The sequence below is a fragment of the Callospermophilus lateralis genome, chromosome 7 (genome assembly GCF_048772815.1).
Source record: "Callospermophilus lateralis isolate mCalLat2 chromosome 7, mCalLat2.hap1, whole genome shotgun sequence".
In the NCBI taxonomy this organism is placed as follows: domain Eukaryota; kingdom Metazoa; phylum Chordata; class Mammalia; order Rodentia; family Sciuridae; genus Callospermophilus; species Callospermophilus lateralis.
Genome location: NC_135311.1, coordinates 12,539,156 through 12,611,244, shown reverse-complemented (window position 1 = coordinate 12,611,244; position 72,089 = coordinate 12,539,156). Strand labels below are relative to the sequence as shown.

Below are 72,089 nucleotides of genomic sequence, written 5' to 3'. Positions count from 1 at the left end.
CTAATTTATTCTTCTCTTGCAAGGTCTTCTAGAACGATGGACTCTCTTATTGGTCTGGATCCCAGCCCGTATCTTGCCCCAAGTCTGGGAGAACACTTGGCTCTCTGCTCATCTACAAAGGGTTGTTTCTCTCTGAAGCTTAAACCTTCAAGGGTTTTTTGCATACCAAGAAAAGTATGATTTTTCATTTTTTCCATATTTTCTTCTTCTTCCCCTGGATCTAAAGGATTTTATTATCCTTCTACATCATTTTCAAGACAAAAGACATGTGGCCATGTGACTTGGGAATAAAATAAACATGACCATTTTGACAAATTCTACCTGTTTTTCAAATTTTTGCTTTATGGATATTAAGTATGGGGTTGGGTGCACAAAGTTCTGTGATTGTCACATATTGCAAGAAGATTTTTATCACTTTGCAATCTCTCACCCTAGCCCCACTTTGCTATGCATTGAAGCATGTCTCTCTGCACCTTCTGTCTCTCTTCCCCGTGAGTTTCAGTCTTTACCATATAATATTTGCTGGTTTTTATCCCAATGCATTAGTTTATTGACCTTAAGAAAAAATTACTTCCTCTCCTTTGAGCCTTAATTTCCCCATCTGCAAAACAGATGAGAGAGTCTAAAAATCCATTTCAAGTTTAAATTTTATTAAATACTTATGTCACTAAGAAGGTATGATCATAATCATAGTATTTTATAATTATAATACATATAACATAATTATATGCTGCTGTATTACATATCACTATATAATATTCTAATGTATATTTAATAAGTTAATTATATATTAATAATTGTACATAGCACTATATAATATTCTAATATATATTTTATAAGTTAAATATATACTAATAAAATTGTGCATCTTTGATATACTAAAGAACAATTATATAAACATAATACTACACTAAGGTTATGATGTATATGTAATTCTATTTTATTTACATAACTATAATTATATAATATCAATTGACACCATTTATTAAACTGCCATCCTGTATCAAGACATTCTTCCTCTTCCCTCTACTCTACATTCTCTTGTCTAATAATGCCATTTTATTCGCAAGTCTGTCTCAGTTTGGTTGTCAGCTCCTTCAGAAAGCCTTCTCCAAATCGCCCTAGCCTGAGTTAGATGCTCCTGCTCTCACAGCTCCCTGTAGTTCTCCCAAGTGCAACACTTATCACACTTTATTAGAATTTCCTATGGAATTCTTGACACCTCCAAAAAAAGAGTATAAACTCTATGGAAGCAGGGCAATCCATTATTTAATGCTCTTGATATTTGCCAGCATCCAGAATAGTACCTGGCACATATCAGGCACTCCATAAATGTTTGTTGAATAAATAATTCATTGGCTAGGCAGCATATGCTATATCATCAGAAGACACTAGCACAGTATTACAAAGACCAATACCTCTTTAATCGGTTAACTCACACTTCCTCTCAAACGCGGCTATAAAAAGAAGCAAGAGGCAACTAAACTCCAGTGAAACAGACTGTGGTAGTAGAGCATCATTCTTGTCTGCAGAAGACTAGAGCCCAGAAGAAGATGGCCCAGCACCTCCTGTGGATTTCGCTCCTTTTTCTGCAAACCTGTGAGTTCTGACCCTTGTTACCCTCCCTCATTCCTACTTTTCCATAAAGTTGTAGAAATTGCTCTTAAGGAAGATACTGAAGTGTCCCCTTTGATATTTTTTCAATAGAAGACCCTCTATTTCAGTATACCTTGTACTCAAAAGAGATCCAACTAATGGGGGGTGGTTTTAAGCTCAAATCTTAAAACAATTTAAGTTATTTCTCAATGTAGAGTTAATATGTTAATATTTCTGAGTTTTATCTATGCTGTCTCCACACATCTGAGAAAAAAACCCTCTTCTGGGAAGAGTCAGCATTTTGGGTAGACTCACCCACAAAACCCAATGTGTAGACTCACCCACAGAACCCATGAAAAGATAGGTCATCCAAAACCTTGAGCAAATTAAAAGCGATTTGGGTTTTTTTGTGTGTGTTTTTGTTTTGTTTGTTTTTTGATATTAGAATGTGTTATGTGGTTTTTGAGAGAGATATGATCTGACTAATGATATTTCATTGCTCTGTCAGGTTAGAATGTTGCGTGATTTCTCACTATAAGAAAATTCCTCTCCATGAGCTCCTTTCATTTTAAAAGCACATTCAGGATCATCAGTCTGCTTTTTATTCTCCAAAAACTCTGAAATAAATGGGGGAAAGGTGATGACCCTCCCGCCATTTTTGTGCAAGTAAATTCCAGACAAAAACAGAGGTTCAGAACTTGAGTCATGAACTCTATTTTCCTTACTTATGCCTTAAATTAATACTGGTTATTAGATTACCTACCGAACAAGTAGGTGATGTTAACAAAAAAAGTCCTCAGAGTGCTTTATAATTGCTCATATTATCATCCTAGATCCAAATAATTGCCTGTTCATGTAAAAATTGATCATGTTTGGAATTTCTAAGTGTACTTCTAGTATTCTTACCAGCTCTGAATGTGCACTAGCAAATGCCTAGCATGAGTGAGAACCTAGGAAACCTGGAGGGTTAGGACTTTGTGAAAAAGTAGAATCAGTGCACTATGATCTCTCTGGTTTCCTTCACCAGGGTACGGCTCCTTTAATTTGAGTTTTATGGAGATTACAACCACTGAGCAGGCTGAGTATTTGCAGCTTCTGCTGATCACCCTATGCAAGTAGATGGGGAACAGAGTGGAACCTAGGGATGTCCTTATCTCTCAGAGAAGGAATAGACGGGGTGGCATTTCACTTAATTTGAAAAGTATTCTTCAGTTATCATGCCTACTTCTTATGTTACCCGTATTAGGACCTCTGCAACAGGTGAGATGAAAATTATTAATTTCATTATGAGTAATGAAAAAGAGGAAGAGTAAACCAAGACTCAGAAATTAAATAATTCACCTGAAGTGCCACTTCTCGAAATTGGTAAAACTAGAAATGGACATTGATTCTTGTAACCCAAGCCAAAGGCCTTTCTGCTCCATCTGATCTCCTCACTAAGTGTTCAAATCCTCATTCTTCAAAGAGCAATATAACAGGCTGCCCTAGGATACACTTTCTCTTCTCCTGAAACTGAAGTCAAAGTTGTCGAATCATCTAGTAGCAACTCACTTGCCCATTAGTTCTGATCCTCAAAACAGTTGTGCAACCTCTTGAACTTTTGTTTCAAATCCTTCAAAATGGGGAAACTATTACTAGTAGGATTATTTAGAGAATCAAAATAATAATTTACAATACTTGGTATAGAAACCAAATACAGGACATGCTTAACAAATATTAGCTAATGCTATTTTTTGTTTTTTCACAGTTTTTGTTTTTTAATTGTTGTGGTGGTGACGGTGGTACCCGGGATTAAACCCAGGGACACTTTACCTCTGAGCTACATCCCCAGCCATTTTTATATTTTATTTTGGGAAAGGTTCTCACTGAGTTGCTTAGGGCCTTGCTAAGTTGCTGAGGCTGGCTTTAAACTTGAGATTCTCCTGCTTCAGCTCCCCACCCCACACCCCACCCAAGGCATGCACCACTGCATCTGGCTTGCACTGGATTTCTCATGCATTATTAGGAAGGATCTTGAATTTATTGCACCAAGATCCTGGACAGGACTCCTCTGTTTGGGATGGTCCAAGGAACATGAGCATGCAGAAAAGTAGAATGAGTTTGAGCTTAGGTGTGGGCTGTTGTTCTGAAAAAGGAACCAGGTGAGATATTCGTGTCATTAGGGACTCCTTAAATAGAGAATGGTGCATATTTTATAGAATAAAGCTGCAAACATTTTCACACACCATTCACATTGACTGAACGGATACGTTTGCCTCTTAAAGATTATTCCACAAACATTTCCATTTTCCTGAGTGCACATGTACGCCATAAAATCCCCCGCCCCACTGCTGTCCCTAGAAGAGGTGAGCCCTCATATTTGGTATTGGGCTTAGGAGTGCACACTGGTTTTATGCACTTCCTAGACTTCAGAGCAGTCAAAGCCGCTGAGAAGATGTGGAGAGATGAAGGTAGAAATCCCCATTTTCCCCTGAAATCACTGACGTAGGGAAAGTCTGAGTGTGTGAACCTCTGACTGCTCCCCACTGGAAAGGTTTTCTTGGAGAATCAAGACTCACAGTCTTGTGCTCTGAGCTTGACTTTCTCATGGTCACTTTGGGAACTCTGTGACTCTGACTGTCCCTCCACATATTAGCCACTCACCCTCATCACTTTTGCTCCCTGTCCATTCCCTCTCTGTGTTCTCTCTCACACTCTTAATTCTTCTTTTTCTCCTCCCACTTCTTACATCTACTTCCTCAACTCCTTCTCTTGCTCCTTTCTCCTATCTCCCATCAATAATAGTAATAACAGGGGCTGGGGCTGGGGCTCAGTGGTAGCGCACTTGCCTGGCATGTATGAGGCACTGGGTTCGATTCTCAGCACCACATATAAATAAATAAAATAAAGGTCCATCAACAACTAAAAAAATATTTTTAAAAAAATAATAGCAATAACAAACCATGGGTGGAACAATCCCTACTCATCTGACAACACTCTCCATAGACGACGGTTATTGTTTTGTTTAATCTCCTCCAACACCCATGAGATGGATACTATGACTCTACCTATTTACAGATAAAAACATTGATACACATTAAGTCAAAAGGCCATTTAGCCAAAAAGTAGAGGAAGTGGGATTTAAACCCCAGTGTCAGGGCTGGGGCTGTGGCTCGGTGGTAGAGCTAGAGCGTGCGCCTAGCACATGTGAGGCCCTGGGTTCAATCCTCTGCACCACATAAAAATAAGTAAAATAAAGGTATTGTGTCCAACTAAATATTTTTTTAAAAAAAATAAATAAATAAACCCCAGGGTTCTTAAAATTAACCACCAAGAACTATTCTCTTGCTATAGTGGAGTAAAACACTGGTCCCATTATGGATGGTTTTCATATTTGGGTATTTATTCCTTGAAAGACAGGATTATTCAAGTTGAAGCTGAACCTCTCTCTTCCCCTACCAAAGAGGTACTGGTGGACAAGCCCTTTGTCAGTAATAGAAATTTTGGCAGACTCTCAAGACAGAATATCCGAGGGAATAGCCATCTCTTCAGACTCTGTTCACACACCATTATTTCAGTATAATTTAAGTTGACTTGAATTAGCTTTTTCAAAACAAACAAAAGTCCAGTGTCAAGATGGTCTTGATGTCCCTGTTGGGTATAGAGTAGATCATAAAGCATTTCAGCAGAAACTTAAAAACCCAAGAAGTGAGGGGGCCCACCATGATATCTGTCCAGGGATAACTAGACCCCTGGCATCATCCCGGGGGTCAGAGACAGGATGCAGGCCTACTGAAGGGCACTAACAAGAGCCAACCTGCCACTGGCCTGAAGTCCTTGCAGGGAGAGGCCTTCAAGATAAAGACAAGACCTCAATTCTAGAAAGAGATTTGAGCAGATGACCACCATGGTCCCTCATGAGGGGCTCAAACACAGAAGCTTAATTATAGAAATGGAAATATATTGTATGTGGGGAAAATTAGACGTCAGGACATCAGCTCAAAGACATGATTCTCGAATAGAGGCTGGAAACTGTGTCCCTGTAATAACACGAGACTCCAGGGAGAAGATAGAGGCCCATGGTGTCAGTCCAATATGCTGAAGCAGCCCCGATTTGAACCTGTAATCTGACTGAGCAGAGAGTGTCCAACAGTCAGTGCCAGGCCATCCAGGTTCTCAAGTGTTCTGAATCAAACCTTTCTTATCTTGGCCCTTTAGAGAGGGGTAGACCTGAAACTTTGGGGGTAACTAAATTCATCACTGTACAACCAGCGGGGGAAAAAGAGATATGAGCAATCAGTTAATAGGTCTGATATTGGGGGAACTGTATAGGTACCCATTTTCCGTTTGTTACACTTGATGCTTAAGTATGTGCTAATAGAGAGGAGCAGGGGAAAGCAATGGATGGCCATGACCCCATCTCTGTTTTTGAGATTTTGCACATGCATGTGTGTGTGTGTTGGGTTTTATTTGTTTTGAAGCAACTGATTAAAGTTAACCCAAATCTCAATAAAGATAATATAAAGGAAAAATCGCAGAGGAAAATAGGATATCATGGTAGGAGAGTAGCAGGTTCCCTTTTCTGACAACCTTGTGACTAAGGACTTTCCATCTTTCTGGAGAATGACACAAAATTTCTGCTGTCCAACCATTTTGCTTCCTCTTTGCCTTCAGTGTCTCAACTTAGTGGGACAAGTTATAACCCACTGTTGGGTTTTGGCTACCGCAAGATCATGCTGCCTCTGGTCACCATCCCAGTCCGGCAATACAAAAGGACCTTCCACCCCCATGGTAGGCAGTGGATGGAGAAGAAGGGAGGAAGTCTGCTACTGCTAAAAAAAGAACAAGAAGTGCTTATTTGAAGGATCCTGAAAACACAAGGGGTGAGGGTGTCTATTAAGCAACAGTACCATCATCCGCAGTCCACCCTTGCTTACTGTTAGACCTCCTCTGACATCTCTGCAAAACTCCAACACTTCTTTTTTCTTTCTGAGTTGTCCAGGGTGCTATTTTAATCTCTGTAACATGCTTATTAATTTTACATAACAGGGCTGGGGTTGTAGCTCAGTGGTAGAGTGCTTGCCTAGCATGGGTAAGGCACTGGGTTTCATCCTCAGCACCACGTAAAAATAGATAAATAAATAAAATAAAGGCATTGTGTCCCCCTACAACTAAAATTATTATTATTTTTTTTAATTTTAGGGGCTGGGGATATAGATCAGTTGGTAGAGTGCTTGCCTAGCTTGCACAAGGTCCTGGGTTCAATCCCCAGCACCACACACATACACTCACACACACACACACACACACAAAATTATATAACAAACACAGGGCATGCCAGGCACTGTTCTAAGAAGTACAAAATTAATTCATTGAACTGTAACACTTCTATAATGTTAGTGTTACTATAATCTGCATTTTAGAGCTGGGTAAACTGAGGCACAGGGAGGTTACTAACTGAACCAAAGGATGATGGCCAGTACCTGACAAAGCCAAGATTCAAACCCAGGCAGTTGAGTTCTCAGTGACTCTCGGTCCTGTGCTTCATATAGGGGCAGGTAGAGGACTCTCCTCAAGGCAAGACTCCCCTCGGGGTGTCTAGATTCTTCTCCATTAGTAGACATGCCTGAGAGCCCTCTCCCCAGCTCATCTCTGACATCCCTCAAAGTGGCAGGACAGCTCTGTTTTATTTCACTAACCAATACCGCCCACGTCCCACGTGGGGGTGGGAATGGGGTTCCCCCCTGGTGGAATGAGCTGGATGAGAAATAAAAGCTAAGAAAAATAGAACAACAACAACAAAAAAAAAAAAAAAAAAAACACAGAACACAGAGAGTGGTTTGGGGGCAGGACGGGCAGCTGACCAGACTGATCGCCACTAACACAAAGGAGCCTGCACCTGCTTCTTTATATTGAAAGACATCAAAGAAATTCCATGGAAAGTTCTTCACCAAAACAGGTTAAAGGTGGGGGCAGGTAGGCTGCTCGGTTCTTAACGGGTTATGGCCATCTCCAGTGTTACTGTGAGGGACCTATCCAGCAGAGCAGAGGGGAAGGTCACCTGCATTGGGCAGTCTGTCGCCGCGGGAGAGCCACGGGAAGTTCCAGTGCCAGAACTGTCCCCTGCCTGGCTGCCGTGCCGAGAGAAGTCCTCCTGCATTTCACAGATGGCTTCCCGCATACCAATGAGGATCCTGAGACTGAATTAAGTGACTTTGAAGGACATTTGGCTAGTAGATAGTAGATCCAGGACTAGAAGGATCTTTCTTGATCCCTACTTCAAGACACTTCTACTAACTTGGCTGTGGGTCTCCATTCTGCAGATCTGCATCCAAAAAAAAAAATTATTGGGATGATATTGATATTGCAGATTGAACCCAGAGGCACTCTACCACTGAGCTAATCTCTGTAATCTCTCAAAGTAGCAGGACAGATCTGTTTTATTTCACCAACCAATACCACCCACATCCCACGTGGGGATGGGATTGGGGTTCCCCTCGGTGGAACCCCATAATTTTCTCAAGATAACACTTCCAGGTTCAACACAACAGCTCTATGAGACAGAGATTATTATATTCTCAGCCTTTTTATTTTTTATTTTAAGACAGGATCTCACTAAGATGTTACTTAGTTGTCAAAATGCTTGGCCTCCAACTTGTCATCCTCCTACCTTAGCCTCCCAAGTAGCTGGGATTACAGGTATGTGCCACTGCACCCAGCTATACAAATTTTCTTTACAAACAGTATAGAATATTGGAGTAGAAAGAAATCAAAGTTGGCTCTTTCTTATTAATCAGTTTAAACCTTGATCTTTCACACCAAAACTCAGAGGCCAATGAAAAGTGTTCTTGCCCTCAATTCTTTTCAAATTGCTAGATAATGGTAATTAGATCAGTGGTAAGAAAAAAAATATGTATTCATTGTTTATTATTAATTTTTTCATGAACATTTGATAACCATCCACTAGTTTCTGGGGAAACAACAGCGATTGAAACAAGGATTCGGCATTCTTGGTAATTACATTGTGGTAGGGTTGTGTATGGAGAGGTTGTATTGGGGAACTGAGGATCAATGAATCTCAATCATTTTCTCAAGATAACACTTCCAGGTTCAAGCATGACTGTATTCAAAATGTGTCCCCCTAAATTTTATGCTTCCTAGCCAGTCTCACCTTGGTCTCCTCACTCTTCGTGGACAGTCTCACCTCCTGTATTACAAGAGATGAAGGTCATCAAGAATAGCTGCCTAGGACTTCAGCCTTACTCTTTCCAAATGACCTTCCTTTCCTTTAATCCCTCCCTATATGTAAATGATTTCCAAACCACTTGAGGGTCATGGGATGATACATAACAAAGCTGAAAGTAGAATGGCTTAAGCAAGAAGGAAGTTTATTTCTTGCTCATGTAAAATGGCCAGAGCTGGCGGTTCACAGTGGGTGGAGCAGTTCAACTAGTTCACAAAGTCTTCAAGGACCCAGATTTTTTTCTGTCTTTTGCTCCACCATCCTCAGTCCTTGGTTTTCTCCTTGTGATCCATAACATCTGTCTGAGATCCCGCTGTCATGGTATTTCAGCCTGAAGAAGCAAAGAAGAGATGACGAAAGCAAATTCTCCTCTTCCTGCAGACATGGGGGGCACAGGCCACACTTGACTCTCATTCTGTTGGCCTGAACTTAGTGACATAACCCCATTTAGACAGCAGGGAAATGTAGTCCTTTTCCTGGGTGGCCATTCGCCCTTCCAAAACTTAAGGACTCTATCATTGAGATATGGGAGAGAACAAATAGTGGGGGTAAAGCTAGCGGATCTGGCCACAGTGCTCCCCCACCCCAACAATACTTCAAGCCCAGTCCCCCCTTATCATCCATCCGCTGACTGCTTACTTAGTTGGTCCACTATCATTCTCTAATCCAATATTTCTAACATCAAACTTGTCTATCTCCTTTGACTTCTTCCCACTGTAAAATTCCCAGGATAAACCAGTTTCCCACAACAAATTTTCCAGGCACAAAGTAGAGAAATTCAAAATTCACTGTGGAACAACTGAGTTCTATTAGATGCCTCCTTATTTCTTGCCTTGCGTTTTGCTATCTCTCAACCCCAGCCCTTCCTTTCTATCCCATTATCAGTCCCTGGTTCATGACCAGAGAGCTCTAATAGTCAGCTAAAGGGTCTCTCTAGCCGGGCTTCTCTATTTTTGTTTTCCTTGCATCATTATTATATTATGATGACCTTAAAACATTATTCTAATCTTTATCCTCAACAAACTTTAATAATTTCCTCTGCCTCTAACATAGACCTCAGACTCAAGGCTGTGCCTAATTTGTGTCTCCAGCCTTACCTCTCTCTGCTCTGTTATGCAAATCTCTACTCAGTCAACTGACATCAAAAGCTCTGCTTCTAAACTTTTATTCTGAAGCTGTGAACCTGAGATTCTCTTCCTTTCTCTTCCATCTAATAAAATTCTATTTTCCCTTGTCAAGTTCTACTGCCTCTGGAAGTTTCTTTAACCAGTAAGGCTCAACATGGCCTCTCCCCTTGAATTCCTACTGAAAGTACCTGTCTATTCTATTTGTTTGAATTTATCATTTGCCCTCCTTAGTGTTAATGACAGTTACAAACATAACTGTCATAAACATAACATGTGTCTTATTTGCCTAACAAGATATTAAACTCCAAAGAACCTGTCTTCGTCATAGATTAGCATCTTACATTTTATGTTTAGTCCTGGAGACATTTTTTGTGAGTGGGAGCAATACTAGGGATGGAGCCCAGGGCCTTGCCCATGCTGGGTATCTGCTCTCCCACTGAGCTACATCCCACTCCGCTCTCAAGACATTACTGTGCCACAAGTTTTCTCTGAAATTGAGTTTTGCTAAGATGCCTTCCAGTAATAGTGTAATATTCGAATTCTTTTAGCACTTGGAGAAAGAAATATTGAAATTGATTGATATGGAGATTCTCTTTTAAAACCTTCTGAAGTATTTTAAGAGGAAAATGAAGTCCACCAAGAGTATCTAAAAACTGGGTGACACATGCCTGTAATCCCAGGAATTTGGGGAAGTGAAACAGGAAATTCACAAATTCAAAGCCAGCTTGGGCAATTTAGCAAGAGTCTATTTCAAAATAAAAAGGGTTGGGGATTATTTCAGGGGTAGAGTGTCCCTGAATATAATCCCCAGTACCAAAAAAGAAAAAAAAGAGTAGCTAAAAACCACCCCTCCAAGCTTTACTTGAATCATTCCTTAAAAACGTCTTTTAAAGGAGACAGCCATGGTGGTGCATGCCTGTAATACCAGCAACTCAGGAGGCTGAGGCAGGAGGATCACAAATTAGAGGCCAGCCTTAGCAACTTAGTGAGGCTTATCTCAAAATAAAAACTAGAAAGGACTGGGGATATAGTTCAGTGATATAGTGCTTCTTGATTAAAAAAAGAAGAAGACTTTAAAAGGGCTCCTATGTCCTTGGCATCACCGAGGATGCCATAGGGATGGCCTATGGAAGCTGTAAAGGGCATAATACAATTGATCCTTACCAATCCCCAAAATAACCAATGCCAGTTTTGCCTTGATGGTTAACAAAGCATGTCACCATTTGCTGCTAAGCAGATAGTGGCCAATATAGTTACTACTTTCATCCCGGCTAACGAAATACACTCAGAAATGTTTTGTCACTTTATTAAACCCCGTTCATAAATAGAAGTACTGGCACCTACATCTTCTGCCTTCCTGTCTTTCCACTACATGGTTTTTCAGCTACTTAGAGCACAATAGGGAACATTTAAAGGTGGCAGAACATTTATCCTATGACTATGGATGCTTTGCCTTTTCTCACCAAGCAGGGAGTTGGCATCAACAACACCAGAAGCACAAAGAGTAGCAGGACTTCCTCCGGCTTGGCCTCCCCTCCACCCCCGCTGCCCGATTGCCCTTTGATAACCCAGCATCACTTCCTGAATGACTTGCTATGGAGAGCAGACACACTCTTCAAACTGTACCACCCACCCATCACTTGTGGCTTCCCAACTGCCCTAATACCAAGAAGCTGTCAGTCTTAGCAAGGTGCCTCCCCAGTGCTAGGGTTTAAGAACCCACAAGAACGACAAGCCTCAGGTCTTGTTCACTTCATTTGACCTAACTTAAATCCAGATTGGAATGACGGTTAGACACTTGGGCCTAATTATAATAAAACCTTGAGACATGGAAGATGCAGGAGCAAGATTGGCTCTAAAATTCACAGGACCTAATGCAAAGTGAAAACATGGGGCCCTTTGGAATCTCTGCAATGAGTTCAGGGTCCTTCTAGGCTCAACTGCACAGATCCCACGCCAATAACTGGGACAGCCAAGAATTCAGGCTGGAACACTCAAGTGCCCCACTACCAGACCTCCTCAGCCCAGTAGAACAGTATACCTGGAGAGAGTTCAGGTTCAAAGATTCTGGCAAAATATGACTGCAATTTACCGAAGGCAGCATTAACCGAAATTTCTGTCCCCTCAATGATTTGTTCCTATTGCTGTTTCTGTTTGGCACTCACCATTGTATTTTTTCGTTATTAGTCTTTGAGCTTCAAGCCCCTTAGGGCTGCATTGATAGTCTGTTTAGCCCTGTGTTTCTAACTCAGCATCTGGCACATGGTTTAGCATTTAATAAATCTTTGAAAATAAATGTCTCTACTTGCCCCCGCCTCCCACCATTTGTCTCCTCTCCCATCTCAGGGCCTGGTAACATCTCCTCTGGGCTTAGCCTGCTTGCTCCAACTAACACAGCAGACCTTGCCTGGGATATTTCTCCTTAGGGAGGATCTCCCTTGATCTGGAAGGGCAGAGGTTTCTATTAGCAGCCCTGGGGCTTTTGCAGTACTTACTGAGCTGAAGACAAGGGTAACCAACCATAGTGACTTTGCACCAACAGGTTAAGAAAGCCCTTTATTTCTGCTCTATGCCAAGACCTATATAAATTTTAGGGTCAGCGTGAACCTGCATATGGGGGAAACACATCCTGGCCTTCGAATCTTGCATATAAGAAGTACACATCAGAACAGTCCAAATAGCTGTTTGGGATTGACAACCTTTCTGATTGGGCTGTGCCTGTCCAATCAGTTTTGAAGTAATTTGAGGGCTTGGGGGTATAGCACGGGGAAAGTACACTTGTCTAGCATGCACCAGGCCTTGCACCACAAAAATAAATGATTCCCAGCACCACAAAAAAAAAAAAAAAGTTTTAAAAACAACCTCAGAGAATAACATCATAATAAAAGGTGAGAAAATAATACCTTGTAATTATATTGCCTCTAATTTTACAGTTACGTATCCAATCAATTTATCTTCACAAGGTGATGGAGGAGAGAAGAAAAGGAAATTAAATTTTTCACTTTTCCCACATTACATTTAAGGGTAGATACCCTTTGGCTTTTACTAGGAAATGTTCCCTGGATTCCCAAGATAGATCAAGCCCCTTACTCTCCTCCTTCAAAGCATATCATTGCATATTTTTCATCTGTCTCTTTGTGTGGTTATCTAATCAACATTGGTAAGTGAAGCAGGCACTGTATCTCTTCTCACTCACCATTCTATACCCAGCTCCTTGTATCATGCTTAAGGAGTAAATGCCCAACAAACATTTTTATCATAAATCAAATTAATGAGTATCTGCCAAAGTGTCTGAAACAAAACTGACCCCTGAATAAAGACATGCATTCATTCATAAAAGGATGAATGAAGAAGTGATCTTTGCTTACTTCACAAGCTGGTCCAAGAAAGTCTAGACAACACATGAATGAGTTAAAACTCATTCCATAAATATTTTCTAAGCAACCCCTTATGCGTCAGGTATGCTTCTAGAGAATGAGGATATAGAAGTGAACCAAAAAGACACCCCAAGAAAAATCATCAACTAGGGGAATAATTTCTCCAGAGCCTCTGTCACAGAAATAAAGGGCTTTCTTAACCAGATGGTGCAAAGTCACTATGGTTACCCTTATCTTCTGCCTATATCTTCCATGAAGAGAAGCAAAACATGTAACCTGGTTTTTTACAAACACCACAAAGAAAAAGCAGTGACCCAAGAGTCCATCAGCCCAGATATTCTAGATCTTGTCCCAAGCTCTTCCACTACTTGGCAATATGATCTTGAGAAAGAAGTACACTCGGTATATCTTGGACCTCAGGGAGGTTTGTGGTCTTCATCTCTCAAATTGCCTTCTAACTTTCAGAAAGTGTACACTAGGTAAGCAGGTTTTAACAAAACAGATCTCTACAAATTCACTGAGAAACTAAATTTTAAGTGAGACTCCTTTGGAAAATATAGTTGTCATAACATTAAACATACTACAATAAAGTGCTAAAGATATTGTCAAGAAACGGGTTGAGCTGTACCCACGGAAGCTCCTCAGATTATAGGCTGAGAAGACAAGGAACTGGATGGTGCCAAGAGTCAGATGTTACAGTTTTCTGTTTGTCCTCAGGGCTGGAAGCAACTGGAAATGACGCAGCCTTGATGGTGGTGAATGGAATTCTGGGGGAGTCGGCTACTTTTCCCTTAAATATTCAAGAATCAGAGCAACTCTCCAGCATTGCGTGGACTTCTAAAACATCTGTTGCTTTTATGACGCCAGGAGACCCAGGAACAGCACCCATAGTTGTCACGACCCACAGAAATTATTATGAACGAATAGAAGTCACAGATCAGAACTACAACCTGATCATTAATGATCTGAGGATGGAAGATGCAGGAGTCTACCGAGCAGACATCAACACAAAGAACTCTCCCTACACCACCACCAAACACTACCACCTTCAGGTCTACCGTGAGTTGTGGGAGGAAGGAGGGCTGGGTTCCTACTTTTGTTTTGCTGTCTAACGGACACCTGGTTGGACCTTGTGGTGCACTCCTGTCATCCCAGCTACTCTGGAGGCTGAGGCAGGAGGATCCCAAGGTCAAAGCCAGCCTGGGCAAGTTAGACCCTGTCTCAAAATAAAAAAGGGCTGGGGATGGAGCTCAGTGGTAGAGCACTTGCTTAGCATGTGCAAAGTCCTGGGTTCAATTTCCAGTACTGTAAGTCATTGTCATCACAGCCGTCACATGTAACTTCATGTAAACAAAGACTACCACAAGCAAAATAGTTAAATGTGCCATCCCAGGATTCCCTTGTGCTTCATGGACAACCTATGACCTCCCTCTTTCTGCTCCTAAACTACTAACCCCTGGAGAGGGCTAATTTGCTCATATCTATAACCATGTTATCCACAGATGTTATGTAGATGGACTCCTGCAATGTGAATATATCCTTCTGAGACTTGTTTCTCATTTGGTATAATTTCTTTGAGATTTACCCAAACTATTGTATGTATCAATCTATACTTTTTAATTGTTGGACAGTACTCCATGGTGCAAGCCCAGTAGTTCATTTAACCCTTCACCTGCCAAAGGACATTTTAATTGTTTTCACCTTGGGGCTATTCTGAATAAGGCTGTTTATAAGATTTATAACATTTAGGTACAAATCTCTTTAGGAGATAAATTTTCACTTCTGTGGAATAAATGTCTAAGAATGAAATTAGATGGGAGGTCCATTTTCAGGTTTAAAAGAAACTGCCAAACTATTTTACATTTTAGGTACATCCCCTGGGAATATATAAGGGGTCCAATTGCTCGGCATCTCAGCCTTTGGTGGTAGCATTATTTTTTTTAATTTTGGCCATTCTAATGGGTGTGTAGTGATATCTCATTTCATTTCATTTGAATTTCTCTAGTAGCTAATGATAATTTTTTTAATTTTTTAATGGTTTTCTCCACATTTTTATTGGTGCCTTATAGTTGTACATAATGATGAGATTTATTATTACATATTCATACATGCATACAATTTGCAAAGTTCTTTTTAAAGGTAAAATATCAGAACTACTTATTATCGTCATTATTGATGTGTCACACAATACTATCCAAAATATGGTCTCTAGCCTGGCAATATCACCTGGAAGTTTTTTGAAGATGCAGATTCTCAGGTCTCACTTCCAACATTTGGTGGTAGAGTCCAGGAATCTCACACTTTGTCCGGATTGTTCCTATGTGGCTAAAGTTTAAGAAGCACTGATCTAGACTCACCTTGTCCAATATGGTAGCCATCAGGCACATGTGTCTCTTGAGCAGCTGAAATGTAATGAGTCCAAATTGAGATGGCAGTAAGTGTAAAATACACATCAGATTTTGAAGTGTTGGCACCAAGAGTAGAGTATAAAAAATCTCATTAATAATTTTCACATTGGTTATAAGTGAAAGTGATATATTGGATAGTAGCTTAGATAAAATGCATTACTAAAATTAATGTTACCTGTTTATTTTTACTATTTTAATGTGGATATTAAAAACTTAAAATTATCCATCACCTACCAAAGAAAATTCTAGTTGTCCTTAAATATATGTGCATATTAAAATATATGTATATTAAAATATATACAATATATTAACATATATATTTTTGTACTGGGGTTAAGCCTATGGGTATTCTACACTGAGCTACATCCCAACCTTTTTTTATTTTGACACAGGGTCTCACTAAGTTTCTCAGGTTGCCCTTGAACTTGTAATCTTCCTGCCTCAGCCTCCCAACTCTTGGGATTACAGGGATGGTAGGCACGTGCCACAGCACTCAGCCATACTTTTTTTAAAGATTTTTTTTTAATATTTATTTCTTAGTTTTAGTTGGACACAATACCTTTATTTTGTTTATTTTCATGTGGTGCTGAGGATCAAACCCAGAGCCATGCATGTATTAGGCAAGCGCTCTACCGCTGAGCCACAACCCCAGCCCTCAGCCATAATTTAACTTTCAATAATACTATATTTAACAATCATCTTGAAAATCTAACCATCGGTTCTCATAAGCTGGCATAAACCAGCTCCTGCTCACCATGAGTTCACGTACTTTCCCCCTCACAGGTCGGCTTGAAAAGCCAAAAATCACGCAGAGCTTCATGACATCTGTGAATGGCACCTGTAATGTCACACTGACATGTTCTGTGGAGAAAGAAGAAAAGAATGTGACATACAGCTGGAGCCCTCTGGGAGAAGAGGGCAACGTCCTTCAAATCTTCCAGACCCCTCAGGACCCAGAGCTGACCTACACGTGCACGGCCTGGAACCCCGTCAGCAACAGTTCTGGCTCCATCTCTGCCCAGCAGCTCTGTGCAGGTAACCAGCTCGGACTTTTACCCTGATGAATCTCAGAAGTCACTCCGAAGAGCTTCAAGGTCTGAACTTGGTCTCACCCCTAGGGGAATGGGCCTCCTTTAGGCTGAACCTGGTCTCTAGGAACATCTCTTCCCAGGAAGCCTGCTGAGAAATTGCCAAAGCCTTTTTCAAGATGCTAAGCATTCAGGGTGCTCTGAGGCAGACCTGAGCATCTCTGATTCAATTCCTGACTTTTAACAGGAGAAGGTCTGGTGTGGGGCTTTAGCACTCCTTGGGGGGCACCCAAGTTTTTCTTTCTTCTTTTTTTTTTTTTCTTTTTGCCTTTCTGGGGATTGAACCCAAAGGGACTCTCCGACTGAGCTACATCCCCAGCCCTTTTTGTTCTTTATTTTGAGATAAGGCCTCTCTCTATGGCTCAGGCTGGCCTCAAACTTGTGATCAGGAGGATCAGCCTCCTGAATTGCTGGGGTTACAGGTGTGCACCACCATGCCCAGCTGAGGACACCCAGTTTTGATAGTGGCCCTGAATGTGGACAAGGCTGGTGCTTATTTCCTGAGAGCCCAGACTCACTGAAGCGTCCATTTCCAGACGCTGCAACCGGCGCCCGTCCTCGCCACCCCGGGATGCTGAGCGGGCTGGCTCTGCTCTTTCTGCTGGTTCTCATCCTGCCTTCAGTGTTTCTCCTCCGTCTGTGCAAGAGAAGGCAAGGTAGGATTCTCCCAGACGGTGAAATGTGAAGATGGACCTTCCTCCCTCCAGGAACTGAAGTCATTTACCCAAGGTGGAGTGGAGAGTATCAGGAGGGGGCTCTTCTCCTGCCCGGAGGAGTCCAAGCCATCCTAAAATCTTAACATCTCAAATAATTAACAAATAACAAAACACAGACACTGAGAAATACATTTACAGAGCGCGAAGCTCCTGATAAATCTAGTCCACATGGGTTCTTGAACTAAACAAAGAGAAAATGGCTTAGGTGGTTTATTTCAGGGGGTACATCAAAAGGCAGGGGTAAGGTTTCAAGGGCGGAGTCTTGCTTGGTGATGTCATGCAGTCAGCAGGTTGATTGACATCTTGGCAAGTCACACCCATCTCGGGTGCTGAGTGGGCCACAGCAGAGCAGGAAAGATATTCACACTGTCCCTGAGCAATTGCTCAGAGGAAATGTCCACCGGCCATTCCCAGACACCAGATGTCTCTATCCACGAGGCTTCCAGGCACGTGACCCACATGCAACCCATGAACGGCTGGTGACAGGAAAGGCCCGTTTTTCTAACCTTGCTACAATCCCCACCCCACCACCTCACCACCTCCCAGGATGACGGCCCTGGGGACTGTAGGATGTTACCCTGAGCAGTCCTCAGAATCTGTTCTTGGTGAGTCCAGGACCTGGGTTTGAGTTCAGCACTGCCAGTAACCAGTCATGCTTCGTTGTACTATGGGTTCACTTCGGACTCAATGTCCTCACTGGTGAAATGTCTGAACCGCAGAGTCTCCGGGGTCCCTTCCAATGTCATCGTATTTTGATAATGACCTTTGGAGAGTCCATGAGGGACATGTACTCATTGGTAAGAAAGAAGAAAGGAAAGAAGGAAGGAAAGAAAGAGGGAGAGAGGGAGGAAGAAAGGAAGGAGAAATAGAGGAAAGAAGGAGAGGAGAAGGGGAAGGTAGGAGGGAGGAAGGGAGGGATTGAAGGAGGGAGGAAACGAGGGAGGGAGAGAGGAGGGAGAAAGGAAACCTGATTTTAAGTCCCTAAGAGGGTTTACACTGCCCCATTCCCCTTAACCCCAGGTCCATCTAAGATCCTCGTTTCTCACCAATCACAATAAACAGTATGGAACCTCTGTTTCCATGTTCCTAACTCTCCCTTGTTTCTGCTTCCTCAGGTTCTTACTTGACACCCTTCACTAGGAACTCCCAGCCCTATGTTTCCTGAATAACAACTGGGAGGGAGGGAAGTTCACAGCATAGTGATTAAGACTAAGTATCTGTTGTGCAGGCAGTCTGAGGGTGAAGTCCCAACTTGATCACATATCAGCTACCGGTTATTTTATCATTGTAAGCTTCAGTTTTCTCAACTGTAAAAATATTCATAATAATAATAATAATACAGCTTGCTGCATATGCTTATTAAGTGGAGTATATGAAATGCTTGGCCTGGTACATAGTAAATACTCAGTAAATGTCAGCTGCTCTCTTTCTAATTGAAGGGTATTGACAGTATGGGTACAGAGGAGGGATTCTAGGGAAGGGAGTTTTTGACAGGCATCATAACTTAAATACCCTCATGTGGGGAGCCATTCTCACACGTGACTGGGCAACTCCCGGCTTGGGTCTGAGGCGCTCTGGCTAAACTGTGTCGGAGCTTTCCTGGCCCTCTCCTGGTGCGAGAGCCTGTCCGTGTGGGGGTGTGACTGACCACTGACCTCGGGGGCCAATCACTGACCCTGACCTTGGAGTGCGGCCCCCTCAACCTTCATTGGATGGAATTCTCCCCTGAATTTCTTGTTCCCCAATAAAAGGCTACTCCCTGGCGTGCTCCCTCTCTCTCTCCTGCTAGCCCTGAGTAATCCTTGCTGCCCTACTGGGTGGTTCGAGGAGGGAACCAGAGAGGGGAGCCGTCTCAGACCTGGTCATAGAAAAAGGTAACTGAGTCTGTGTGTTTATTTCGATCTCGCTAGCTAACTTTTATGCCAAGAACCTCATTAATGAAACCAGTGCGCTGGCCGCATGGTGGACCCTCATAAAGGGGAGAAATCACAAGCTGCTCAGGTTGTAGGTGATCTGCAAAGTCCCTCAAGAGAGATCTGTCTTCGATCCCTCACAACCTCTTGGGGAAAGAAAGGGGCTATTTTTCATATTTACAAATGAGATAAGAGACAGCACTCAGTCTGGGTCCCTCACCACATCTGGGGCAGGAACTGAGACAGGACCAAACTCTGAAATGTTGGAGCTGTGATACTGCTCAGCTCAGACCCATTACTTGTGGATATGCTGGTGCCCTGGAATAGGAGGGCCCCAAAATCTGGCATGTGCATGTAAGCATGCACGTGAGCTCTCTCTCTCTCTCTCTCTCTCTCTCTCTCTCTCTCTCTCTCTCTCTCTTTTACTTACTGAGGAACAGCATGCCTTTATTTTATTTATTTATCTTTATGTGGTGCTAAGGATCCAACACAGTGCCTCACACATGCTAAGCAAGTGCTCTGCCACCAAGCCACAGCCCCAGCCCTCTTTTCAACTTGGTTCTAAAATATTCTGTTTGTAGCAAAGAAAAGGAGTACACTGGGATGAATACCCCTTCTAGCTCATAAATTACTAAAAATAGGTACTTATTTCTCCTGTGTTTGCTTCTCTGGGAACCTCGCACATAGAAGGAGCTTAGTAAAAGTTTCTTAATTCTGTGAATCAGTCAAGCAAGGAACCAAGGTTTGTGGAGCATCTACTATGTGCATAACATTAAGGTGGTTATAGGAAGGTATGTACCGGAATAATGCAATACAGTGTACAACCAGAGAGAATCAATGTTGTTAAAAAACTAAGACCCTGAGATGAAAAGTCAGCTAGCCATGCGAGGACATCCCTGCTAATTACAAGAGACACTAAGGAAAACTCTGGGTGGAAGAGCTACCTTTGACTGCTCTCACAGGGAGGAAGAGATCCTCTTTAGCCTACCACGTACTCTAGAGTAGAAGAGAGACCCCACTGAGCTCTGGGTGAGAAGCAGGCCTCCCATTCCACATAGCATTTTTGGAAAAAAGGAAAGAGCCCATCCCAAGATCCAAGAATCCATCTCAATAGGATGAAACCACTTGACCTCGTATGGCTTTATTTCTTCATAATAAAAAAGAACATAGGACTAAGATGATCTTTAAAAGCTCATCCACCATTCAGACTGTGGTTCTGTTTATTGGTAACCCAGGTGCTGTCTCAAAGAAAACAATATACACGAGCATCACCGTTTCAAGAGACGCTCAACCAGCAGAGGCCAGAATCTATGATGAAATCCCTCAGTCCAAGGTGAGCTGCTGATGCTATCAGGAAATTCCACCACCACCCCCAGGACAGAGGCCACCATCGCCCTTGGCTTCTGTGGCCCGGAAAGCAGTCACAGCTAGTCTGGAGGGTCCAACCAGGAAACACCAGGTCAGGGAAAAGATAGCATGAATTCCTCTGTGAGGACAGGAATGTGGTCCACTGGTCACCCCCTGGCAGCCTCCATGGTTTGAGGTCATGAGCATCTGCATGCAGGCCTGGCTCTGAGTTAGAGGAGAGTCATGACTAAGGAGCACCCCCTAGAGGGGCCAAAAGAGGAGCCCCTAGTGTGAGGGAGAGGGCTGCTGCCATGGATATAGCAAACCAGATGCTAAGGTGCCTCCAAGGGTCAGTTCTGTACTTGGAGCCACTCTGCTGCTTGGTCTAGCAGCAGCAGGTTCCTTTCCTCAGACTCTGACTCCCTCCGTTCCACACCCTGGCTCACCTCCATCTGTGTTTCCACCAGCCTGCTGCCCTGAAATCTGAAAGGAGTTTTCCCAGTCACTCTAGCACTGTGCATGGACTGATAGGGCTGCTCGATCCATGGAGCCGGTGGAAAACAAAAACCCGGACTAAGCAAGACTCAGTCTGTCTGAACCATGCACATCCCTCCTCTGGGCTCCTCCTCCCCCCCCCCACCTGATCCACTGGTCCTCTCCAAAGTTGGATGAAACCAGATCTGAGGCCAGGAGAAGAGACTACCCCAGTAAACGTGGGACCAGAGGAGGGGGATGGGTGAGGCAGAATTAGGAAGGGAGATTCACAGAAGGCTCACGGAGGGGACTATGGATGTTGTTTTCCAGGGTACTCCCTTCAGAGAAGAGCCGGTGAACACAATTTATTCCACCATGCAGTACTGTGAGAAGGTAAATCCTTTTCGGTTTTTGATTCCTGCTTTCCTCTTTGTGGCAGTCATTTTGGTGTTCCCCCGTCCATCAGTAGGTAATTGAAAACCCAAGACTTCGCAAGCCCGTGGGAAGGTTGTTGACAGCCTTCTAAATGCCTAGGTCACGAGAGACACCAGTAATGAAAAGCCAGCAGTGGCTTTCCCTGTGTCCAGCTGAAAGTAGAATGATTGGGATACAAAGAGAACTTGGGCCCAACTAGGAACAAAGAATGCAGCTAGTTTGAGCCCTGGATGTTGTCTCAAGCCTAGAGTCAAAATCAATGTCAGTTTCCCCCATTCCCTCCTACTGCACTTTTCTGAGCAAAGAAATTCCCAGGGGGTTCCAAATGGGGTGGTTGGAGAAGAGGAAAAGAACTTGGCAAAGACAAAGCCCTGCTACCTCAGATTTCTACAGCACTAGGGAAATCTAAGACACCCCACCTCCTGTGCCACTTGCTGAATTCTCCTGGGTACCACATGGAACTGGAGCTCCCTAGGCACACCTTTTAGTTGACATATACTCACATTTTCCTCTCGTGCACAGGTGGAGAAAACCGGCACACAGGACAATAGACCTCCCAGGAGATTTCAGCCTATGAAATTGTGATCTAGCTGGCAGATGGCATTCTCCCTGGGAAACTGAGTTGCAGTCACCCATTGTGGCAAGTGCCCTGGATCTAGACCTTCTCTGTACAGCTCTTACTGGGAGATTGCAAATCACCACATCCCAACATGTAAGCAAAGCAGGAAACCTTCTGTTGCTGAGCATAGCTGGTACCAACAGACAAACGGTCACTTGCCCTTTCTGACTGGCTCCCATTTGGATGAATGACAGAGCAGTTTCCCAATCTCCTTCACATCATGGCACGTGCAGAAAATGATGTTTTCTTATGGCACTCTGTGGTTAAACAATCAAAGTTGCTCCTGCACGTGGCTGGAAGATTCTCTTGACTAGAAGTAATAGACCTGTCCAGCAGCTGTGAGAAGAAGGGAATCAATATTTTGCACACCTGTAACATGCCATACACACCAGCAAGAATGCTCTGCTCACACTCTGTGTATGCAAGGAACACACGGTACACGGTACATGGTACACGGTACACGGTACACGGCCCTCACCAGTTCCTAAATCATCTTGAGCAAATTAGGAAAAGATACTCTTTCCTTGGGACAGAGGGAGCCCCTCACTCAAGTGCATGGCATGGTACCAGCCCCCACTCGCTCCCTTGCTTGGGGACCTACGTGCAGGGCACAAGCTGTCAGAGTTTTGGCTGTTAGTCATGAAGGCACGCTCTCCAAATGGAGTGTTAGAAATACTCCTTCGGCAGAAACTAGAATGTTGGAGCACTATTCTTTGGGCTCTATTTCAAAAGTCTTACGGGACTTTCTTTCTGGGCAAGTCTTCCCTCTGAGCAGTGTCAGCAGGAAGATAACACACCCAGTACCTCTGCTCTCCAGCAGAAATTAATCAGCTATGTTTTTTGCCTTTTGGGGAAATGGGTGTAAACCAGCCATTCCAACAAGAAACCTTGAAGGAAGCACAGTCGCTCACTAGAGGAAACTTGGGAGTAATGGTGCAGGTTATGAAACTGGATTTCACCCAGTTCCTTATTCTCAGCTCAGAGGGGCAGGAGGTTCAAGTTGAGGTTGAGAGCCTTGCTCCAGAATCCCCCAAAACACGTGGCCAGCTGGCTAGCCATAAGGAAGAATCACCCACAGCTCAGCTGGACAGTCATGTGATCATAAGAGGACGGTTTGCCTTTTGTGTTAGCAAACCTAACTGTCTAAATCTTCCACAGCAAAAAAAAAAAAAAAAAAAAATGAGCTGCATTTAGGTAGAATGAGGTTTTTCCATCCCAGTGAATGAATCCATAGAACTTTCTAGCACCGGCTACCATTCTTAGGGTGGCAAGGCCCAAAGATGAGCATGATGTCTTGCCTTTGTCCCAGCTGAAGAGAGAAATTCAACACAGACACTACAGTCAAGTCCTAACCTGCAGCTGCAAGCAGTGAAATGAACTACAACAGTCAGAAGAGCTAGAGGAGGAGGCGAGGCTGAAGCTGGGCCACAGAGAGAGGCAGAGGGAAGGTGGGAATCAGGCAGATAACTGGGTCTGTGGGGTGTAGTTGGGGCTTCTCATAGGCTCACAGTCCCTTGCCTATGCAAAATGGAGTGCCTCAACCAGAATGCGTGTTGCTACCCCTGTCCACGTACATATCCTCCAATGCCCACTTCAAATGGCACCTGTTCTATAAAGCGTCTCCTGGTATCATCAGTTAAAACTAATCACGGTTCATTTTATTCTGACACATAGCATACATAATTATTTGGTCTCCTCACTACAGGATACACTACTTAAGGATAAGACCCGTGTCTTTTATTCATTGCTTTATTTTTCTCTGTATCCACCACCACCCAACATAATGACTTATACCCTGGGTGCGAGCTATAAATGCTGTTGGAGAGAATTGAAGTGACCAGCCTGCTGGAACAGAAAAGGGACATGTTGGAAGTAGGGATAGATCAATGCCGATAAGCATAGTGTGTCAGGAGCTGCTCTGGACAGGAGCTATGTATGTGGCCAACCAGCCACAGGCTGTGTGTGTGAGCTGTGAGCATCCTGAGTGCACAAAGCGGACTAGACTGAGATGCTGCTCTGTGTGGGCTGTGCACGTTTGTGTCCCTTTGGCTTGCTCTGCCTTTGATCCCCACACAGCACTTGAGATGGGCGTGGCCTTCCAAGATGTCAATCAACCTGCTGACAGCAAGACATCAGGAAGCTAGACTCAACCCCCTGAAACCCGACCCCCTTGCCTCATTTGAATGGCTTTTCCCCAATAACACGGGGTTTGAGTCCTGCTCTTTCCCTTTGTTGCCTGCCTTGCCTCTGTTGTGGGAGCTGAGTCAGAGGGGCCGCCACGGAACCCAAAGGAAAAAAGTATTTCCCTGTCTGTGCGTCATTATTTCGTGTCAGCCCAGTTCTCCTGGAGTGACCCTGACCGGTCATGACAATAGTGGAACTAAATTATAGCAAGCATTAAACATTAGGATGCAGCTATAAGCTATTGCCTTTGTGTAAGGGCATTTGGAGGAAAACTTTCGGAGTTAGACAGCTAAGAGGTCAGCTGAAACACTGAAGGAGACACTGCTCTGGGGAGGGGCATGAAGGAAAAAATTAAGTAGCTTGGTTATAAAGGAGGAAGAAGCCGATGAGCAAGGTGAGTTTCCCCTGGCCCTATAGGGAGATTGAGGGATCATTTCTGAACACCCTTATTTTGGAATCTGCTTCTTCTGCTTCCAGTGTGCTTATTAAGTCAAATTCCTAGTGCCTTGGTGTGAGGAAAGAAAGAAAGGGAGGCAGGGATAAAGAGTAATTGCAAGCAAGAGTTAGTTAGATATTCCAAAAAAGCAAACCTGGGATGGATCCAGTGCACGGGAATTTTTAAGGTAGCCTTTGAGCTCATAACCATTCTTTCCTATGAATATTATGATTTATGAAAATGTAACTCCCTCCACAGGACTCAGTCCTCAGATTATGCTGTAAAATGAGTGTGATTTTTTTTTCCCAGATAGGGTCTCACTCAATTGCCTTAGGCTGATTTTGAACTTGTGATCCTCATGTCTCAGCCTCCAAAGTGAAATAAATGTGATCTTATTTCCCCTTCGTGGATTTCCAGAAGAGCTACAATGTGACCAACATGTCTATAAAATTACAATACCGTTTCAAGGGAACAGGGATTTACTAGCAGACCGAAACGTGCCTGTTTTTTTGAAAATACCATCGAAATTGAAATCTGGGGGCAGCGCTCTCTAGTGGAAAGTACTGGTAAAGCAGGACAGTCCCTCTGCCTGCAAACACTGACTGGGCTTCTGATGTTACATCTCACACTTCCCAGAAGAAAATGAAGCTGATTTAAAATATCATTTTTTAAAAGAAGTCAACAGAACACTCTACACTATCCAAAAGAGAAGAGTTTCATAGGCCACCTCGGAAATGGTGTAAGTAGGAAGGAGCCCAGCTGGGTTGGGCTGTGTCAAGAGAAAGCAGGTCTTAGGTTCCACCTTGAGAGAAGAAATTGCTGGACTATATTTTCTTTCAGATCAATTCCTTTTCTTCTGTTTGACTTTCCCCTGAATTCCCCTTGATTTTTATAATTTTCACAAGAAAATCTAGTGACTGTATCCAGGGTGTAAAATAAAGTTTGGAAAACAAAGACACCAAGAGAAAGCATATTGATCCGTTGTCAGAAACATGGGCTCTGTGCCTGGGTCTGAGGTCCTCCTAACTCCGATGCATTTTGTTGTATGCAGTCCCTGCCTCCTGTTACTACCACACCACACCCTAATTACCCAATACCACACCTGTCCTGCCAAGGAGGCTCAGAGAACAGGGGCTCTGTCTAAATAATAATGGAAATGGAACACTCATTGGGGACCTGGAGCTTAAGGGTTTACTCTGTATCCCAACTGCTACCCTAGAAGCTTTGTCCTTAATGATCAGTACAACAGTCCTGTAAAAGAGAAATTAATTCTTCTAGTTTGCATCGAGGCTGTGGAGGAATGCCTTAACAAAGTCAGGAAGCCAAGGTGAAGGGATTTGACTGCAAGACTTGGTGCATTTAACTCTGTCATACTGCCTCCCTTTACCTGCTGTGGATCCCCACAGAAGAAGAAAATGAAGCTGGCCTTAAAATATTATTTTTTAAAAGAAATCAACAGAACACTCTACACTATCCAAAAGAGAAGAGCTTGAGTAGGCCACCTTGGAAAGAGCATAGGTAGGAAGGAGCCCTGGTGCTTGGCCTCAGGTGTAAGACACAGATACCAGGTAGATCACACATACCTGCTGAATGAACGTTTGCATGTACTAATGTTTTAAAGTGTCTAAAAACAGCTCAAAGTAAATATATTCACATAGCAATTCCATTGTTATCTGGATGCCACTCAAGATTTCTGTTGAAAATGCCCATTATATTAAAGAAGTTTGGATGGAGCTCTTTGTCTGCACCTGCACAGAGCTGTTTTCATAGCCAGCAAGGCATCTGGTTCATGTGTTCTGATGAGTTGTTACAAAATGAAAGGAACAATGTAAATTTCCATTACTAATAGCATAAGAATAACAGGAAAAGGTTAGACATTGGGTAATTGCACTGTACTATTTAGCTGTACTAAAGAAATAAATAGCTGTGTGCATGCAGATTTGAATGAGCACCCACTCAAGTATGAGGAACTGTTGTGGGTATTTTTGTTTGTCTTTGTTGTTTATTAGTACTGGGGGTTGAACTCAGGGCCCTGTGCATGCTAGGCAAGTGCTCTACCACTGAACCACATTCCCAGCCCTTTTTATCTTATCGATAGGGTCTTGTAAAGTTGTCCAGGGTGGCCTTGAACTTGCCATCCTCCTGCCTCAACCTCCCCAGTAGCTGGCATTGCAAGTGCGCACCACCATCCTGGGTCTCTTACGGTTGTTCAAAACATATTGAAATGCTAAAACACTTGGACAAAAGACCATTAATAAAAGTCCAGAACTCAGATTGGAAGAAGCAAAGGATTAGTACATTCTCTGGAGACTTTCAGACTTTGAGAAATTGACTTTGAAAAAATCATAAATGGATAATAATTATTAACTCTTGCTGGGCTAGTGGTCCAGGAAATCAGTTCTGAACAGCCATACTTAAGTCTCTGGGTTTAGGCAGGATCTATCTATTCTGTGACCTGAAATTAGTCATATCTTTACAAACGAGAATTGAGATTTTTCTTATGAGGTCTTGGTGAAGGTAAACAATTATAGAAGCGATCATCAGAGAATTTTTTAAATGTATATAAATCTTAAACCTTTCATTTACAACCTATATTTCCAACTGTTCATGGGTCATCTCACCAGACATTAGAAGTCACCTCAAATTCAGTGTGTTCAAAATGGAACTCAAAGGTGTGTCTATGACCTCCACAACTTGCTTTTTTTTGGCTCCCCTGTGCTAGTTAATGATCCACTGTAAACATAATAACTAACACTTATCGAGGGCATACTATGTACCATTCCTGGGCTGTTTTACATGTACTTATTTAAAGCTTCTAAGAAACATTAAAACTCATCTACCTTCTGAAGTAGATACGATCACTATTTCGCAGATTAAGAAACTTAAGTCACAAAAAGACTAAGAACTCATCTAATAGTCAAACTCTTCTTTCTTCCTGTCCCTCCAATTCCCCCCTACATTGAATCAGTTATTGGGTCCTATCAACTCCAACTCCTCCATGTGGCCCCTCTCAACAATGTCCCTTCAACCTGCCGAATTCTCTGGCACAGGTCCCCTCTGCCTGTCCACTCTCTTCATCCTGTGTTACCTAGGCTGCTATCACATAACCTTTCTAATACGTAGATCTTACTACTTCGTGTCCCTACTAGAAAGTTCTCCCTGTGGGTTGAGACTCCCCAGCCATCTGACTGATCAGATCCTCCTCTCTTTCTGCTCCCTAGGTTCCAGCCACACAGAATTACCATGAATCCGTGAATCTACCAAATCACTTCTACCTCCCCATACTTTTGCCCATGTCATGTCTCTGCCTAGAAGGCTCTTCTCTCCCTTTTGTCCCTGGCTCTTTCTTACTTCAGGGTCAGGCCAAGCACCACCTCTTCCTTCCAAATCCTCCCACCCAAAGCTACCTACATAGCTCTCTGTACTGCTTCAGCATGTAGTCCTAAATGCGCTTATCACACCATATAGTAACTATACATATTACGTAGGCACTCTACCACTGAGCTACATCCCCAGCTCTTTTCATTTTTAATTTTGAGATAGTCTTGTTAAGTTGCCCAGGTTGGCCTTGAACTTGTGATCCTCCTGCCTCAGCTTCTTGAGTGGCTGGTATTATAGGCGTGCACCACCACACACCTGGGCTAGCTGTGATATCTTCTGAACTGTCCGTCATGTGGTCATATGTTTTAGGTCAGGGAACTTTTCTTCTCCTTTTTTGAGTCCCCAGAACTTAATGAATCCCAGATCCTTCTCAAAATGTTGGTTGTATCAGTTCATTAATATGAACATGAAGATCATGCTCACTGGTGACAAATGCCGCTCAACCTTTCAGGAGCTGGGTGTCATGCTCGTAAATGGGATTTCTAATCCTCTCTGTGTATCAACCTTTATTTCCCAAATTTGTAAGTTTCCATTAATAAAGTATTGTCCACATATCTTAATTTGTAAGTGCCTAAGGAATGGGACTACAGACTCCATCTCAGTGGGTGAACACAATAAACGTGGTTTCATAATGCATCTGTTCTTTTTGTCCTACTTGTTTTTCAAGAAAACAAGAAACGAAGCAAGTGACTGAAACAGCAAAGGAGGACTTCAAGATGATACCAGCCCCGTGCAGCCTGAAAACCCAGGCCCTCGGGAGACACAAAGAGACCAAGGGATTGAGGGAGTAAGACAGAGAATGGGACAAAAGATGGCGGAGGTGAGCAAGATGAGTGGAACCCTGGGAGGAGACTGAGAAGCCGGAGGCAGGGAGTACCCAAACCAGAAAGAGCAAGGGACCAGAACACAGCAGAGGCGTTGGGCTAGGAATGAGGGAAGTTCTGCCCTGGGTCAGCCTAGAGAGAAGGAGACTGGGCACTTAAGTCCTGTGTGTTGGAGGCATGTCATGGCAGGAGCTTTGACTGTCTCACCCTCCACTCACAGCACCCACACGGGGGCGAATGCCTAGTGGAGCTTAATAAACCCGTGTTGAACTGAATTTGGAGTAGTTCCCAGACATTAGGAAAGGAAAGGGGTTTCCAGAAACCACCCTTAGAGTCTGAGCCTAGGGAACTGGAGCGTTGTCACCCCTAGTTCCACTTGGAAGAAAGGATAAAACGAGGGAAACGAGTTGTGGTTTTCACAGAACCACAGCTTCAGGGCCTGGGGATGTTTTTTTAAACCCTGAACAAGAAGTGACTTGCTAAATAGTAAATGGAAGTTTCTAGGTCTGAGGAGGGAAAAAAACAACAACACTTCCTTTCCTGTCTGCTTCATCGAGAAACCCCAGGTCCTCGGCTCTGAGCCACTCTCTGAAGATGTGCATGGCCTCTCAGCTACCCCAGTTCATCCCTGCATCCTCTTCTTGTGAGGCTGAAATTGGCCGGTAACCCCCAAAGAATTTCAGAGATCAATTTCTGGGAGCAGATACAGCAGCCACGTGAGATTTTAAAACTATGGTAATATCCTCTGAGGTCTGACACATTTCGCTTTCCCTCTGCATGAAATACTTTTACCCCCGCCCCTTGTTATCTTCACTGACTCTAATACACAACTTTACCCAGTTAATGTCCACTTAGTCCTCCAGGCTCAGCTCAAATGTCCCTTTCTGAGAAAATCTTCTCTGTTGTTCCAGACTATATATCCAGTGCCCATATTTTGTTCTTAGTGTCCTTTATCTCTTTTCTTCACAGCTGTTTTTGGATTTTTGTTTTTAAACATTTCTTTCTGGGATTATTTCATTAATGTCTCTCTTTCTCTATTGGACTGTGAACTCCATCAGGATACAGACCACATCTGATTTTTCTCATCAAATATATCCATTACAGGGCTGGAGTTATGGCTCAATGGTTGAGCACTTGACTTGCATGCGTGAGGCACTGGGTTTGATCCTCAGCACTAGATAGATAGATAGATAGATAGATGATAGATAAATAGATAGATATCCATTGTGTCTGATGTTATGCAAGTGACAGATGAAGTGCTCCATGTATGATATTTTGATTAATTATTGAAAGGCCTTTAACAGCATTACCTGAAATGTGGCAATCCTTTAGTACATGTCTCAATACCAAAAATCATTATATCTACTCCTAGAACATTCCCTTAACAGGTGCTATAAAATCTTTGGTTGGAAATGCAGTACAAAAATACTGGTTTCATCACCTGTACAGAAAAGACCGTTAAGAGGTAGAAAATGCAAAAGAGTTAATATAATAGGTTTGGTCCTCAGAACTTGAATTTTGGAAGGATCCCCCCGTTCCCTGACAAGAGTAGCTTACACTCCATAAATTGTTTGCAAAACCATTTCATGTGTGCTGAATATCTGCTTGGACTCTGGAATTTTGGTACATGCTAGTCAGAGGATGTCTGCATGACTGTCTGTGGATTAAAGCCCTGAACTCCTAGGCTCAGGCAAGCCTTCCTGGTAGACTACATTTCAGATGTGTTGCCCAATGTGTTGTTGAAGAAAATAAGCATATATCGTGTGACTCCACTAAGGACTCTTGGAAGCTTGGGCCTGGTCTCCTCTGGACTTCCCTCTATGTACCCTTTTGCCTTTACTGATTTTTCTTTGTATTTTCTCACTGTAATAAATTCCACAAGGACACTTCTATGCTGAGCTCTATTGACTCCTTTATGAAAATGTTGCTAGAGCTCCTGAAAAGCTTGCATTTACAAAATAGTTGGTAAAAATACTCCTCTGGATTGTACAAAGAGGGAGACAGGGAGCACTGGTAAGACATGGTGTGTGATCAACTAGATTTGGCTTCCTTTTCTTCTGCTCCATCAGAAGCTGGGCTCTCTGTGTTCCTAGTCTGTTTGTTGCAGGGAAAACTTTAGTTCCTTCTTGGCCATGTTGGCCTGTTTTCTCTTGCTCCCGTTTTCCCTTTTTTTTTTTTTTTTTTTTTTTTGGGGGGGGGCACCTTTACATCTGAAGATTTGTCCTTTCCAACTACATTTTGGGGGGGGTACTTAATTTCCCATTTTGGAGGAGCAGCTTTATCTAACACCGTTGTCGATCACCCATCCTCTTGGACTCTTCCTTCATTGTCCCTTTGACCCATGAGTTGACCTTCCTCTTGGGCAACTAGGTGGTGCAAGCTTCGGAAGCTGCTGCTTCTCCTATCACCAGAGCTGCTGAGACACGTAGCAAGGGCAGAGTGGGAACCTCAGGGCCCTATTTCTTATAGGTTCTTCTGACTTTCAACATCACCAGCTGGGAACCAAGCTTCTGATACATGAAAATTTGGAGGAAACACCCAAACCATATCCAACCTATTAGGAGCCTACGATTAAAAGAAATCCCAGATAATTGGTAAAGGACAACCCCAGTACAGAGACAGTTTACAAAGATGAAGTAATGGCTATTTTTTCCAGGGGCGGGGGAGCAGATTATGTGAAAAAAAAAAAAAATACACACATAAGAAATGGAAAAATCAGAATGCATTCTAGGAAACAAAATAAATTGACCCAAAACTGTCCCGAAGAAAACCTAGACATCAAACTTATCAGATAAAGTCTGAAACCATAATGCTAAATATGCTGAGAGGGGAACAAAAAGAACTTTTAAAAAGTCAGAAATCAGAGTACTTGAGCAACACTACAAACAAATTGGACCTAACAGACATATACAGAATAATCCACTGAAATACAACAAACACATAATTTCTCAAGTGCACATTAGGCTACTACATACATTTTCATAAATTTTTAAGACTTAATATTATAAACTGGTTTATAATATTATAAATGGCAATCCAAGCAACAAAGGGGCTGAGGTAGGAGGATCCCAAGTTCAAGGCCAGCCTCAGCAACCTAGTGAGGTCCTGACTCAGGGATGTAGCTCAATGGTAGAATGCCCCTGGGTTCAGTACCCAAAAAAAAAAAAAAAAACCATACCACGTCTCTGACAGGAAGTCAGTCTTCCCAGAGATACTTTCAATTTGTTGACTCCTTCAGTGTCTTCAGCACGGATCTCCACCTCTGAAAGCATGTTCTGGCTGTTCCAGTCTCTCCTGCTTGTCTTCTGCGGAGGCTCAGGTAAATATCCACACAGCCCCACGTTGTCATTGAGTGACTCCTTGTTTTTGCGCAGTCTGCTCAACCTAAATTATGTAGACACCGCTGTGTGGCTGACTCTGCTGAGGGACCAAGGTGGATTCACGGTGGCAAACTCTAAACTGCCACCTTATCTGTACACTGAATGATAAAGGCTGCAGATGGCTTTAGGGGTAACAACTACAACTGAATCTGCCTGTAAGGGATGTGTTTGCTGGGGGCTTTTGTGAAATGGCTTTTGAGAATTAAGACTGTTTGGGGATTATAACCAACATGTTGTACTGTAAAGAGAACTAGGATCAAGAAAGCAAATCCTCTACAGTTCAGCTACTAGGTTACGCTGCAACTTTAGGTCAGTTAATTATACTTTCTGGGCTTCACTCTTCTCATCTAAAATACCGAAAACGTATGATTTCATGTACCCTGAGTTTGGGGGACCTAAACAGAAATAGTTCTTTTTTGTCAAGGGCAAAAATAATAATAATAATGATACATGAGCTTCCCCTTTCTTTGATGCAAATCAGGAGCTAGCTAGCTAGCCCAGCAATGCTTCATATGTCAGTGAGAAAGGACTTACTCAATGTAGCCTTCTCATGGTTCCTGGCTGTCCATCACATAGAGAATATATGTGATGGACTACTTGTGGTTTCCATGCTTGGGAAACCACAAGTAGTTCATTGTAACTGAAGTACAGTGTTCAAGGAGAGGAGACCAGGCAAGAAGCTGCCAGGTATAGCTCGGGAGTAGCTGATCAAAAGCTAACATGTAGGAAGTACTTACTTTATTTCACATACTGAACCAGGAGCTATATGTGGATCGCGTTTAGAAGTCTCCTGACAATTCCATGAATTTATACTACTGATAGCCCCATAGAGAAACTGAGGCTAAGCTCATTTAAATAACACCCAAATTTCACTAGCCATCACTTGGAAAGCTCTTGAATACTTCTGAGAAACAATGACCATTGGGCAAACCGGTCAGTAGCCTAAGAGAAAACAAAGATGCCACCGATGTAGACTTTACTAAACTAATTGGCAATGAAAAAAAAAGAGAGAGAATTTTGTTAAGTCATCAAAAAAAAAAAATATTCATCAGGCATCTACCAAATACCTAGCACTGTTCCAATTTCTGGGACTACATCATGATCAGGGCAGGCAAAACTTCCTGCTCTTGTGGAACTGACATTTTGACAGGAAGACAAACTATAAACAAGTAAAATAGTACCTTGGATATTGATAAATGATAAAAATGAAATAACTCAATTGGAGAAAGAACATATAGAAATATGGCAGGGAGGGCGGTCACACTTCAGATAGGACAACCAAAACAGGTGACAATTTGGGGAACAGGGAGAAGCCATGGGGAGGAAGGTAAGTTCATTTTTGGACCCATTAATTTTAAGATGTCAGTGTAACATCCACGAGGAGATGTTACTGAAAGCAGCTGGAAATTTGGGACCAGGGGTAAGGCTGTGAATGGAGACTTGAGAGTTAACACCATAGAGATTATGGGGAAATGAAGCCAAGGGGAAAAGTGGAATTAGGATAAAACCTTGAGAAATACACCGAAGGTGCAGAAAGACAATTCTTTCGTTCATTCAAGAGTCACTTCTTGATCTGGGACCAGCAACTCAAGCTTTAACCTCACTTTTCCCTGTTTAAGAAATTGAACTCCTCTCCGGGTGTGGTGGCACACGCCTGTAATCCCAGCAGCTCAGGAGGCTGAGGCAGAAGGATTGCAAGTTCAAAGCCAGCCTCAGCAACAGTGAGGCCCTAAGCAACTCAGTGAGAACCTGTCTCTAAATAAAATATAAAAAAAGGCTGGGGAAGTGCACAGTGGTTAAGTGCCTCTGAGTTCAACCCTCAATACCAAAAAGAAAAAGAAATTGAACTCCTCTATGAATTATTTGGAATGTCCTCCTGTTAAAATTCCTGTCATTCTCCCTGTTTTCTAATATAACAACCCTATGAAATATACAGTTTCTCACCTCACAGATGAGAAAAGAAGGTGCCTAACACTTAAGTGACTAGCTTAGACTCACCCAGCTACAGGAGGAGGGGTAGAAAGAGAAACACACTCAGCTGTGTCTGCAGGAAACGGATGCAGATGTTCCAGGGCCCAGGAAACAAACAGGGGTTACCAGGGGTAGACTCAGGGAGCCTGGCCCCAGAAGCTGTGCCCACAGCCACTTCACTGTGCTACCACCTTACACACGGTTACATGTTCACATGCACGTATACATTATTACCCAGCGTTGTGCTAGGAAGAAACTAAGCAAGGCGCTGGGGTGGAGGAAACAAACGGATGTGCTCTGGATGGGTGATGAGGAAAGGACTAGAACTTTGGGATGTAATATCTCCTCTGAGCTTTAAAATTGCTGAGGCTGGCCTCAAATCTTGGATCCCTCTGCCTCAGCCTCCCGAGCTGCTGGGATCACAGGTGTTTGCCACCACGCCCAGGAAGAAAAAGCTTTGAATTTTGATGAAGTACAATTTATCTGTTATTATGAGGTGGCCAGCACCTCACCAGGGTAATTCTTCCTGCGCAGGAGGGGGTAAACCACCTGAGAAAATTAAAGTCTGAAGTAATTAGTGAAGAAATAAGAGACAAAGTCAGAATTAGTTTTTAAAGCAGAACGCCTGATAGTCTGTCTCTTCCAGTCCTGGTGGGAGGTGGAACAGAACAGTTCAAAAATGGCTCTGGTTCTTTATTGAAGGGACAGCATCAAAGGCAGGGATCAGGTTTCAGCCGGTGGAGTCCTGCTCTTTGGTGTTTTGCTGTGAACAGGTTGATTGGCATCTCAGGAAGCCACACCCATCTCTGGGAGCCTGTGTGGGATGGTAGCTGCCACAGGTCAGGCTACCTCCTGTGCTGGGTGTAAGCTGGCAGAGCTGAATAGACACTCACATGTAGCTGGACCGTCTTAACCAGCAGGATTGCAGATGGAAGTTCCCAGATAGTAGATTTTCCTATTCACTGGTTATGATGTTGGTCCATACACAGTCCACAGATGGCTCTGGGCAACCTGTTTTTTTTCTTTTGTTGCTTGTGCTTTTGGTATTACATCTAAGAATTCACTGCCAAATCCAAGATCACTAATATTCCCCCCTATGTTTTCTTCAAGGGTCTTATAGTTTTAAGTCTTATATTTAGGTGACTGATACATTTTGAGTTAATTTTTGCAAATGGTGAGAGGTAGGGGTCCAACTTCATTTTTTTGTAGTTGTCCCATACAATTTGTTGAAGAGATTATGCCTGGATTCTCAATTCTGTTCCATATAGTCATTCATATGTCGATCCTTGTAACAGCACTCCACTGTTTTGATTACCATAGTTATATATAAGTTTTGAAATTGGGAAGTACAAGTACTCTAATTTTGTTTTTCTTTTACAATATTATTTTGGCTATTTGGGACATTTCCCAATTCCATATGAATTTGGGACCTTTTGCAATTCCGTGTAAATTTGAAGATTGACTTTTTCACTTACGAAAAACAGTCACTGTAATTTTAATACAGATTGCATTGAATCTGTAGACTGCTTTGGGCAGTATTGCCATCTTAATATGGTTTACCAATCTGTGAACATGGAATGTCTCTTCATTTATTCGGGTTTATTTTTAATATCTCTCAGGAATTTTTTTAGTTTTTAGTGTATACATCTTTCTAGTTAAATTATTGCCAGGTACTTTATTCTTTTAATTACTATTATTAAGTGGAATTGTTTTCTTGGTTTCTTTTTTAGATTGTTCCTTGCAGGTATGGAGGAATACAAGTGATTTTTGTATGTTGACCTTGAATCCTGCAACTTAACCAAGTTCACTTATTAGCTCTGGTTAATTTTTCGGATGGATAAATTTTCTTTTTTCTTTTTTTTTGTTTTTTTTCTCTGTTTTTTATTGGTTATTCAAAACATTACAAAGATTGCAGAATCACATTGGTTATACATCCACAATTTTACATAATGCCATAATAGTAACTGTTGTATATTTATCCATCAGGCCATACCATCTTTGAATTGAAATAGTACTTCTTTTCCAATTGAGATGCCTTTCATTTCTTTTTTATTTCTGTCTAATTGCTCTGGCTAGAACTTTCAATATAATGTTGTATAGAAGGAGTGAAAATGGGTATTCTTATCTGAGATAAATTTCACGCAATTATGATGTATAATCCCCATAAAATATTGTTGGATTCAGTTTGTTAGTATTTTTTTGCGGATTTTTGCATCAATATTCATAAAGGATATTGGTATATAATTTTCTTTTTTGCCTGATATCTTTGTCCTTGGTATCAGGATTGTTCTGGCCAAGTAAAATGAGTTAGGAAGTGTTTTTCTCCTCCTCTTTTGGGGGAGTTTAAGAATGACAGGTGTTCTTTGAATAATTAGAATTTACTAGTAAAGTCATCTGGCTTTTATTTTTTATTTTTTATTCTAATTTGTTATATATGACAACAGAATGCATTACAATTCATATTACACATATAGAGCACAATTTTTCATATCTCTGGTTGTATACAAAGTATATTCACACCATTTGTCTTTATACATGTACTTAGGGTAATGATGTCCATCTCATTCCATCATCTTTCCTAACCCCATGCCCCCTCCTTTCCCCTATCTAGAGTTTATGTAATCCTCCTTGCTCCCCCTCCCAACCCCACTATGAATCAGCATCCTTATATCAGAGAAAACATTCAGCATTTGGTTTTGGGGGATTGGCTAACTTCACTTAGCATTACATTCTGCAACTCCATCCATTTACCTGCAAATGCCATGATTTTATTCTCTTTTATTGCTGAATAATATTCCATTGTGTATTTATATATATATATATATATCACATTTTCTGTATCTATTCATCTACTGAAGTGTATCTAGGTTGGTTCCACAGTTTAGCTATTGTGGATTGTGCTGCAATAAACGTTGATGTGGCTGTGTCTCTGTAGTATGCTGTTTTTAACATAAAAACAGGTTTAGACCAAGGAGTGGGATAGCTGGGTCAAATGGTGGTTCCCATTCCCAGTATTCTAAGAAATCTCCATACTCCTTTCTATATTGGCTGCACCAATTTGTAGTCCCACCAGCAATGTAAGAGTGTACCTTTTTCCCCACATCCTTTCCAACACTTATTGTCATTTATATTCTTAATAGCTGCCGTTCTGACTGGAGTGAGATGAAATCTTAGAGTAGTTTTGATTTGCATTTCTCTAATTGCTAGAGATGATGAACATCTTTTCATATATTTGTTGATTCATTATATGTCCTCTTCTGAGAAGTATCTTTCAGTTCCTTGGCCCATTTATTGATTGGGTTATTTGGTTTTTGTTTTTTGGGGGTTTTGTTTGTTTGTTTGTTTTTTCTTTTTGGTGGTATGCTTTTTGAGTGCTTTGTAGATCCTAGAGATTAGTGCTCTATCTGATGTGCTTGTGGTAAAGATTTGCTCCCATTCTGTAGGCTCTCTATGCACCTCACTGATTGTTTGTTTTGCTGAGAAGAAGCTTTTTAATTTGAATCCATCCACTTATTGATTCTTGGTTTTAATTCTTGTGCTACAGGAATCTATTAAGAAAGTTAGGGCCTAATCTGACATGATGGAGATTTGGGCCTACTTTTTCTTCCATTAGGTGCAAGGTCTCTGGTTTAATTCCTAGGTCCTTAATCTACTTTGAGTTGAGTTTTGTGCATGGTGAGAGATAGAGGTTTAATTTCATTTTGTTGCATATGGATATCCAGTTTTCCCAGCACCATTTGTTGAAGAGGCTATCTTTTCTCCAATGTATGTTTTGGTGCCTTTGTCTAATATAACTATAATTTTGTGGGTTTGTCTCTGTGTCCTCTCTTCTGTACCATTGGTCTACCAGTCTGTTTTGATGCCAATACCATGCTGTTTTTGTTACTATTGCTCTGTAGTATAGTTTAAGATCTGGTATAGTGATGCCACCTGCTTCACTCTTCTTGCTAAGTATTGCTTTAGCTGTTCTGGGTCTCTTTTTTTTCAGATGAACTTCATGACTGCTTTTTCTATTTCTATGAGGAATGTCATTGGGATTTTGATTGGAATTGCATTAAATCTGTATAATGCTTTTGGTAGTATGGTCATTTTGACAATATTAATTCTACTTATCCAAGAACTAGGTAGATCTTTCCATCTTCTAAGGTCTTCTTTAATTTTTTTCTTTAGCATTCTGTAGTTTTTGTTGTAGAGGTCCTTTACCTCTTTTGTTAGGTTGATTCCCAAGGTTTTGTTTGTTTGTTTTGAGGCTATTGTAAATGGGGTAGTCTTCCTTGTTTTCCTCTCAGAGGATTTGTCACTGAGATTCAGAAATGCCTTTGTATTCTGCTACTTTGCTGAATTTATTTACTAGTTCTAGAAGTTTTCTGGTGGATTTTTTGGGGTCTTCTAGGCATAGAATCATAGCTTCAGCAAACAGTGCTAATTTGAATTATTTTTTTCCTATTTGTATCCCTTTTTTTTTTTTTTTTTTTTTGTCTAATTGTTCTGGCTAGTGTTTCAAGAACTATGTTAAATAGAAGTGGTGAGAGAGGGCATCCCTGTCTTGTTCCAGTTTTTAGAGGGAACACTTTCAATTTTTCTCCAATTAGAATGATGTTGGCCTGGGGTTTAGCATGGATAGCCTTTATTGATGTTGAGATATGTTCCTGTTATTCCTAGTTTTTCTAGTGATTTGAACATAAAGGGGTGCTGTATTTTGTCGAATGCTTTTTCTGCATCTATTGAGATGATCATATGGTTCTTATCTTTAAGTTTATTGATGTGATGAGTTACATTTATTGATTTCCATGTGTTGAACCAAACTTGCATCCTGGGATGAACCCCACTTGATTGTGGTGCACTATCTTTTTGATATACTTTTGTATTCATTTTGCCAGATTTTATTGAGAATTTTTGCATCTACTTCATTAGAGATATTGGTCTGAAGTTTTCTTTCTTTGCCTGGTTTTAGAATCAGGGTGATATTGGCCTCATAAAATGAGTTTGGAAATGCTCCCTCTTTTTTTTTTCCTGAAATAAGTTAAAGAATATTGGTATTAGTTCTTCTTTAAAGGTCTTGTAGAAGTCGGCTATGTACCCATCTGGTCCTGAGCTTTTCTTGGCTGGTAGGCTTCTGATGGCGTCTTCTGTTTCGTCACTTAAAATTGTTCTGATGGTAGACAAAGTTTAAAGTGTGCATATCATCCTGATCCAGTTGGGTAAATCATATGGCCCTAGAAATTTGTCAATATCTTTGATATTTTCTATTTTATTGGAGTACAAGTTTTCAAAATAATTTTTAATTATCTTCTGTATTTCTGTAGTCTATTGGGATATTTCCTTTTTCATCATGTATGTTAGTAATTTGAGTTTTTTCTCTTCTTCTCTTCATTAGCATAGCTAGGAATTTTTCAACTTTATTTATTTATTTATTTAAAGAACCGACTTTTTGTTTTGCCAATTTTTAAAAATTGTTTCTTTTGTTTCCATTTCTTTGATTTCAGCTCTGATTTTAATTATTTCCTGTCTTCTGTTGCTTTTGGTGTTGATTTGTTCATCTTTTTCTAGGTCTTTGAGATGAAATGTTAGGTCATTTATTTGTTGACTTTTTCTCCTTTTAAGGAATGAGCTCCTTACAATGAACTTTCCTCTTAGTGTGGTCTTCATAGTGTCCCGGAGATTTCGATATGTTGTATTGGGTTCTCATTCACCTCTAAGAACTTTTTGATCTCTTCCTCGATGTCTTCTGCCACCCATTGTTTATTCATATTATTTAGTCTCCAGGTGTTGGAGTAGCTTTTATTTTTTATTTTATCACTAATTTCTAATTTCATTCCATGATCTGATAGAATGCAGGGTAGTATCTGTCTATTTCTTAAAACAAACGTTTGCTATTAAGACATTTACAGTTTGGTCACAATGCACAGAAATGGTGGATTCAATTATCATCTACAATGTACTCCATAAGTTTGTAAAAGGGTTTACAGTTTCTGATAGTGGACAAAGAACCAGGGGTGAGGAGTAGAATGATATGCTGAGGAGGCAGGAGGTGAGGATATAGAGTTATTGTATCTTAGGAAATGTGAAAGAGAAATCTAAAGAGGAAGATTAGTAGCAGGAGAAGGGAGAAGTAATTTGGGATAGACAAATAAGTGGAAAGACAGTAAAGAGTACTAAAATAAACACACATACATATTAAGAAAAATAAAAAATGTTAAAATAGTAGAAATTGGTGGAAAAAAAAGAAAAGAAAGAAAATACAACACAACTGTAATGTACTATTCAGACGTCCCAGTCCTCAAAATCCTAATTCATTTAAAGTACTTGGTTTCACACATGTTGGGGATGGGAAGGTGGGAGAATAGAGATGGAAAGGAGAGGGAAAAAAATCTTGAGGAAGAAACAGGGCTTGTTTTGGTTGGAGATCAGTATCTTTCCTGCTTCCCTTCTCATCCAGTAGGTGGGTCTTCTGTTGTTTAGCTGGTATCTCCACCCTCAGGATGGTGAAGGAAACCAGGGGGTCACTGTGCCGGGGTAGCAGCTGCTGGGAAGCGGGGGGAGTTAGAAACTGGGCACCCGGCCAGCCGGAGTTCCAAACTGGGAGTTGCCCCCACTGAAGATGGTGATGAAGGTGGCCCAAGATGGAGGCACCTGCTTTCAGGGGTGCGGTGTCGGGTCGGGTGGGACAATCCAGGCGATGGCGTTAGAGTCGAGCTCTGTGGCGTGCAGCGTATGGCTGTTGGCTGACTTCAGAGCCTGTCTGAAGTCCCCGGGTGCAGGCAGGCTACTTCTTGTAGGGGACTATCCCCTCTGCTGCAGAGTCCCAAGATGGTAGCGACTAGGGGAGCCCCATGTTGGTAGATGGGGGTCCACATGGGAGTGGTGGCTGGAGTTCCTACTCGTGGGAAGCTGCTGAGTGTCCCATGTGGGAGCAGCTTCGGTGATTTCTGCTCAGGTGCGTGGCCAAAAGTTCTGTGCATATGCTGCTGCCACTAGTGGTCTCACTCAGGTACCTGGTAGTCCTGTGTAGGCAAGTCGTTGGGAGACCTACTCTGTCACTGGAAGGGCCCAGGACCATGATTCCTGTGTGGGAGCAGGAATATCGCTTGCAGAGAAGCGGTATTCTCACTGCTTGAATCTCAGGTCACAAAGTGACACAGAATTCTGCCTCCCTCTGGCCCGCCATCTTGGATCCTCCCCTCATCTGGCTTTTCTTTGTCAGGAGGTTTTTGATTACTGATTGGATCTCTTTTCTTATCATAAGGTTTTCTTAGGTTTCTATTTCTTCATATGTCTGATAGTTTGTGTGTTTCTAGGAATTTTTTTTATTTCATCTACATTATCCATTGTTAATTTGAAATCTTCCTTATGTTTAGTGTAAGCACTTACAGCTATGAATTTCCCTCTGAGCACTGCTTTTGCTGCATCCCATACATTTTGGAATGCTGTGTTTTCGTCATTTCCTCTTGTCTCAAGATACATTCTAATTCCCCTTGTGATTTCTTCTTTAGTCCATTAGCTGTTTTAGACAATGTTGCTTAACTTCCACACATTCATGAATTTTCCAGTTTTATTCCTTTGTGATCAGAGAAGACATGATTTGAGTTTTATAAAATTCATTGAGATTTGTTTTGTAACCTAAACTATGATCTATTTTGGAGAATGATCCATGTGCATCCATCTTCTTTCTGGACCTATCAGATCTACTTCTCTTATAATTTTAAAGACAATCTATGTGAAATATATCAATCTTACTGCCCTTTTTACATTTAAATCTCTTGAGATCTTTAGTCTCCTTCTTTTCTTACCATGAATGGCACCTCGACTTGTGCTCCTGAACCCTACCCTGGCTTCCTCTCAGAAATGACACTCTAATCTCAATCTACCTAGTTTTCTCTGAATCCCCTGGACCAGATTCTGGGGAAATAAAGTGCTAAGACATTATTCATATTCTCAGAAACATATCATCCAGTGGGTGAAATATGGAAACAAGTATATCTATTGAGTTAGAAACTGTGCTAAGTACTAGGAATCCAGATAAAATAAGCATAATGTTTTCTCTCAAGTTTATGGAAAAGGGAGGAAAATAATCTCATAATTACAACAAAGAGACAGAAATACAGACTAATAAATATGGTTTGCATGCCCTAATTTCTAAATTTTTACTCACTGAATTAGCATAGAACTGAGCAAATAATAGAATAAATAACTTGTTAAATAAACTAATTATTGCAATCTATAAAAGCAAGGGATCTTAAAGGAGTGTGCCATGCCAGAGAGGCACAGTTCCTGGTGAGTAAGTACTGGAGCCACTAGATAAATCTAGTGTCTTTACTAAGAAGAACTTAGCTTAACATCCTGGACAGAGAACCCCCAAGAGGAGGGATAGAGATGTGTCCATTCACTCCACAAATATTCACCACAGTGGAAAAGACAGGCAAATCCTTGTGTATGAGTCAGATTTTCACCACTGTGACTAAAATACCTGACAAGAACAACTTAGGTTTATTCTGACTCACGGTTTCGGAGGATTTAGTCCATGCTTGACCAGCTCCAAGTCGAGACATCATGGTGGAAGGATGCAGAGAAGGAAAGGTGCTCAGCTCATGGCAGCGAGGGAAAAGAGAGCGAGAGAGAAAGGAGAAGGGGGCTGGGAAATAGATAAACCCTTACCCCAGCGTGCTACTTCCTCCAGCTGGGTCCCACCTTCCATAGTCCATTCAGCTATCAATGGATGGAGCCCTCATGACCCCAATCACTGCTTAAAGACCCACCTTCAAACCTTGTTGCACCTGGGCACCATGTTTCTAACACATGAGCTTTGGGGAACATTTCAGATTCAACCCACCACAAGAACTTGCCTCCATGAAGATTGAATCCTAGTGGAGGGGAGGAAGAAAAACCAATGCACATCTGTATGTTCTGATATAGACCACATGATAAGTACCATGGAGAAAAATAAACCCAAAGGCAGCGGGGTATGGGTGGAGGCTGATAGTGAGGAAAGCATGGTCACAGAAGGCCTCTTGCAGAGGGAACATTTGTATTAAAGACATTATGAAGGCAAAAGAATGAGTGGTATGTCTACCTGGAAGAAGTGCATTCTGGCAGTGGTAATTACAAGGGCAACATCCCTGGTCTATTTGAAGAATAGCCAAGCAAGTTGAAGCAAAATGAACAAAGGAGAATTACAGAAACTCAGACTGAAAAGAGAAAAACGGCCAGATCACTTAGTCTTTATGGGTTATTGAAATTATTTCTTTCGTTTAGGTTTCATTTGGGCTGTGTTGTTGTTTTAATTTTTTTTTCTAAAGACAAAGATAAAACTGTCCAAATCCTCATTACTACCTCAATGAATTACACAATGAATGCCTATGTAGCCAGACCCAGGTCAAGGTCCAAAACATCACCAGCCCCTCAGACCCCTCCTCTTTATGTTCCCTTCTATTCACCTCCCTCCTTCCCAAAGGAAACAGCATAGATTTGTTTGCCTGTTTTACAACTTCACATAAATGGGATCATAACATTGTGTGTGTGTGTGTGTGTGTGTGTGACTGAATGTGGCTCAAAATTTTGCTTGTCAATAAATAAATAAACCCCAAGATAAAACAAAAGATTTAGCAGGTGATATTCACCCACGTGATTCCCAGAGGGATCAGGGATGAAGATGACCATGAATTACAGTGGGTTGAATTACTGATGGGAAAGACGTAGTGCAGAGGGGAATGGATGATGGCAGCATAGATTCCATGTGACAATTCAGGAAAGGAAACAGAAATGCAAGCTCCCCTAGGAGCCGAGTGTCAGACACACACACACACACACACACACACCACACACACACACACACCCTCAGCTCCTTTCCTGAGATCCCAAGAAGCCCTGATTGTGGTTACTTATTCATTGACACAAACATCGTCTTTAAGAATCAAGACTTTTTCACTCTTTAGGCTCAAATGTTGGGTCTCTGAAATGGGTTTATGAGAATGCATCCATGATGTGCCACTTTAAACATTTTTTTATCAGTTTTAACTCCTCAATCACTAGGCTGAAATATTTTTTAAAGATTTTTTTAAGATGGACACAATTTCTTTACTTTATTTATTTTATTTATCTTTATGTGGTGCTGAGGATCAAACCCAGTGCCTCACATGTGCAAGGTAAGCTCTCTACCACTGAACTACAGCCCCAGCCCCTAGGCTGAAATCTTTTTGAGAGCAGGAAAATAATAAAAGTAGTTGAAGTCAGAAGACCTAGGTTTGAATGCTGATTTACTATTCTTTAGCCATGTAACTCTGGGAAAGCTAGATAACTTTTGTGTCTTAGGTTTTATTTGTAAGTAGAAATAATAATCCCATCTATTAGCCTCAAAGAATTGTAGTTGGCATCCAATGAAATAATGCATGTGGAAAACTATGTATGCAGTAAATCTGTTATTAATCCTCCAAATTAAGCAAGCATACTATATGGACAGTCGGCAATCAGTAAATGTCCAGCTGTAATTATACTTCATCAGCAAAGACTTGAAGTTTTTGGAGTCTGTACCAGGGAGTTGATGTAGTTCCATGTCCCTCACCACCTGATGCCTAAGGACTCAGGCGTCACGGGCCATCCATGGGTTGTGTATGTGAGCGATGCACATTTGAGCATATGGGAGGACTGGCCTGCAACACAACTGTTGCGTGTTCTTTGGGCCATGCAACCCACATGTGCACTTTGCTCTTGCTATGCCTGTGTTCCCACACAGCACCTGAGACAGGTGTGACTTGCCAAGATGCCGATCAATCTCCCGACCGCAAGACTCAACCCCCTGAAACCTGCCCCCTTGCCTTATTTGGAAAGAACATTCCATTGAAAACCTCCTTTTGTGTGCACCCCCCCCTATAAAAAATAAAAAGAATTTAGGTGGCTCGCTCTCTTTCCAACAGACCCCTAAGGTCGAGAGCCATCTTAGATTTAAAAAAGGTATTTTCTGTGTGCTTGCGAGCTTTCTTGGCCATTTTTTTTAAGTGATTGGTGTAGCCAGCTCTTGTGAACCCAGCTCAGGTCACCAGCCTGGCTAGCTGGCGATACTCAGGGGCTGGGATAATGAAGTATGGTCATGGCCCAGGAATAGTGTAGAAGTGGGCACGGGGCCAGGATCAACTGCCAACCCACCAAGAATGCCAGATGTTTTGCTGGAGGTGGAGCCACTGGGGCTGTGATGATCCACTGTCAGACTCCTAACCCTTTCTCTCCCCATTATCTCTCTGGGCTTCAGTTTGAAAAAAAGCTCTAACAGATTGGCATAGATGGAGGAAGAGGCACAGGAATTGGAAGATTGCCGTGGACGGTTTTATAGCCCTTTCCTTCTGTATTTACAGGGAATGCAGCAGTTTCACGATGCACCTCTCCCCCAAGGATGGTGAACGGGATTCTGGGGAAGTCAGTAACTTTCCTCCTGAACTTTCCTGCGGATAAGAAAGCCAACATGATCACCTGGAATTACAATGGAATAAACGTAGCAGTCATACACCTGAATGAATTAGGAGACCCAGAACACCTGGTGCCCTTTAGAAACTGGAAAGAGCGACTAAACTTCACCCAGACATACTCCTTGCATCTCAGCAACCTGACGATGACAGACGCAGGATCCTACGAAGCCCAGATAAACACAGAACCTTCTCTAACGGTTTCCTGTTTCACTCTGAGGATCTTCAGTGAGTCTAAATGTGGGGTTGCATTTTATACGTACTAAAAAAAAAAAAAAAAATTAGATCTGTCAATCCTATGTGACTACAAGTGTGTATTCTAGTCTCCTGGTAAAGAGGATGGCATTTGGAGTCAGAATGAGGTCCAGTGGTGACAACCAAATAGTGGCAGAGCCGAGAATAGATCTGTCTTATGGCGGTCCATTCAGCATCACCTCCCTTCCCCCTGTCCAATAAAAAGGGCCCCTTCAAACAGAAATGTAGTATAATTGATGGACGTGAAATTTTATAATACCGTTAACATGTTCACCACATGTATCTGGCGTGTGACCCTCACAAAGGCTCCATGAGATGCAACCCTTTTGCTTGAGGCATCATTTTGGTCACAAGGCTTATATAGGAACTTGCCTACAGTCACAGAGATGGTATATGACAGCGCTTCCCACCTAACCAGACTGCCACAATACTTCACTTTACCCAAAGCGTAGACTGACCTAATAGAGGGGTCTGTGTGCAGAACAGTGGTCTCCCTGGGAAGTGCTCTGTGAGGGTGAGGCAATAAAGAGAAAAGTCTTTTCTGTTAATGTTGTTTGACCTCTAACAATATTTTCCCCCGATGGCTCATGTTGACCTTTAGGGGGAAAAACATGCCTCCCCAAGATTAAACAGTGAAAATATCCTCAACATAGAATTAAGGAAACTGTAATGAGATATGGTATAAGTCTATATCAAAAAAATATAATCAGTGATGTTCAAAGAGCCATAAATGACTTTAGGCTTTTTTTCAAAAAAAATCACTTCCCAGAGATGTTTTACAAGGGGTTCAAGCATTAAGTTGGCCACCAGACTAGGCCACTTTAAAGACCACTGAGACTATATAATTACTACCTAGCAGAGATCCCACAAGGTCTTAAATTCATCTGGAAGCCTTTGGATTAAGAGATGTTATCTCAAAAAAAAATTGTTAAAATTTCTCTACAAATAGGACACTCATAAACATTCAGTGCACAGTCCCTGGATATTTGATGAGTCTATCATGTTAGATGAGTCAAAGCCATGTTCTTGAAATAATATGACATGGAACAGGTAAATGTTGTAGGAGGTAAAAAAGGATGTCTGGAAAAATTCTCAGCAAGAGATTCCAACTAAAGGGGCAAAGTGCTCCTTCCCGGGCCCCCATTTCAGGGTTGTCTAATGGTACCTTCCCGTGTAGGAAAATGATTTTGTCCCGCGCAGATTCCCTCAGCACTTTTTGCACTCTAAAGCCGGAGAATGAGTTTTCCGTCATGACCAGTTCTTTTCTTAATGGACTTAGCACTGTGGGCTGAAAAGAAAAGCAAACTTGGCCCGAGGTATCATTTTCATCACCTGCTTCTAGCTCCCTACCACCAACCAGCCAGAAGGGTTTCTCTAGGCAACTGGGAAGAGCATCCATTCTGAGACCTGCAGTCTAGGCTTCCAGCTCATTGACAGTCGCAGCTTCTTTAGGAGGGTTGCCTATCTACACCAATGCCCAGTACCAGGGAAGGAGACAGCTTACAACGTATGACAGCTTCCTTGACTTGGTGAAAGCCACGATCAGGACCTCTGCCATCAACATAGTACATGAATCGGAGCTCAGGAGGGTAGGCATCTCTGGTCAGTCCAGTCAGCAAGGGGATGGTACAGCCCTCGGCCCCAGGTGCCTCAGTCAAAGCCTGCAGCATCTGGTACTTGCACCAAGGATCATGAAGGAAGCCTGGAGTGATAAGCAGCACACGGCAGTGACTACTGCTCAGTGCTTGGCACAGCTCGGATACAATGGCGCCACCTGGGGTTGCATCCCGAAGCTGCAGGAAGCAGCGTAGGCTGGCAGTACTGCTCTCCAGCTCTTTCAGCTATAGATCAGCGGGGAAAACTTAAGGGCCCCTCCCAGCTCTCCTGTGAGCGCAATAGCCAGACCGAGGGCGGCACGGGAGCCGCGGCTGCGGCGAGGGAGCCGGCGGCAGCGGCGACTGCGGCGAGGGACACGGCGGGAGCCGGGGCTGCGGCGAGGGAGCCGGCGGGAGCCGGGGCTGCGGCGAGGGAGCCGGCGGGAGCCGGGGCTGCGGCGAGGGAGCCAGCCGGAACCGGCGGGAGCCGCAGCAGCGGCACGGGAGCCAGTGGGAGCCGCGGCGGTGCTGGCACAGGAGCCGGCGGGAACCGCGCGGCGCGGGACTCCCAGCTACCGCTCCCACCAGTGCTGACAACTGAGGTCTCTTGCACCGACTCGCCTTGGCGTGGGACTCACGGCTACCGCTCCCACCAGTGCTGACAACTGAGGTCTCTTGCATCAGATAAGGGGGCGTGGCTACCAGAAGGTAAGCAAGTTTGCTGGGGGTGCTCAGCCCCAAGCTCTACAAACTAAGGGCCTGAGGGAGGCAAACAAGGAGAGTGTGCCCAGGCACTAATGAAACAGCTGCTCCACGCGTGTGCAAGGTAGGCAGAACTGTGACCACCGACAAAACAGGCCCAGTGGACTGCCAGACACATCGCTCAGGTTGGGGGAGGGGCAGAGCCGCCGGGCGCCTGCAAGTTAGGCAGACCTGCGAATCACCAGCAGATCAGGCCCAGCAACCGCGGAGCGGCAGAGCCACCCCCGGGCCTGCAAGGAAGGCACACTTGCCACACACCAGCAGGTCAGGCCCAACAAACTGCGGAGGGGCACAGCTGCCCCACGAGCCTGCTAGGTAGGCAGTACCCTGACCACCAACAGAACAGGCTCAGAGGACGGCCAGACACATCGCCCCACCCCGGTTGGGGGAGGGGCAGAGCCGCCAGGCGCCTGCAAGGTAGGCAAACCTGCGTCTCACCAGCATATCAGGCCCAGCAACCCACGGAGCGGCAGAGCTACCCCCGGGCCTGCAAGGTAGGTGCACTTGCCACCCACCGGCAGGTTAGGCCCAGCAACTCTCGGAGGGACACAGCTGCTCCACGCACGTGCAAGGTAGGCGGAACCGTGACCACTGACAAAACAGGTCCAGTGGCACGCCAGATACATCGCCCCGGTTGGGGGAGGGGCAGAGCCGCCACCAGCGCCTTTTAGGTAGACAGACCTGCAACCAACAGACAGAACAGGCCTAGTGGCCAGCGGAGGGGCAAAGCCGCTGCTCACGCCTGCAAGGTAGGCGGACCTGTGACCACCGAAAGAACAGGCCCATCGAAAGTACAGGCACAGCGGCCTCCCGGCGTGGTAGGCACATTGCCTCAATTGGAGGAAGGGGCAGAACCACCGCCAAAGCCTGCGAGGGAGACTTTGCAGCTATACAAGAGCAATATAAATATATAGGGGGAAAAATCAATAACACAACAGTTTCACCAAGCAGAAAGAAACGCGATCAATATGAAAAGACAAGGAAAGAAAGCACCACAAGCAATGCAGGTCAACTCAACTTTAGAAGAGGTAATTTCTGCAGCAGATGGAATGTCAGATAAAGAATTCAGGATATACATGCTTCAGATGATCTGGAGTCTCAAGGAAGACATTAGACAGCAAAATCAGTCAATGAAAGACCACTTCGACCACTTTGACAATCAATTACATAAACAAATCCAAGAAGCTAAAGATCAATTATACAGGGAGATAGAGGTTATAAAAAACAAACAAACAGAAATCCTGGAAATGCAGGAAACAATAAACCAACTTAAAAACTCAATTGAGAATACTACCAGCAGAGTAGAACACTTAGAAGATAGAACATCAGACAATGAAGACAAAGTATTTCAACTGGAGAAGAACATAGACAGCTCAGCAAAGCTGTTAAGAAACCATGAGCAGAACATTCAAGAAATATGGGATAACATAAAGAGACCAAACTTAAGAGTCATTGGGATACAGGAAGGTACTGAGGTCCAAACCAAAGGAATGAGCAATCTATTCAACGAAATAATACGAGAAAACTTCCCAGACTTGAAGAATGAGACAGAATCCCAAATCCTAGAAGCCTACAGGACGCCGAATGTGCAAAATCATAAGAGATCCACACCTAGACACATTATAATGAAGATGCCCAACATACAGAATAAGGAGAGAATTTTAAAAGCTACAAGAGAAAGGAAGCAGATTACATTTAGGGGTAAACCAATCAGGATAACAGCTGATCTTTCAACACAGACTCTCAAAGCTAGAAGATCCTGGAATAACATATTTCAAACACTGAAAGAAAAGGGGTTCCAACCAAGAATTGTGTATCCCGCGAAATTAAGCTTCAGGATGGAAGATGAAATTAAAACCTTCCATGATAAACAAAAGTTAAAAGAATTTGCAGCTAGAAAACCATCTCTTCAAAACATCCTTGGCAAAATATTACAGGAAGAGGAAATGGAAAATATCAATGAAAACCAACAGCGGGAGGTAGTACAGTAAAGGGGGGGGGAATAATCAAAGAGGAAAACAAACCATGTTTAGTAACATAAATAAACAAATATGGCTGGAAGAACAACCCATATCTCAATAATAACCCTAAATGTTAATGGCTTAAACTCACCAATTAAGAGACACAGGCTAGTAGAATGGATCACAAAACAAGACCCAACAATATGCTGCCTTCAGGAGACGCATTTGATAGGAAAAGACATACATAGACTGAAGGTGAAAGGTTGGGAAAAATCATATCACTCATATGGACTTCGGAAACAAGCAGGAGTGTCCATACTCATATCAAATAAAATAGATTTCAAGCCAAAGTTAATCAAAAGGGATGAAGAGGGACACTACATACTTCTTAAGGGAACCATACACCAACAAGACATAACAATCATAAATATATATGCCCCAAACAATGGTGCAGCTATGTTCATCAAACAAACTCTTCTCAAGTTCAAGAGTCTAATAGACCACCATACAATAATCATGGGAGACTTCAACACACCTCTCTCACCACTGGACAGATCTTCCAAACAAAAGTTGAATAAGGAAACTATAGAGCTCAATAACACAATTAATAACCTAGACTTAATTGACATATATAGAATATACCACCCAACATCAAGCAGTTACACTTTTTTCTCAGCAGCACATGGATCCTTCTCAAAAATAGATCATATATTATGTCACAGGGCAACTCTTAGACAATATAAAGGAGTAGAGATAATACCATGCATCTTATCTGACCATAATGGAATGAAATTGAAAATTAACGATAAAAGAAGTAAGGAAAAATCATGCATCACTTGGAGAATGAACAATAGGTTACTGAATGATCAATGGGTTATAGAAGACATCAAGGAGGAAATTAAAAAATTCTTAGAGATAAATGAAAACACAGACACAACATATCGGAATCTATGGGACACACTGAAAGCAGTTCTAAGGGGAAAATTTATTGCTTGGAGTTCATTCCTTAGAAAAAGAAAAAACCAACAAATAAATGATCTAATACTTCAACTCAAAATCCTAGAAAAAGAAGAGCAAAACAACAGCAAAAGAAGTAGAAGACAAGAAATAATTAAAATCAGAGCTGAAATTAATGAAATTGAAACGAAAGAAACAATTGAAAAAATTGACAAAACTAAAAGTTGGTTCTTTGAAAAAATAAATAAAATCGACAGACCCTTAGCCATGCTAACGAAGAGAAGAAGAGAGAGAACTCAAATTACCAGCATACGGGATGAAAAAGGCAATATCACAACAGACACTTCAGAAATACAGAAGATTATCAGAAACTATTTTGAATCCTTATACTCCAATAAAATAGAAGATAGTGAAGGCATCGATAAATTTCTTAAGTCATATGATTTGCCCAGATTGAGTCAGGAGGATATTGACAACCTAAACAGACCAATATCAATTGAGGAAATAGAAGATACCATCAAAAGACTACCAACTAAGAAAAGCCCAGGACCGGATGGGTATACAGCAGAGTTTTACAAAACCTTTAAAGAGGAACTAATACCAATACTTTTCAAGCTATTTCAGGAAATAGAAAAAGAGGGAGAACTTCCAAATTCATTCTATGAGGCCAACATCACCCTGATTCCTAAACCAGACAAAGACACTTCAAAGAAAGAAAACTACAGACCAATATCTCTAATGAACCTAGATGCAAAAATCCTCAATAAACTTCTGGCGAACCGGATACAAAAACATATCAAAAAAATTGTGCACCATGATCAGGTAGGATTTATCCCTGGGATGCAAGGCTGGTTCAATATACGGAAATCAATAAATGTTATTCACCACATCAATAGGCTTAAAAATAAGAACCATATGATCATCTCGATAGATGCGGAAAAAGCATTCGACAAAGTACAGCATCCCTTTATGTTCAAAATTCTAGAAAAAATAGGGATAACAGGAACATACCTCAATATTGTAAAAGCAATCTATGCCAAGCCTCAGGCTAGCATCATTCTGAATGGAGAAAAACTGAAGGCATTCCCTCTAAAATCTGGAACAAGACAGGGATGCCCTCTCTCACCACTTCTGTTCAACATAGTTCTCGAATCACTGGCCAGAGCAATTAGACAGACGAAAGAAATTAAAGGCATAAAAATAGGAAAAGAAGAACTCAAATTATCACTATTTGCAGATGACATGATTCTATACCTAGCAGACCCAAAAGGGTCTACAAAGAAACTATTAGAGCTAATAAATGAATTCAGCAAAGTGGCAGGCTATAAAATCAACACGCATAAATCAAAGGCATTCCTGTATATCAGCGACAAATCCTCTGAAATGGAAATGAGGACAACCACCCCATTCACAATATCCTCAAAAAAAATAAAATACTTGGGAATCAACCTAACAAAAGAGGTGAAAGACTTATACAATGAAAACTACAGAACCCTAAAGAGAGAAATAGAAGAAGATCTTAGAAGATGGAAAAATATACCCTGCTCATGGATAGGTAGAAGTAACATCATCAAAATGGCGATATTACCAAAAGTTCTCTATAGGTTTAATGCAATGCCAATCAAAATCCCAACAGCATTTCTTGTAGAAATAGAGAAAGCAATCATGAAATTCATATGGAAAAATAAAAGACCCAGAATAGCAAAAACAATGCTAAGCAGGAAGTGTGAATCAGGCGGTATAGCTATACCAGACTTCAAACTATACTACAGAGCAATAGTAACAAAAACAGCATGGTACTGGTACCAAAACAGGCGGGTGGACCAATGGTACAGAATAGAGGACACAGAAACCAATCCACAAAACTACAACTATCTTATATTCGATAAAGGGGCTAAAAGCATGCAATGGAAGAAGGATAGCATCTTCAACAAATGGTGTTGGGAAAACTGGAAATCCATTTGCAACAAAATGAAACTGAATCCCTTTCTCTCGCCATGCACAAAAGTTAACTCAAAGTGGATCAAGGAACTTGATATCAAATCAGAGACATGGCGTCTGATAGAAGAAAAAGTTGGCTATGATCTACATACTGTGGGGTCGGGCTCCAAATTCCTCAATAGGACACCCATAGCACAACAGTTAATAACTAGAATCAACAAATGGGACTTACTCAAACTAAAAAGTTTTTTCTCAGCAAAAGAAACAATAAGAGAGGTAAATAGGGAGCCTACGTCCTGGGAACAAATCTTTACTCCTCACACTTCAGACAGAGCCCTAATATCCAGAATATACAAAGAACTAAAAAAATTAGACAATGAGATAACGAATAACCCAATCAACAAATGGGCCAAGGACCTGAACAGAAATTTCTCAGAGGAGGACATACAATCAATCAACAAGTATATGAAAAAATGCTCACCATCTCTAGCAGTCAGAGAAATGCAAATCAAAACCACCCTAAGATACCATCTCACTCCAGTAAGATGGGCAGCCATTAGGAAGTCAAACAGCAACAAGTGCTGGCGAGGATGTGGGGAAAAGGGTACTCTTGTACATTGCTGGTGGGACTGCAAATTGGTGCGGCCAATTTGGAAAGCAGTATGGAGATTTCTTGGAAAGCTCGGAATGGAAACACCATTTGATCCAGCTATTCCCCTACTCGGTCTATTCCCTAAAGACCTAAAAAGAGCACACTATAGGGACACTGCTACATCCATGTTCATAGCAGCACAATTCACAATAGCAAGACTGTGGAACCAACCTAGATGCCCTTCAATAGACGAATGGATAAAAAAAATGTGGCATTTATACACAATGGAGTATTACTCTGCATTAAGAAATGACAAAATCATAGAATTTGGAGGGAAATGGATGGCATTAGAGCAGATTATGCTAAGTGAAGCCAGCCAATCCCTTAAAAACAAATGCCAAATGTCTTCTTTGATATAAGGAGAGTAGCTAAGAACAGAGTAGGGACAAAGAACATGAGAAGAAGATTAACATTAAACAGCGATGAGAGGTGGGAGGGAAAGGGAGAGAGAAGGGAAATTGCATGTAAATGGAAGGAGACCCTCAGGGGTATACAAAATTACATACAAGAGGAAGTGAGGGGAAAGGAGGAAAAATATAAGGGGGAGAAATGAATTACAGTAGAGGGGGTAGAGAGAGAAGAGGGGAGGGGAGGGGGGAGGGGGGATAGTAGAGGATAGGAAAGGCAGCAGAATACAACAGACACCAGAATGGCAATATGTAAATCAATTGTTGTGCAACTGATGTGATTCTGCAATCTGTATATGGGGTAAAAATGGGAGCGCATATCCCACTTGAATCAAAGTGTGAAATATGATATATCAAGAACTATGTAATGTTTTGAACAACCTACAATAAAAATTAATTAAAAAAAATAAAAAAAAAAAAAAAAAAAAAAAAAAAAAAAAGGGGCAAAGTGGTACCAGGTCAAGGTATTCATTTTCTGAGGCTGTTCAGACCTAAAACAACAGAAATGTATTTGTATTCTTTCAAAGTTCTGAAGACTGAAAGTCCAAAATCCAGCTGTGGTCAGAAGTGTACTCCCACTGGAGGCCCTTAGAAGACTCTGTTCTCTCCAGCTTCTGGTTGCGTTCCTCATCATCCCACTCTCTGTCTCTGTGGCCACATCACTCCTCTCTTCTCTGTGATTTTGCCTCGTCTGTCTCAAATATCCCTCTGTTTTTATCTTGTAAGGACACTCATCATTGGATTTAGTGCCTCCCAGAAAATTCAGGATTACCTCCTTATCTACTACATTCCTTTTGCAAGGCCCTTTCTCCAAATAAGGTAATATTCATGGGTTCTGGGATGTATCTTTAGCCTTTATAGACAGGATCACCCTCCCTGATCATCAAGTGACCATCAAGGCAGTGCTAAGACCCTGAAGAGAAGTGAGACTCATACTATGGAGAGCCCAAGTACAGACCCCACACCAACATTTGCCGAGACAATGTCCTGACACAGTGGAGAAAACTAAGCATGAATTCTCTTACAACAACCACATTCCTGGGACTCCATGCCAATCCCTTTCCAGGGCTTCCTACCCTAAATGTTTTTTTAGTTTGTATTATTTCTCCTTCAAAAGATCACACACAAAGAGATATGTAAGCTACAGCAATTCGCTTGACAAAGAGTGAAAAGGAATTTCCAAAATGCAATAGCTAGATTTGTTTTTCAATATTGACCAATCGTCCCTAGGCATGAGGATAAGGATGGCAAAGATTGATGTTATAAGCCAATACCAGTGAACGGAGAGTAACTGACCAGAGTTTAGTGTCAAAAAAAGATGTTGAAGTCATGTTAGGTTTATCTACTGAGTCAATGTGGACCATAAATAATGCACATGTACTCTTCTAGCCACTTAGAATAAATACATCAGTGAGCAAAATACACAAAGATCCCTCCCCACCCCCTGACATTCTGGATAGGGAATGGAGGCAGGTAATAAATAATACATGGACTATATAAACAAGTGTATGTAAGAAAGCCATGAGTTCTATGGGGAAAAGGGAGAAATTAGAACGGCATAAGGAGCTTCGGGAGTGCCAGGAAGCAGGAGTCCATTTTAAAGAGTGTGATCAGAATAGGCCTCATTGAAATATGAGGCAAGGTCTGTTGAAGTGAGAGAGTGAACCATTCCGATATCTGGAGGAAGGGCACACCTCGCAAGTCTCCCCTGTGCCTGGCATGCTCACAGAACATCCAAGAGGTTGAATATGAGGAACAGAGTGAAAGACGAGTAACAGGAAATAAAGTCAGACAGGAAATAGGGGGATGTACATTGTAAGGTCCTGAGAGTCATCACAAAGACTTTGGCTTCTATTGTCAGTGACATTGAGGGCCATTGGAGGGTTTTGCAAATACTCAATATGACTTTGACTTTGTTTAAAGAATACCTTGTTTACACTGTTGAGAAGCCATTGGACCAAGAAGGAAGCCATTGCAATAAGTCAGCCAAGAGTTGGTGCTGGCTTGGACCAGTGTGGTAGTAGCAGAGGCAGTGAGAAGAGATTTGATTCTGGATATATGTTAAGGAAAAGTCACCAGAACTTTTTTGATTCGAGTATGAGATGAAGGGATGCGTCACAGATAATGCCAGAGATTTTTGCCCAAGGGAATGAAATTATTATTCCTAAGTGGGGGAAGGGTACAGATTGAATAGATTCTAGACAGAAAAACAGAAGTCCTTTTAGACTTTGTGATATACCGAGTTTGTGATATACTCATATCCAGGTGTAAATGTCAAATAGACAGGTGTATATTCACTACATGGGAAAAAGTAACAGAACATGTTTTTGAGGTCAGCCATGGACAAAAGCCATGACAGTCATGCCATCTATTTGTCATCCCTGTGCTAGGCTCTGTCTCCCTTAATGCTCATAATTTACCTGAGAAGTAGATACTATTGCCTGATTTTCCAGAGAAGGAAACCACCACTTAGAGATATTAATAATCTCTCCATAGTCATGAGAGCAGCAAACAATAAAGCCATGATCCTATCCCAGATTTTCTTGGCTCCAAATCCTACACTCCTTCAGTACAAAAGAACTCCATTCTATCAAGTTATAAGTACATCTAATTCCATAATTTCTCAGCTAAGTCCTCCCTCCCCCAGTGCTGGGGATCAAACCCAGGACCCTTTTTATGCTAGGCAAGTACTCTACCACTGAGCTAACCGCCACCCTTCAGTTAATTAAGTTTAAAGCTCCACCCAATCTCTTCTAACCAGAGACTCAGAGCCATTCTCTTCTTTGTGGAATCACCTTTACTTCTATCCCCAGGTCAAGACTAGGTTAGGGCCTTTTTTTTTGTCTTGCTCTCACGTCTCCACTGGTTCCTTGCCACTTCGAGGCAACAGCTGCTTCTCTGGGCAACACTTTCCAGTCTTTGGTCTCAGAAATTTCTGCATTTATGTCAATTCAAATGGCAATGTAGGGCTGGGGCTGTAGCTCAGTAGCAGAGCTTTTGCCTAGCATTTGTGTGAGGCACTGGGTTTGATCCTCAGTACCACATAAAAATATATATATATATATAAATAAAATAAAGGCATGCTGTTCATCTACAACTACAAAATAATTTTTTTAAAAAAATGACAATATATTTGCATTTATGTGCTCCCCAGTCTCTAAATTGTCTTTATGAGAGGTATTGTTCACAGATCAGAAGGTACCCCAAGGATTAATCTGGAGCCCAGAAAGGTAGAGAGACCAGTCCCAAATTACCCAGATAGTCTCTCCCTTCCCATTTATCTTTCCAGTTACTCCGTCTCATACTGAAGTCTCTTTCGTTGGTCACCCCAGACTTTCCTACCATCAATTAGATGATACAAGGAGAATCTTTTAGAGTATACAGGCCATAGTATACAGCAGAAGTGAAATATCAAAACATAAATGCAATGAAAAATTTTTAGAGCAGTCTGAACTGAGTCATTCATCCTTAACCCACGTCTCTTCTCTGTCCACAGGACCACTGAGTAACTTACAGATTACCCATCACACTCAACTGTCTGGGAATAGCACCTGTGAGATCCGCCTGACCTGCTCTCTGGAGAATCCAAATGATACTGTCTCATTCGGGTGGAAGCTCTCAGAAAACAGCTCTCTACGAGAACCAAACCTCACTATCTCCTGGGACCCCATGAGTTCCAGTGAACAGAACTACACCTGCATAGCTGAGAACCCCGTCAGCAATTTATCATCCTCGGTCACTGCCCAGAGTCTCTGCACAGGTAACAGTCGGCCTCAGGTGTCTCTAAGAGACTTGAGCAACGGAGGGGTGTGCCATGTCCTCAACACCCTACAAGATTCCCAAAACAGCGGCAGTGGGAGACAGCCCAACAGCAGCTAAGGGTGGGGTGGTAGGCAGCTTCTGGGGCCCTGTGCTTCTCACTACCTCCTAGTCTCTCCCTCCTCCTTCCTCCTTTGCAAGCCCTTCTCTGAGGGGGGCAGGGGGGAAGGACTCAGAAAGCAGGACTTTCACCATCCAGGATCCTGCCAGAGTCCCAGAACTCTGGGTACAGATGAACCCAAGAGACTCTGTGAAGGCCCCGAGAAAAACACTCTAGTACTCACTCTAGGTGTCTAAAGAAGTTCCATTTCCTTTTTTCCCCTTTTCAGGTGTTAAGAAAAATGTAAACTGGGTCAGAACATTGATTATGATTCTGGTTGCTTTGTTGCTCCTTGCCATACTCATTGCGTGCGCACTGGCTTCACGGGCTTGGAAGAACCGAACAGGCAGGTGTACTTTCTCCCTCCTTGTCTCTCCTCCCAGGTTGCAGGTATTTAGAGTTTGGGGCCTCTGATTGCTAAGAATCTCTTACAGAAAACAGGTGAAGGGTGGAGAGCAAGCAAACCCTAGCTCAGCTAGGCAGGAATGATCCTAGGGGTGTGACCGAGCACCTGCTAATATCCTAAAGGAGGTGTCCTACTGGGAGAACTAGGAGCCAGCCTCAGGGTCCACTTGCCCACCTACCCTTCCTTTGGGGCCCCTTCCTCCACATTCTCTAGAGAGGCACCTATTGGGGGTGGGGGATAAGAAGGCCTCTCTCAAACATTTCAATTTCCTTATTTATTTTTCAGGCTCCCTCCCTTTGCATACTCAGCAAACTCAGCATCCTGGTGAGCACCCAGACTTTAAACTGCTGATCATAAAGCAGGCAGGGAAAGATGACAGAAAGAGGAAGGAGGCTGGCAGGAAGTCAGAACGTCACTACTCAGATGCACCCCGCGGTGCAAGCTCATGAGCACGCACCATGGACCTCACACAGTTAGTGAGATGGGAGTCCCTCTCCTCCCTTCTGATGCATAAGTTTGCTCTAGTGAAAGGGCTGGTAGCCCGTCCATTTGCACCCAGAAAATTCTGAGCAGAGGAAAAAAAAAATGAGCATCAAAGACTCAAAACCAAATTGCCTGTGACTGCATCACTGCTGGTTAACCAGGGTTTGGACCATGGATAGACACGGTGGAAAAAGAAAGTGTGATCTAGAGATGCAAGTACAGGCTCTGGGCTCAAACTGGCTTTGAGTCAGAGATGAGAGATATCAGGCTTAGGGAAGAGCCGGAGGACTGGGGTCAGAAGACACACATTGGAGTTCCTGTTCCATCACTTCCCATGTGACTTCACACAAGTCAGTGGAGATTTGGGGGCCTGCAGTTCCTCATCTCTAATATAATTGAATTCACCTTAAGGGCCTGTGAAGGTTTAATAATGTTTCCTCGGGGAAATAATTGGTTACATTAGGCTCACAGCATCCCCAGCTCTTCTGTAGATAGTGCTACTTAGCCATTCACACACGGAGCCCGAGGACACCTCTGAAGCCCAAGGGCACCTCAAGACCACTCCCCACTCAAGAGAGGCGGTCAGAAACAAACCACATGATTAAGAAGGTTCTGGTTCAACCCAAAACTGTCCTTGTGAGCCCTAAGGAAAGGGGAGGCTTGAGACAATTGCCTCTTTGGGGACAGAAAGTGGTCGGAAAAGGCAAGGTACTGGGAGAAGCAGTCCCAAAGTCCTTCTGCCACTGATGGTGCCTCTTTGTCTTAGCAGCAGAGCCTCTACAGAACACAGAGTGCACGTCAGTCTCTCCCGGGAGCACCGTGTACGCGCAGGTCACGTATCCAAACCTGGTGAGTCCTTTTAGATTCATACTACATCACTGTGGCTGTTTTTTACAGGGATCGCTCACAAACTTATCACAGTCACAATCACCTGACGGCTGACATCCACTACTGAGAGGAGAGGGCAACAACGGGGATTGCAAACACAGCACAAGACCTTCCCAGGGTCTGCTGCTTCCGCAGTGAACATTTATTCCTTCTTTGCTCTCCGCTCTTCTCTGTTGGGTGCCTCAGTAGGTCTTGTCCCCTCGGTAAAATTACAAGCTGTCAGAAAGGGTGAATTAGATTTTCTTTTCTGTTCTCCTATATCCTAGCATGACACTCAATTAATATGTGCAGGATGGATCCGAGTTCCACTGAGTTTGAGTGTTTCCATGGAGACAGTTCCATAGCAGGAAGCTTGTAGAGATGTTAGGGGAGCTCAGAAGTAGTCTCTCAAGAGGGCAAGAGGGACCAGAATCTGCAACCCCTCCACAGGAGGGGAAACTAAACCATGAGCAGCTCTCCTCTCCTCTACCAACATAATGGGAAGGTCTTGGTCCAGCATTGGAAACTCCTCGGTCCCTACTGTTTCCACCACCCCCTAAATAAAACATCTATATGTCACATTTCTAAATAACACTATACTGTTACTGTTGAGAGTCGTCTGTGAGTTGTATGTGGACTGTATTGCTCATCCTAGACTAGTGAATGGGATAATCTGGTGTCTGGGAACTTCCAGTGGATATTCCTCTGGTTGACTGCCCAGACACTGCCCTATTCCGCTATGCCTGGTCCCACACAGCACCAGAGATGGGGTGACCTGCTATACCACCCAGCCGCACAGCCCCTCTCAGATTGGTTTGACCTGCCAAGATGCCATTCAACCTGCTGACTGCAAGATGTCAGGATGCAAGACTCCACCCTTGAAACCTTACCCTTGCCTTTGATGTAAAGCCATTTTCTAATTGTCTAGCTCCAGTGCCCGTGTGGACTGGACCTATCAGGGGCTCCAACTCTTTAAAACTGTCCTTTCTGACGCTTTGTCTTTTGTTCTTCACTAATTATTCTAGACTTTAATTACTCAGGAGGCTTATCCCTCCCAGCAGGCAAGAATTCCCTGGCAAGGTACTGGCCACCCTGTGATACTATACCTCCTGAGAGAACAAGAAAATGATGTGGTGACCAGGAAGTTATAATGACAGAGACAAATGGAGTAGGCAAAGTGAACTACTCCAGTTATAACAAGTGAAAATCTGTGACAAAAAAAAAAAAAAATATATATATATATATATATATATATATATATATATATATATACACACACACACACACACACAATAACTCTGGTATACAGACTGGTTCTTAAAAATTGATGGAGGAGAGGAGAATTAGATGCAGGATGAGAATGGTTCCCTCTCTTCATACAAGGCTCATTTTCTCTCTCTCTCGTTCTTGAGGCCTCTGGTTTGCTCTTCAGTTTTGGGCTCAGGAAAAGCCATTAAAACTCCTCAGGTCTGAACTGGTGGGGCTTGGTCTCCATCACCTCCTCCTAAATACACTTCTTGCTCTTCCTCTTAAAGAACTTTGACATATTCCCTCTTCTATCGCATTGCTTTCCTCTGTGTGAGCCAAATGCATGTGATGCTTTTTTTTTTTTTTTTTTTTTTGCAGGAAATGAAAATCCCAGCACCCACAAAGCAGGACTCCATTACAATTTACTCCACAATTAATCATTCCAAGGAGGTAAACCCATGATTGCTTCATGTTCTTATATTCTTACCCCTTTCCCCAGACCTATGATCTTGCAAATAAAGTAAAAGGGCCATTTTATAGATTTCCCAAATACCAGGAAGATACAGAAAGTCTCAGGACATCCAAAATGTATCTGAGAAGTTATCTTGTATTAGGGTCATCATCCATAATTGAGTTTTCAAACTACTTGTTGTTGTTGTTGTTTTAATTGAGTCCCACCTTATGCTACCAATATCCCTACTATCTGTCTGCCCGTCCCCTCCTATATCTGTAGACATGGGGTTGGGGGTGGGGAAGCTGTGGTTCCAGTCTCTATTAACCTACTTCGTGTTTTCTTTTTTTCCCACAGACTAAGACCACTTCTGCCAGGGCAACTGCCCTTAACAATATCCAATAAATTTTTTTGAAATATACCTCAGAGAAATTCAGAGATGACACTCTTCCTGATCCCATAGGAGAGAACAGAGAGAGGAAGCTTGGTTTTCTAACTGGCAACAGAAAGCCAATATCTAGCATTATGGCTTCCAGTCCTTCAGACTTGATCTGGCTTACCTACATCAGACACCTAAGGAGTAACATCATCTCCAGAGTGTGATTCAAATAATATTTCCCAGTCCACTCCAAGACAAAAATATTCTTCCAATAACATACCTGCGCATTGACTTTTTCCTGATAACCAAACAAAAGAGTTATGGACAACAGATTATAATTCAGCAGACAATCATTTCTCTCTTTAGAAAATAGCAGGATATGATTCATTGTAGGGAGAATACAATGTTGGTTATCTATGGACTTGAATGGGCCCACAATCATATCCTGGTACACCATTTACTAGTTATACCTCTTGGGACATATTGCATAATCTCTTGGAGTTATAGTCTCATAGACTGAAAAAAATAGGAGAATGGCAAGATGTCCGCTCCACTGCTCAAACCAGGAATCTAAGTTCTCCCTGACTACAGCTTCTCTACCATCAGAGTGTACTCTACCTCCAAAATATACCTTGGACTCATCCACTTCTCTCCACCATTCTGTATCCAACTATCACCACCTCCAACCTGAAATACCACAAGAACTTCTGGACAGCTCTCTTAATTTTGCTCTTGTTCTCCTCCAATCAATTCTCAACAAGAGAGCTAGAGAAATGTTTCTTAATATAAATCAGATCCTTCACTTGCCTGCTTATAACCCCGTAGGCCTTTCCATTGCACTTAAGTTGCGTCTGCACCGCCCTGGATTATCTGGTCCATTCCTAGACTTAGCAAGTACCACTCTCCCTTGGTACTCTCCCTGATCTTTAGCTTCTCTAGTAGAGGAAAAAGTTCTCCATGCTTCAGTCATTCACATCTTCTCAAGGACCTTCTTCTCCCTCCTGTTCTTGAGGTCTTGGCTTAAATATGTCAGCTTCTATGAGACCACTTTCTAGACCGCCCTATCTGAAATAGATTCCCTTATTATTTTGTTCTACCTCCCTTGTCATTTATTTACCGTATGCCATCAAATATTTATTTGTATTTGTTTAATTTCTGTTTCTCCTTTGGGGGGAAAAATTCTTCGGGGACAGAGATGATGACTACCTTATTCCTGTAATCCTAACATTTAACACATTGCAAATGTTTGATAAATACTTTTAATAGGTAAATGAATATGAAATGGATTTTGTGAGAATTAAATAAGGCAATACAGTTGTCTCTCTGTAACTGGGTTTAGCCTCTGCGCATTTGATCAATCATACCTCAAAATTTTTTTTAAAAAATTGCATCTGTACTAAAACAGGTTCAGACTTTTTTGTCTTGTGATTGATTCTTTAATCAATTCAGTATAATAACTATTTACATTGTGTTAGATATTACAAGTAACAGAGATTATTTGAAGTGCACAGGAGGATGTGCATAGGTTATATAAAAATACTACACCAATTTATACAAGGAATGGGTATCTAGGATCCACAGGGGTCCTACAGCCAATCTCCCAGAGATACCAGGGGATGACGATCCACCTGAAACTCTCAGCATAGTGCCTTGAGAAATGTCAGTCACAACTGTTGGAGTTCACCAATATTGTTATCACTAAATTTCATTCTCCTGAACTCACAAAATCTCCTCACCAACCTTCAGCACAATAAGAAAGGAGAAAGGGTGCTGTTTACCCTGCCCCAATGCATTTCTTGCTTTTGTTCACGTTTTTTAAATTCTAATCTTTTACCTCATGTGAAAAATAATGCTCCTCTTCTGGGAAGTGTTCCCTGTTTTTGTTTGTTTGTGGGCGTGGGGTATTTTTTTGATATATCTTTTCTAGAGTGTCTTTTTTCACAGATACAATATTGTGAATTATTCAAAAATTCCATAAACAAAAATCCTCCATAATCCCCAAGATAACTATCATTATGGCGCCATATTAAAATAGTAACTTTTTAACCAAAATGCAATATTTTCCCAATTTGCTTTTGTTTTTTGCTTTTTGTTGTTGTTGTTGTTGTTGTTTTGCTTTGCTTAACGTTATATTTTTTTTTTAAGAGAGAGAGAGAGAGAGAATTTTAATATTTATTTTTTAGTTTTCGGCGGACACAACATCTTTGTTTGTATGTGGTGCTGAGGATCGAACCCGGGCCACACGCATGCCAGGCGAGCGCGCTACTACCTGAGCCACATCCCCAGCCCCAAACATTATATCTTAAACAACTTTCCGAAGTCAGAATATGTAGTTCTGCTGCATTTTCTTTGATTTTGATTAATTTAGTTTTACCTTCAAAGAGTTAAAAGTCAAGTAGTGCTTTCAAATGCATATACCAACCAACTACATTCTTTTATTTTATATCCCCCATTCCCATACTTCCCCTTCTGCCCCCAGAGACACAAAACACATTATCTATTGATTTCCTGTTAGGTTTGTTTATACTCATTCTTTCCCTACTCCATCCTCCTAATGTAAATAGAGATCAATTTTGGTTCAATACATATTCAATGATTCATTATGACCATGCAAAACATTGTTGGTTACTAAACCAAGAAGTGACTACAATTACATTTCCTTTCTCAGACAACCTTCAGTTTTTCTTGGAATTGAGAATTGCTTCATTTTTCTCTTCACTTTGTTTCCATTGAATGTCTATCCTCCACATCCTTTACTAACTCTATAAAAATGATTCTTCTATAACTTTCAATCTAGTTAAGTCTATTAAACAATTTATCAGCTCTGTACTCTTCTAGAGATATCCCTACTGGAGCATCTGACCTTCTATTCTATCCTGGGCTGGATATTTTCAGTAGCAATCATCTTGGGACTTCCCTTGGCCACATCTTACACAATCCATTACCTATTTTCTCTGTGGGATACTCTAACTTTTAATTTCTTCTATGCATCTCTGAATTATTTAAATAATAACAGTAAGAATGTTTTTGTTCTATGATATTTAAGTCAATCAAATTCTCCTCTCCTCAATTTTTAAATCAATTTTTTAAAATTAAGCACAAAGTTTTAAACACCCCAGTACTGTCAGAGGGAGCTCATCAACTAAAGACTGTGTAACAGCAATGAGCTCTCAAGACCCGCCCCCCCCACCAAGATTCAAAAAGAAGGAACAGGAGAGATGTGTGGGGAAGAACTAAAATAATGACTGCAAAATAATGGAAGAAGAAAATGAAATTAATCAAAGTTAAATCAATCTCAAATACTGGCTACATTATCAGGCAGTGAAATAGGATGAGACAGAGAAAACATCATAGAAAGGAGAAAGATCCTCCAGAGACTTCAAAGGGTTACTTCCATGTCTGTATGAGATCGCCTAAAGCTTGGGGTGAGGGGAGGGGTGCATTTCTTTGGGCAGGTAAGAGAGTTCCTTCCCTATCAAGGGGATGGAGAGAAAGAAAAGTAAGACTTCCAATGTTCTTCCGAAAGGGAGAAGGAATAATCCATGAACTCGGGAAAAATATAGAAAAATATTTTCCACAGCTCGAGGGCCCAAAAACAACCAGAAAATTAAGGGATATATCCTGGAAAAGAGTGCTCTTCCTGGTACAGGAACTCTACCAGAATCTACCCCAACTCTGGCAAGGATCACAGCTAAAACAAAAATTTGGAATATATCTCTGGGTACCTAAGAAGAGAGCAAGAAAAGAGCTTATTAGAAAAACTAAGCAAAATTCATTTCAAAATATGAAAGGTAATAAAATACAGACATCCTGACACTTACATTTCCTTCCATCTTCTAACCCTTCTCCATGTTGATTATTAATGCTGTGCTCTCTTCTCTTGGCTTCTGTGACACTTCAGTCCCTTCGCTTTCTTCCGCCTTCCCGCCTGCTTCTTGGTCCTCCTTTGCAGGAACAGTAAAGACTGGAGCTGTGGCTCAGAATCGGGAGGTTCCTCTCCTCTTCCATCTTCATGGTCTCCTTATCTGATGGAGCAACCATGTCTATTCCCATAATACCATTTACAGGCTCATGGTTCCCAAACGTGTATCTTTAGCCCTGAGCTCCTGGATTATATCACCAGCTGCCTATTTTGGCATCTCCACTTGTATATCTAGTAGACATATCAAAGTTTAAAAATATCAAGACTCTTGAATTCTGTCTCCAAAACTATTCTCCCTCACATCCTTGTAGGCCTGAAGACCATCTAGGACTCGCCATATCATTAATCATTTGCCTTTCCTGCAGGAAGCAGGTGGATTTAACCAACTAAAATGAACTCATTGTTCTGAAGTTAAACACATTAAGACATTGATGCCCCTTCTGAAGACATAAATTATGCATTTTGCAAACAAGGAAGAAAATACTCAATGCTTACAAAATTTCTCCCTCCCTCAAAACCCTCCAGTTTTTCTGTACTGAAAGTCAGATTGCTTTTTAATATTCTCCTTGTAGAGTGGAGGAAATTAAACTCCCATTAAAGTGCTTTGATTGAGGTAAGGCTGCCTTGGGAAGGTAATGAAAAGGAATAAAGTCCCTTTCCCCTTTTAAGCAGCCCCCATTCATACCCACTAGGCAATCACAAATATTTGACAAGGAACTGGGAGACCCCTGCTCACAGAACTGTCTGGTCCTTTCACAGCAACCAGCCTGACTGGTCTTCACACATTTCTAGAATGATACGAACCCCTCTTCCTATTTCTGTGTGTTTGTACATTTGGTTCCTTCTGGAACACACACACACACACACACACACACACACACACACACATACACACACACAGAGACTGGGTGATCCCTGTTCACTCTTCAGGACCTGGCTTCTACATCACTTCTCTAGAGAAGCCTTCCCCGACATACTCTCCCTCCTGCTCAAGCTGGGTGAGCTCTCCAAATTATATGGTCTCGTAGCTCTCTGTATTTCTCCAACCATTTAAAATTTGTCATTTTTAAAGCACTTATGTAAGTGTGTGTGTGTGTGTGTGTGTGTGTGTGTGTGTAGATACATATCTCCACTGGTCTCTAAGTTCTAAAAGAATAGGGACTGTGTCCCCAGAACCTTGCCTGGTTTCTAGCGTAAGCTCACGGCCCACAAATGACGGAGGCAGGAGATGGGAAGCAAACCTCCGATCAGCAAGCTCTTCTTTTTATGCTGCAGTGAAGTCAATCTATCAGGCACAGGAGGGCTCATTTTCTGGGTACAGGAAATGGCCCATGGGTGACAAAAGGAGTCTGGCTTTTATAGTTTACAACAGGGGTGAATTTATCATTGGAGATTGCAGACGTGCAATTTGGACAGCCAGGGACCTAGTTGTGCAAGTAAAAATTTTAATTCAGGAAGGTAGTTACAAAAAATGGGAAACTCATTGTCACTGGGATTTTCTCACAACTCACAACTCAAGAGTTTGCTGCTTAATTGTTACCTAGAGCCTCACTATTTGCTTTTCTCCTTCCAGGACTCATCTGCAATGGGAAAGGGTAAAAGTCTAGGGCCCAGCCTTTCAGTATTTGCCTCCTTCCTTCAAGACCCATTGGGGTTAGGAAGAGGTAAATGTTTGCTTTGGTGGAGATGCCGGGGATGAACCTGGGAAGGGATGAAAGTTGGCCTTTTCCCTCAGGCCCCATTTTTACTGGGAGAGGTTTCCTGTTTGGCTAATTTCCCCTGCCTCCTCCCAAGTCAATCTGTCCCTCCAGTTTTCCCAGGGGGCTGTCTTTTAGAGATATTATTTTCCATAACCTTTCACCTAATGCATCAAAGTTAACAGTCAAGAAGTAGTCATTGAATGGATGAGCAAACAATAGATAGCAAGCAAGTTCAGAGAATGGGGAAGAAGAAAGAATTTAAAATCTAGAGAAAGGACCAGAGTACAGAATGGATGGATTAACATTGTTAGAATCTAACCAAAGAACCAAAGGTGGTGAATGCTAGTAATATCAGGAGTAATATCTATACAAGAGACAAGTCTTCAAAAGAGTCACACCAGAACAATAATCCCCAAAATTTTTCACCACAATAGCTTGACCTGCTGATGAAGATTCAAATTTGAAGTCACCCCCTCCCTCTTCCTTGCATTCTTCCTATACCCACTGGTGTTTCTTCTCTTAACTCTTGTCTGACTACCTTCAATTCCTGTTCATAGATCAATAAAGCCATTATTGCCACCCTACATACCCTCTTCCTTAGCTTTCTCTCTGCTGGGCCAATATCCAAACCAAAAGATCCCCCATACTCCTCCTGATTTCCTGGTAACTACACTCAACCTATAAAGCCAGTGATAGAAAAATCACAGAACAATGTAGCACACCACAAATCCATTCCACTTCTCTTTGGCCCTTCGTTCCATTCAGTGATACTTTTACTACACCAAATATCTCAAATTTTCTCCATGCTTTACATTTCCCCAAGCATATCACCTGTATTCATCAGCTTTTCTTCACTGTGACAAAATACCTAAGAAAATCAACTTAGAAGAGGAATAATAATAATTTGGTTCACATATTCAGAGGTTTCCCTTATCTGACTCCCTATCTCTGACTCCCTTATCTCTGACTCCCTTATCTCTGACTCCCTTATCTCTGACTCCCTTATCTCTGGGTCTATGGTAAGGCAGTACATCGTGGCAGAAGGACAGGGTAGAGCAAAGCACTCACTTCCTGGTGGTTAGAAACAGAAAGAGAAGAAGGAGCTATGGACAGCTCCAAACCACAACACCACTCTCTCACCTAGTGGTTCTTAGCCCCATGGTTGTTCATTAGAGTTACCTGGGGAGCGTGTGAAACCACCAGTGGCAGAGTCCAATCTCCAGAGATACTGATTTAACTGGTCTAGTCTGATTCAATTAGTCCAGCCTCCATAAATATCCTTAAGAGAAAACTGTATAATTGTATTTATCCTTAAGAGAAAACTGATGCCATCATTGTGGATTTAAGAAACTGAACTACAGTTGAAATATCCCCCTATCTTTTCCCACTCATATTTACAGGGTTCGTTAACTCTTCATCACTGTGACTAAAATACCTGACTAGAATAACTTAGAGGTGGAAAAGTTTATTTGGGGCTCATGATTTCAGAGGTTCAGTTCATGGTTGAACGACTCCATTGTTCTGGACTTGGGGTGAGGCAGAGCATCGTGGCAGAGGGTGTGGCAATGGAAAGCTGCTCCGCTCACGTCAGCCGGGAAGGAGGTAGGGGAGGAAGATTGAGAGAAAGAGAAGCTAGGGACAAAATATAATCCCCAAGGACCCATCCCCAGTGACCTACCTCCTCCAGCCATGCCCAACTCGCCTATAGTTACCACCCAGTAATCCACTCGAATTATTACTCCACCAAATGGATTAATCAAATGGATGATCCACTGACTAGGCTACAGCTCTCAGAATCTCATCATTGCACCTCTGAACATGGGTATCATCTTTCCAATACCTGAGCTTTGGGGGGACACTTACATTCAAACAATAACATAGAGCATTTCTGGTCTGTCTACTTCCCTCAGAGCCAGCAGATAAGGAGGGAGGGAAACTAAGGAAACTAAGGAAACTACTAAGGAAAGGGGGCCAGGGACACAAGGATGGGAGCATTATGAGATGGAGAGTGAAAAGTAATGAATCAAGAAATTCTGGGGATGCATCTCAAGTGTAGAGTACTCTCCTAATACACCAGTACTCTCCTAATCCCCAGAACCATTAAAAAAAAAAAAAAAGAAAGAAAGAAAGGGCGCGAGGGAGGGAAGAAAGGAAGGATTCCCTGGTATAAGTCACAAACCAGCAGCTGGAGACCAGGGTCCTATCTACAGATGTCTGGCTCCAGTAGTAGTTTTTCTTTAATAACTAACATTTTAAAATGGGTCAACTGACCTAGAGATCCTAAATTCCTACTTCTCTTTAACACACTGAGACCACATCCCTACAGGGCAGCCATTAGCAAAATACCATTTGTCCTATTCTAAATGGGGCTTCCACTCTCTGTTTCACCCCTGGCCTTCCCTGCCTACTTCCCTCACTTATGATGTCTGCCTGGTCCGTAAAAATATTTAAATTTCCAACCTCTACCTTAGGTCATGAATCTTCCCTTCACCCTGCTTTGGATTAAAGGAACATTCAAACTAGTCCCAAAATACAAATGTCTGATCATCTTATCCACTTCCACCCTATTCCCATACCAATACCTGGATCCCATGAAGCTTTCGGACAAGTACCCGAATCTTTTAGTAAAGATCCACTTAACCTCCCTTGGCATCCTGTGTATTAGTTGATACGAGGAAGAACACAGACAGCTGGATGCAGAACACAGAGAAGACAGCCCTGCTCCAGTGTCACTGAATAGAAAATCCACCTTGTCTTTCAAGGTGGTGAGGACAGTGGGCAGAGAACTGAATCCTCAAATGCAGAGGGAGCAAGTCTGACGCCCTGCTTTTCTTCTTCCCAGAAGCTAGCTCAAGATACTTTCTGTGGAAAGGAAGGAAGGAACAGCCCCACTCCCCTCTTACTACCCGATCTAGAGAATGAATGTTTATATGCAAAACTTTCACCTCCTCCCACCCAGACTCACTGTGCTTCTGAAGCTGCCTTCTGAAAAGACACCAACGTGTGGGTGGTTACAGAGGCCTTGCCTGTGCATTCTGCTGCTCTCTGCAACATTTCTCACTCCATTTCTTGAATTTCCCTCCTTTTCGTTCTCATTAAATCACAGTGTCCTAGTCTTTCTGGCTCCTCCTTATGTCTCCCTAGCTTAGCTTCTTTTATGATTCCTGTCCCATAAGTAGATTTATTGCCCTCGATTCTGCTGAATGGACACTTCCTAGATGCCTCATAATCACCTTAAATTCTGCTTTTCTCTCTTCCCCTGTTCATTTTCCAAAGGCTAGATAGGATTGAGGCTCTTAATAAACCAAAGAAAAGAGAGTCTCCATTTTAAAGCCTCTCTCAGGATTTGCTAACAGTCCGAGTCAAAAGGAGAATTCATAGCCATTTAGGACAAAAGGGAAAGTAACTTGGAACATTTAACTTCTTGGGACAGAGACTTTGAAGTGCCAAGAGCTAAAGGACCCTGTCTACAGTACAGAGCAAAATGTCTAGTTGGATAAGGCACAGTCGGAATTATCATTTTATAGTGAGAGGAGAAAAGGCACCAATTAAACAACTAATCAAATGATTGTATGACTAAATAGTCGTTATTTAGTTATTTGTTCATTTTGTAAACACTTAACTGCTACTGTATGCCAGGCACTCAGCTAAACACTGGATATGTGACCTTGAACAATGTGACCTTGGTGTGTGTCCCCAATCCTCAGTGATCGTGAGGATAACAGACAGTGAACAATGTAACATGCAGTAGCTCAATAGGTCATTGCTCCCTGTGGTAAGTGCTGTGAAGAAGGACTTCAGAGATACTGACTTGAATTCTATTCAAGGTCAATAACAGATCCTCCGCCATGCTTTGACCTTCCCCGTCTTGATTACTTCTCTGACCTCAATGCTCCAGACCTGCACATTCAGGGTCTTTCTGCTGGCAATTCTCTCTTTGTGGTTCTAATCCCCCAAGCCCTACATGACCAGCGGACCTGCGTCATTCATATACACCTAAGTAAAAATCTCATCTTCTCGAAGGTACTTTCTCTGCTGTATCTATTTGACCTTCCTCCCCACCTCCCCACCGTCCTTCATTCTGTCCTGTTGCCCTATTTTTTTTCCCCCCACAGCACTGATCACTATAGGAAAATATATCATAAATATATATGGAGGTTTCTTGCCTGGCTCCCCCACTGGACTCTAAGTTCAATGACAATACAGATTGCATTCATTTTCTTCACTGCTGCC

General features: G+C 42.2%; 2 protein-coding genes across 2 annotated transcripts; both read left to right on the top strand.

Annotated features, from left to right (window-relative positions):
* Positions 1–1,515: 1,515 nt before the first annotated feature.
* On the top strand, positions 1,516–22,964 carry Cd84 (CD84 molecule). The gene is given in 8 exon segments (XM_076861355.1): positions 1,516–1,599; positions 14,040–14,381; positions 16,514–16,765; positions 17,355–17,474; positions 20,683–20,780; positions 21,599–21,661; positions 22,226–22,261; positions 22,264–22,964. Coding segments are annotated over 8 exon segments (987 nt in total). The 5' UTR covers positions 1,516–1,553; the 3' UTR covers positions 22,294–22,964.
* Positions 22,965–32,387: 9,423 nt separating this feature from the next.
* Slamf6 (SLAM family member 6) lies at positions 32,388–61,866 on the top strand. The gene is made up of 7 exons (XM_076862400.1): positions 32,388–32,466; positions 45,844–46,179; positions 57,978–58,241; positions 58,630–58,746; positions 59,092–59,130; positions 60,059–60,138; positions 61,783–61,866. Exons 1-7 carry the CDS (start codon positions 32,418–32,420, stop codon positions 61,864–61,866), a joined length of 969 nt encoding a protein of 322 aa, XP_076718515.1. The 5' UTR covers positions 32,388–32,417.
* Positions 61,867–72,089: the final 10,223 nt, after the last annotated feature.

Coding starts and splice junctions, on each gene's coding strand:
- Slamf6 (XM_076862400.1), top strand. CDS start 32,418: ATGTTCTGGCTGTTCCAGTCTCTCCTGCTTGTCTTCTGCGGAGGCTCA. Junction 32,467..45,843: donor TGTCTTCTGCGGAGGCTCAG/GTAAATATCCAC, acceptor CTGTATTTACAG/GGAATGCAGCAGTTTCACGA. Junction 58,747..59,091: donor GGCTTGGAAGAACCGAACAG/GCAGGTGTACTT, acceptor TTTATTTTTCAG/GCTCCCTCCCTTTGCATACT.